At 31.6% G+C, this 72,089-nt stretch overlaps 5 protein-coding genes and 1 long non-coding RNA gene across 7 annotated transcripts; 3 read left to right on the top strand and 3 right to left on the bottom strand.

Annotated features, from left to right (window-relative positions):
- Positions 1–21,237: 21,237 nt before the first annotated feature.
- Positions 21,238–22,029, bottom strand: LOC108485061 (LOB domain-containing protein 12-like). The gene is made up of 2 exons (XM_017788922.2): positions 21,742–22,029; positions 21,238–21,653 (listed from the first exon to the last, which is right to left on the bottom strand). Exons 1-2 carry the CDS (start codon positions 21,895–21,897, stop codon positions 21,255–21,257), a joined length of 555 nt encoding a protein of 184 aa, XP_017644411.1. The 5' UTR covers positions 21,898–22,029; the 3' UTR covers positions 21,238–21,254.
- A 7,735-nt stretch (positions 22,030–29,764) lies between these two features.
- LOC108485586 (uncharacterized) lies at positions 29,765–31,561 on the bottom strand. The gene is made up of 2 exons (XR_001871325.2): positions 31,171–31,561; positions 29,765–30,144 (listed from the first exon to the last, which is right to left on the bottom strand). It is a non-coding gene; the product is annotated as an uncharacterized LOC108485586 (long non-coding RNA).
- Positions 31,562–32,824: 1,263 nt separating this feature from the next.
- LOC108484036 (uncharacterized) lies at positions 32,825–38,625 on the top strand. Its single transcript, XM_017787655.2, has 12 exons — positions 32,825–33,194; positions 33,315–33,402; positions 33,867–34,160; positions 34,359–34,517; positions 34,904–35,044; positions 35,167–35,223; positions 35,773–35,911; positions 36,341–36,445; positions 36,580–36,770; positions 37,450–37,491; positions 37,572–37,767; positions 38,393–38,625. Exons 1-11 carry the CDS (start codon positions 33,094–33,096, stop codon positions 37,737–37,739), a joined length of 1,485 nt encoding a protein of 494 aa, XP_017643144.1. The 5' UTR covers positions 32,825–33,093; the 3' UTR covers positions 37,740–37,767; positions 38,393–38,625.
- Positions 38,626–44,314: 5,689 nt separating this feature from the next.
- On the top strand, positions 44,315–48,646 carry LOC108484075 (probable methyltransferase PMT23). 2 transcript variants are annotated; one of them, XM_017787712.2, is made up of 9 exons: positions 44,315–44,990; positions 45,707–45,856; positions 46,013–46,283; positions 46,401–46,511; positions 46,695–46,866; positions 47,001–47,255; positions 47,632–47,826; positions 48,016–48,238; positions 48,408–48,646. In XM_017787712.2, the coding sequence occupies exons 1-8, from the start codon at positions 44,508–44,510 to the stop codon at positions 48,224–48,226; spliced, it is 1,848 nt and encodes a 615-aa protein (XP_017643201.1). In that variant the 5' UTR covers positions 44,315–44,507; the 3' UTR covers positions 48,227–48,238; positions 48,408–48,646. The 2 variants fall into 2 exon arrangements, with proteins under 2 accessions (XP_017643201.1, XP_017643200.1); XM_017787711.2 differs by having other exon boundaries at positions 44,319–44,990; positions 48,016–48,646.
- A 1,219-nt stretch (positions 48,647–49,865) lies between these two features.
- On the bottom strand, positions 49,866–52,100 carry LOC108484255 (peptide-N4-(N-acetyl-beta-glucosaminyl)asparagine amidase A). The gene has a single exon (XM_017787975.2). It carries the CDS (start codon positions 51,832–51,834, stop codon positions 50,032–50,034), a length of 1,803 nt encoding a protein of 600 aa, XP_017643464.1. The 5' UTR covers positions 51,835–52,100; the 3' UTR covers positions 49,866–50,031.
- Positions 52,101–68,931: 16,831 nt separating this feature from the next.
- LOC108485900 (uncharacterized protein At3g28850-like) lies at positions 68,932–69,983 on the top strand. Its single transcript, XM_017789743.2, has one exon. The coding sequence runs from the start codon at positions 69,110–69,112 to the stop codon at positions 69,878–69,880; it is 771 nt and encodes a 256-aa protein (XP_017645232.1). The 5' UTR covers positions 68,932–69,109; the 3' UTR covers positions 69,881–69,983.
- Positions 69,984–72,089: the final 2,106 nt, after the last annotated feature.

Genomic DNA, 72,089 nt, shown 5'->3' with positions numbered 1-72,089 from the left:
TGGTGAAAAATGGAAAGGAAAAAGGGACTTTGAGAGAAATTAAGCCAAAATATTAAAATGGAAATAAAAGTTAGCAAAATGCCTCTACTTCACGTGTGAAAAGAAAGAAAAAAATGAATTAATTTTTCTCTATTCAATTTCTAGGTATTCAAAGTGTCTTTCGAAGGCCACCATACACCCTATTTATACATAAACCATATATTAAAATTAGGCTAACCCATCTGATTTTCTTTTCTAAATATGGTTTTTACAAGGTAAAAAATCTGATCAGCCCTTAAATGTCTCCAAAGTTTTTATTCGGCCCTTCTTCTATTGCCCATGCTCTAATTTAATTTTTTCTTCTTTTCTTTGAATTAAAGCATCCGAATTTCATTCCTGACAAAATTTAAACATAAAATCACCAATTTAGATAGAAATATTTCAAGAATTAGTTGATTTGAACACGTAAAATATGCAAAATAAACGTGCTATTAATGCTAGTGGAAGGGCACTTGTAAATATGATGCCTTAAAGAGCGAGTGAGTTGATTTAGACCATGGCTGCAAATTTTCAAAAATTCCAACCAGCTACAAAACCAATGAAATGGGTTCATGGGTTAAGTTTTCTATCTTTAAAAGATAAAATTGATAAACTTACTAATGTTGTTCAAATTTTACTTACAGATAAAACAAGCCCAGCATAGTTACGTTGAATTTGTGCTATGACAGATCATCCGACAGACTCATGTCTGATTTTACATGAGGGTTCGACAAAATAAGAAAATGTTGTTCGAAACTTTCCAGGGCCACCCCAAAAGCGAAATGATCCCTATTCATACATCTATACTATGGGGGTGAAAGGATCATCCAAATCTAAGTTATGGGTCGAATCCTCGATTCAATCAGTCATACCAACAAAGGCCGCTTTCGAATTAACAATTACCACCTCCAAAATCATCTTTGGAAACCATAGTGGAAAGTCTAGCCAATAGTACTGAAAAGTTTCAACAAAGAATTGACATGCATTTGCAAGAATTAGATAAGCAAGTGAGCAAGCTTGCATTCACGGTTAGCCGTTTGGACTCCTAAAGTAAGTTGTAATCTCAAACTGAACCTAATCCTCACATAATGCAAGTGCTATGACATTGAAAAATGGGACGGTTTTGGAACCCGTACCTAGCACAAGTTGTACCCATGACTCTAGACAAGAAAAAAAACTTGACTCAGAGACTCCAACGGAGTCGGCACCACAGAAACTATTTACAGTACTACCTCTATTTCTTGGAAAACTGGTCCAATTTAAGAAAGAACGAAAAGAAAATGAGATCCTTGACACTTTTTGAAAGGTAGAAATCAACATTCCTCTTCTTGATGCAATTAAGCAAATTCCACGATATGCAAAATTCTTAAAAGAATTATGCACTAGTAAGAAGAAGCTCCTAGGTAATGAGAATTGACCTCCGCCTAATTCAAAAGAACCACAAACAACCTTCTTTTAGAAAACTATCCTCTAACCAAAAAGTTAGTGGCAAAACAGTCACTTACCGAACGAGTGCAAATGAACATTGAACGAGAAGAAGTCGATTTGGAAAATCGAAAAGAATAGGAAAAGGCTAGATAAGTTCAGCTAATGAGAAGGAAAGCAAAACGTTAGAAACAATGGCAGAATTTTAGGGAAATTAGAGAAGGAGAGAATAAGAAGAAAAAAAATGTTAAAAGTCCAACTAGAATCAAATAAATTTGGATATATTTGTTTCCCCTTAAATCCTCCCCCACTAACCCTTCAATCATAACTACTTTAGATTTTTAGTCCAACTCAAACACCTTCTCAACCGACCAAACAAAAATATAAACATCCAAGCTTGCATAAGGACTTGAACACAAGACCGTCAACAAACTTACACTCCACCTAACCCCCAGACCAGTAGGCCAATTCTATTATGGAACTACAGGCAATTAACTATAAACCCATTGAACAGAGATAGGGCTTAATTCCAAAAATAACAAAAATTGCTAAAATAAGGGCTTGAACTTGGGACCTCCCATACACACCTAGAACACTTAACCACAAAAGTATATACACATTTGTGTCACATTTTCACAAAAGAAATAAAAAATTTGGGGCGTTACAGAATTCGTTTGCAAATATTTCATGTGTTGCGTATTATGAACTAGTCTATGAGTTTTATGCAACGTTTAGCTTCAATATTAATGCATTGCAAACTGTTGAAACTCAAGATGTTATTTGTTTTCAATTACTTGGTAAGGATTTTAATATGTCAATTTCAGATTTTAACATTGTCATAGCTTTCACTGACCCGGACGATGTTCAAGCTGATTCATATCATACTGCTTTATTGGATATACCAAGTAATTTTGATGCTAATAATGCTTATTCTGCTTTAACTCAACCTCGGAATCATCTTTACAATCCTAAGACCTCTAAGGACTTGTCAGTGCATGAACCAGCTTTAAGATATATTCATCAGTTTTTAGCTTTTAGCTATTCAAGTCGTCATCTGTTTTAACCAAGACAGAGTTGTTCTTCTTATGGTGTATGCATTTTGGATATAAGGTTAATTTAGGATATTAGTTTGCACGAAATTTTCATGTTGTTTTACGCTCTAATCGACCACTCATACTTAGGCCATATATTACAAATTTAATCTCTCAACTTTTTCCCTCTAAATTCGATTTTTCCTCCTTTACATGTGCATATACTATGAATCATATAGGTGAGTATTGTTTGGATTTTATGGGTTTGCTTGCTGACACCCCTACTGTGTATTATTTTGTTCCTCCAAGTATGCAAACTGCTCGTAATAATAGAGTCTTTCGCCAACGTCACAACTTCGCTACTAGGAAGCCAAAGGAGCAGCCTCCTTCATTTGCAGAGCAACGCTTAAGCCATATCAAAGCTCACCTTGAAACAATGGAAACCTAAGTCTCCACAATTCTCGCCATCTTGCAAAGTAGTCACTCCCAACACCGAAAACCATGCTAGATATACACAGGGAGTATACTTGACCTTTCTCTCTACTTACTTTAATTCTTATACAATATGCTTAAGGGCAAGCATAGGCTAAATAGGGGGGTTTGATAGTATGTTTATTTTACATATATTACGTGTTCAAATCAATTAGTTCTTGACATAATTCCTACTAAATTGGTGATTTTATGTTTAATTCTGTTAAGAACGAAATTTGAATGCTTTAATTCAAAAAAAAACAACAACAAAATAATAACAAAATGGTAGCAAAACAACTTATTCAGGCCGAGCCAAAAAAGTCCTACTCGAGGCCAGTTCCCTTTAGAAAAAGGGCTTTATTTTTTTATTCAAGTCCATTTTTCAAACATATTTTTTGCCCAAACCCTTCTATTTTTCGGACAAGCCTTCGGACTTAAGCAGATAAATCGGTCCATGATCAAATCTACTCACAAGCTGATTAAATTTTAGTTTTATATTTTTAAAACATATTTATTTTATTCTATATTATAAAATCTCAATTTGAACTTAAAGTTGAATTTAAGCTTAGCAAAAATCAAAGATGTGAATTTAAACTTATTTTATACATTCAATTTGAATTGAGTTTAAGCTCAAACTACTACAAATTAAGCTCGAGTCAACTAGATTAAACCCGTCATCAATGAAATCTAATTGCAATGAAAAGGAAAATAGACAAAGATTACCTCACGGAAGTCTGGGTTTTTATGAGTTGATTCCTGAATTAAATTTATAATGTAAAACTAGGCAAACATTTTACATTCATCACACTATTTATTTAAAAATTTTATTTAGTTCTTTTATAGTTTATAAAATTTTAAATTGTAATAATTAAATTGTACTTTAATTCTGAAAAATAATAAAATTTTAATTTAATCTTTTAAAATTATAAAAATATACAATTTAATTCCTAACTAAAAAATTTTCCTAAGAAAAGATGTTTGAACCCCACTGGTGCGTGCTGAGGCCTTTTTAATGTTTTGAAAGCACCCGTCCTTTCCTAACAAAAGGGAAAAGAAAAAACAATTAACAAATGATAAATGCTTCCTTTTTTTGGTCAACAACAAACTATAAATGTTGAAAGGAGGAATTCTATTTACTTTTTGCACGGCCAACTCAACTATGCTTTTCTTTCTTCTTTTTGGCATTTTACCAAAATGTTAAATTTCAGCTTTGGTCCTTCTAATATGTCTAAATTTGATATTTAATCTATATACTTGAATTTCTAAACTAATTTGATCCTTTTAATTTTATAATATTATAAATTGGTCCAAATAATTAATATCGTTAACTTTCGATTACATATTATGTGATTATATATAATTTAAATACCTTATATCTTAGAGACTAACATATAACTTCTTATTTCTTTTACATTTGCATTGCCTTTTTTACATTATAAAACAATGGTCAAATTTCAATTTTGGCCTTTTTTAGAAATAAAGTATGGCCCTAAACTATACTGAAATTTGAGATTTAATCTATTTTTTACATAATTTAGTCCTCTACTTTTATAATATTATTAGTTAGTCTAAATAATAAATATTGTTAGCTATTTCAATTAAAATGATATATATATATATATATATATATATATATATATAATAACATTATTCTAATAGAAAAACATATATTTAATCATGTCAATTTCGAATATGTATTTTAAGGAAAAATTTCTAATTAGTATTTTAAATTTTTTTGTTACATGACTATCAAGTGAATTTTTTTTAAATTTCAAAATTTCACACTAAAAACTTAATAAAATAATTTTAACGGTGGTATCAACTATACTTGAATTTTAAATTCAAAGAGTAGAAGACTATATTCCCAAAATTAAAATCCAAATACATGAAGTATATAGAAATTTAGAGCATATTTTAACATTAACATATTTTACTCTATAATTTAATATAAACAAAAATCAACCCATCGTATAGTGTAAGGGGAAAGATACTAATTATAAATTGGAAAACAGTGCATGACAAAAATGCAACGATTTCAAGACGTTAGGTCTGAACTGAGATTAGAGTTGCAGAAAATTTTATGTAAAACCAAATAGCTTACACCCGAAAAAAAACAAAGTCTAAATGGAAATGTTTGTCTTCCATTTTGAACATGAAATCCAATAAAATTTTGAGCAGCCAATGGGATGAATGACTGTCTCCCATCTCTATCAGTTTGACTTTTTGTGTCTTTTAACTAAAGTCCTTGAATATACATGTATGTAATGATTTTTGTTAATAAGTTAAAAGGTTATTTAATATGCAACTTTTATAATAACATTGTATTCAACATACTTTATTTATAATCTTTTATGCATTAAAAGAAAATATGATATTATTATATTTGTTTTTCTGATATCAAGTTTTAAGAAATTATTCTATAATCATTAACTTATTAATTTCTTATCTTATGCTCACTCAATTATTAACTCTCGTTAAGAGTGTAACACAAGTTGATGCGACTATTAATAGTACTTTTTTTCTATTTTCTTTTTTTAATTTTCTTTGTCTTCTCTTTCCTTCTCATTTTCTCCCAATCAAACTCGGGTCGTCATTGCTAACTCTACTGCCTTCGGCTTTAAATTTCTAATAAAAATCTCTAAACATGTACAAAAGCCCAAAATACCTCTCAACTTGTTGAATTAGAAGTTGAAAACAACAAAAATAAGAGAGAGCGAGAGAGGGAAGAGATTGAATATATATATATAAAGATGAACTCATATTTTCTTGGCTTGCCAAATTCTTAAATATTTGAAGCTCCAATCAAAGATTTCAATGATAAAAGCATTGGTTTTAGTGGGGAGAAGCTTTTGTTGGAATCCAAGTCCAATATAGTGATTGACAACAATAAAAGGTGCTAAGATCAGTTCAAAATTAGTTTTATTTTCGTAAATGTTTGGTGGGGTTCTTGGAAATCAAAGCCAATGGAAGGAGAGAAAGGGAAAAGATCAATGATTTGGTGGGTTCTGATCGAAGATTGAAGGTCGGACGATGGCGGTTGATGATGGTAAAGTTGGCGGTAGGTAAGGCTAATGGGAAAGAAGAAGAGAGAGAAAGAAAAACAGAAAAAGAACACATGAAAAGAAGGGAAAGATGAAAAAAAAAAAAACAGCATTAACGATCACATCAACTTGATATTGAGCCAGTTAACAATTGAGTAACCATAATGTAATAAATCATCATATAATAAATTTTAAAATTTAATAATTAAAATGTAAACTTAAGCAAATAGAAGTAATTAATTTTATAACTCACTTTGCAAAATAATTATTTCGTTTCAACATTCATATATTTTATAAATTAATTTTTAATTATATGAAAAGATGTTTAAAATACAATTCAAAGAATTTTATTCTTAAACAAGCCTAACTAAAATTTTGTTTAGATGAGTGTTTACCTCAAATGTGATACAATGTGTTTAGCTTTTTTTTTTTGTCTCTTATTATAGTATTATTATAGTATTTAATTTTACTGCTACTACTTTTTTACACAAATTACAAATAAATACTATTTATAAAAAAAAAGCCCTACAATAAAAGAAAGAAAAGAAGTATGGCAAAATCTTTATCCCAAAATATAATCCAGTGAGAAAAGATAAGATAGAAAGAAGGTTGGGATTCTTACACAACAGAAAAGAAGGAATGTAATTTGAAAATTAAACCACCTTAGTTTGGAAGTATATTAACCTCGAGCACTCAAAACCCACACTCCATGTAAAACAATCCTTCTTTTCCTTTCTCCCCCCTACTCTCTTATCCTTGTCCCCCCCCCCTTAATGTTGCAATATTCGAGGTTGATAGATATCCAAAAACTAACATATCTTTGTCTTCTTATGTCTTTCTTTCCTTTTGGCTTTTCTTACTTCAGCTGTAAATGGAGGATAGAAGCATCATGAACCTTATGTATTGAGCCAAATTCAGTCAATTTTTACAGCTAAATATCAGATATAATATCACATAGCTGGTCGTTTTCAATGATTATACAAGCACCATTGTCTTTTATGATAGAAAAAATTACATAAAAATTAATTTTCAATTTAAATTTAAATAATATGTTTGTTGAGTTTTAGTTCGATTATTATATATATTGTTGTTAATGTAAGAGAACATGAATTAGAGTTACTAAAGCATATTTTTTCCCATTTATTGGTTGGAAATGGGCTAAAGTTAGTTTTAAGCTTTTTATAATAAAAAAACAGATATAATCGAACTTATAATAAAATTATTAAAAAAATTAAACAACATCATTTATCATTTAGATTTTGGGGAGAAAAATTGAAGTTGTTGGATATTAATAATTTGATTAAGGAATTAAAATGGGTATTTTATAATAATTTTTTTGTTAATAAAATAAACATTTATGTTACGTTGGTAGAAGTATTATTTTTATACATGTTTTAATATATGAGTTAATAATAAATTAAATCAATGGATAATATTCAGCCACCCTCGTGATTTGTTTTTAGCAAAAAGGAAAGAAAAAAATTTCGCTTATTTTAAAGATGTGTTATTTTTTTATAAGAGTTTATACTTTGTACTAACTATTCTTTATTGGGTAAATTATATACTATGACCACATTCTTATTTTAGTCACCCAACTTTAAAAATTTTCAATTTAGGTATTAATGTTTGTATTCGTTCCTGTTCTGGTCACCCGTTATTAAATTGATAACGGAAATAATGACGTGACATTTTTTCTAACTAGCATAATAACACATTTAGTCCTCAAGACTTACATATTCTATCAATTTGATCTTAATTTTAAATAATTCAATAAATTTAAACTTTCATATTTACAAATTCTATCAATTTGATCATCAAACAATCTAACCAAAGCTATCAATTTTAAAAGAGAGATTTACAAATATATACTTGTTTTCGGATTGAGCAGGCGGATTTTGAAACCAAATAGCTACAAAAGATCAAAGAATCAAACACTCAAACTCCCATCCACGCCCAACCCAATGACTCGCATTTGGTGCTCTTCTTCATCCTCTTCCTTGCCCGTCCCTTTCATTGTTTGAAAAAACCCTATACAGAGTTTGAGCTACCGAACCAATCATCCACCAAGTATCCCCTCCTTGTTTCATCCATTCTTTCAAACAATGTTTTTTTAAAAGGTTTTTAAGTTAATTAAACAATTTCTATTCTACCCAACAATGCCTTCTCATACCCCTTTCCAATTCATTTCCGTGTGCCCACCACGCACTGCACCACCATTTCCCAATTCCCAGTTCCATTGCTAGCGTTCACCTTTATTTTCTTTTTAATTTTTTTATAGCGACAAAGAAAATATGTGTATATAAATATGATAGACCTCTTTCTGAAATCAGAGCAAACTTAGACAAGGCGAACAAGGGTCTTAGCGCTTCTAAAATGAAAGAAAATTATATGGTTAAATTATACTTTGGTCCTAAAAATAAAAAGAAAATTCTATTAAATCCCTTTAAAAATTATGAAATCATAAATTAATAAATGATAAAATTATATTTTCACCTCTCAAAAATATATAATTCAATAGATTCACTCCTACTTAGAATATACTATCTAGTTTTTAATTTATGATTTTGTTTTTTTAATGCAAAATTGTCAACAAGTAGAAGCCACCGCGGTTCTATGTAAGTTTATAAGACAATGTCCGCGGCGGTGGCCATGATAATGTTGGTAATAATAATTATATTAAATATTCTAATTATGTTTGAGGATCAAATTGATAAAAAAATTAAAAATAAATGGTTAAATATATTAAATTATTTAGAATTAAGATTAAATTAATAAAATATGTACGTATTAAGGACTAAATGTATTATTATAATGGTTTTATTATTTACATAATGAATTTAACGACGCATGACTAAAATAAGAATGAATACAAACGTTAGCATCAAAATTGAATTTTTTAAATTTAAATGACCAAAACAAAAACGAACGACCATTTCTATAATTTAACTTAAATTTTAGTATAATCTAAATATTGTTACTGCTGTAAATATTAGTAAAAAATGTCTGCGGTGAGCCATGACAAGCAGAACAATTTCAACCTTTTGATTTTTCTAGGCCATGGATATATAAATACTACCAAATAAAAAGTCAATGGTAAAAATATTAAAACTTGCTTTCTTTCTTCTTCTTTTTGAATTAATTTAAAAGTAAAAGTAGCAATTCCATAAATAAATAAAAGTAACAACATTTTCTTATAAAATTACTAATAATAACAATCATACTAATAAAAATATAAATTTCTTAAAATATATATAATCTAGTCTAGAAATTGCTATTTTGATATAATGCTTACAACTATTTATAGTCCCTCCTCAACCTTGAAATAGAAGGATAATGCGTTTCAACGCACTCAAACCCATGTCATTTTGCACTGCCAACAATGTCAACACCGATCGAATTAAGACTCAATCTACATACATTTATTTTATTTTAAAATAATATATTTAAAATGATTTATATGGCTACTCTCAATTTACTTTTAGCATATATACTCACCTTAAAAATGAATTTGAGAAAGAATAAAATAATTTGTAAATATATAATCTAAGTTAAATATTTGAAATTTGGAAACATAAAATATTTTAAAACTAAAAAGAAAACAAATAAACACGTGTCGAACAACAAAATTCGATATTTTTGAGCATCGACAAATCAATTTAAAAAATATGAGTGTAATAGTTTTAAACATATATATACTTTTATATAATTAATTATCTTTTTAAGAAAATTTCTATTAATAGGTTTGTTAATTATTGTTAATTTTATTTATTTATTGAATTTTTACTTTTAGTTTTAAATTAGTTCAAATATTTACTTACAAATAAAAAGATTTAGAAAGTAAGATGTGATAATCTTTATATCCTTTCCTAATGTATGAGACTAAATTATATGAGTATGAAAAGTGTTAGGGAAAACTGTGAATATTAAAAATATAAATAATTAAATTGAATTAAAGGAAAAAGTAGGAAGGATTAGGAGTGTAAATATATCAAGAGAGTGTCATTAAATAAAGATGGAATTGTAAAGATTGATGAAGGCCAAAATAATCTTTTCTTAAATAGATAATTATAATAAAAACATCACAATTATTGGTGAAATTAGATGTCTTGAATTATGTTGAAAATTGAAAATGAATAATAGTCATTAGATGAAAATGGTGATGTTTATATTCTTAAATAGACAGATTAAAACAAAGTGAAAGATGAAATGAGTAAACCGATGGATATAATGTATAGAAGGTTAAATGACCAATTGAATCATTTGAGATATAAATCCCAACAAATTCAATTAATGGCTCTAATCAACCCTCTAAGAAATAATCCTTGGCAAATTGAAGGGTGAAGAATGAATCTCACGACTCCTTCAAGAAAATTGAGAAGAAAACTACTTCTAAAAATCATAAGAAAAAAATCTTACACAAAGAAACAAAGTCCTAGAGTTGGAAACCTTATTAACTAAGACAATTGTCTGCTTAATGAACAATTAAGAAGCCTTTATATAGGCTAGCTAAGTACATCCAAATAAAACTCTATAGTATACTAAAACTCTAATTAATCTAAACAATAAGTAGTTTTAAACTAAAATTTCTTGTTTGACTAAGAAACAAAAACTTCTATACAACTTAAAATACTTAAACAATATCCAAAATTCGAATAAATAAATAATAAAATATAATAAATACAATATTGGGATCATATATAATAAAAATTAAGCCTAAAAACCAAACTCAATATGATTTAAACTCAAATTAAAAGCCCGAAACTTGTAATTCCCGTCATAATCTCGTCCAGAAATTCTGTTCACGCAGTCTTCACTAAAATGGTCATTACTTGAGCTCCTGAACTTGAAATAGAGTGATTTAAAGTGTGTTTTGAAGCTAAGTGATATATCTTCAAACTCTATGCAGACATCTAAGCCCATAAATGTTTGGATTTATCCAAAAATTCGTCGCAAGTTGACTAATCTTTTTAGTTTGAAAATTGGCAGCTTGGTTGAATTGACTTTAATAAATTTCACCCATTCCATACATGTATCATTCCTCATTTCCTCAAAAAGATTCATCCTCAGATATTGCCTTTGATCAAATCTTGATTTGATTTGCTTGGCCTTTGACCTTGTTGTTGGGCCTTAAGGTAGTGTAAGTTCATCACATCCATGGGTCTGAAATTAGACCTTAAGACTCGCATCAATAACTATAATACATTACTATTCAAGTTAAAGTTCCCTTTGTTCCATAATTCTGCATGCAATGTATATTATCGACACACAATACAAAATTCGACTCACATCACCTAACCTTAACAATAATGATAGAAGGTAATATTCGTCAATCAACAATCTCAAACTTACCCCTCTCCCATGTAACACTAATACCCCCTTACTTGCCTAGAGAATGAGAGAAAATGAAATCAAAAATCATATTTAGGCAATACCTTGTTCATCTACTGCAAGGTTACCTCCTCTAGCTTAGATTCTTGAAATAGTGCTTCAGAATTTGTTTCTTCAGAACCCGTACTTTCAACGCATTTCCATCCCCTCCCATATTCCAAGATATGATATACATACTTAATATCTTCAGTTTTCGATTTCATTGGTGGGAAGAAATGTTTCTAGCCATGAGATTCCACTAACATTTTCCATGAAAGCTTATTAACCATCGATTTATTGGCAAATTAATTAAGTTAAGAAAAAACATGAGAATAATGAAAAGAAAGAGAGAGTGTTTCATTTTTATCATCCTCTACTGTTTATGAAGAAAGAAAGAATAGATATAAGTCTTTAAGCTTTTTCTTTCATGTCATGTGCTAATCAACAAAGAAGTAATAAATTTTTCATTGAATTTTTGTTAAATTATAAGCTTAGGATGATGAATAATGAAAACCTATGTGATATATCATGAAATTATTAAGGTTTTGGTAGCTAACCATTATTGATTTCATGAAATTTTAGAGAGAGGACAGTGTTGGATATAGTGCCCTAAGTGTAATATATTCATTTTATATAATTGTAGTTTTCAAGCAAATTGGTTTGATAAAAATATTTATTAATTACATTAATATTCTTTGTACATTATCCTCGATGTTTTTAAATGCAAAGCAAAATGGAAGCAAATATTGGCTTACTAGTTATCTAAGGTTTAACTAATACTAAGCAGTATTACTTGAAAGGATCGTAATACTGAAAGACAACTTGTATTAATAAATAAACCTAAGCATGCCCTTAGTCAACCAGAAATGAAGAAACTAATTGAAAGACTAATATGTCATTTATCAAGTCTAATTGAGGAGATGTTTTGTCTTAAGCATCAGAGTGGATGACTCTCAGAAGAAAGACACATAGATGTGACTGACTGGACTGATAGTACATCGGATAAGACCCAAGTAGAATAGATCCTATATTCATTTATAGATTTATTCACTTGTGATGTTCACAGTGTGGCTTACCTTAATATTGAGTGGATGATGAACTATGTATGTGTAACTTGTATACTTTGATGTAAGTAAAGGCCCTAGTTCAAATAGATAAGGAACCGAAAGTTGGTGGGTTAGGTATACAACTTCTGTAGTATGTAACACTATTCACAATAGTAGAATTCATAGCCCAACTAATGGGTAAATGATATCACTGCAGCAAAATAAGCTTTTAGCGGCGTTTTTAGTGGCGTTGGATCAAAAACGCGCAAAGGTTGAACTTTTAACAGTGTTTGTATTGACAAACACTACAAATATATACCATTAGTGGTGCTAACCAAAAAATGCAGCAATAAGTCGTTCTAAAGTGGCGTTTGTGGACATAGCGCTACAAATAGTATATATTTAGCAGCGTTTTATGCTACGCACCGTAAAGGTACACAGAATGGGAGCAGCGTTAGCCGTGTTTTTCCCATAAATGCCGTAAAAGGTTAAAAATGATAGCAGAATTTTTTTCATAAACGCTGCTAAAGGTAAAGTAATACTGGTGTTTTGCCCATAAATGCTGTGAATTTTTTTAATTTTTATTAAAATGGCGCTGTTTTGATAGCTGACCCCCTAACCCTTATTCCCTCAAATCGTTTTCCTCTAAATCCCTAACTTAGTTTTTTTCCCCATCCATCTACTACTAGTAGTCTGTCCAGTCATTCGTCTGCTACATCGCCATCGATAGTGCATTTACCATCAATCTCCATCTCCTTCGTCCATTGCTGTTTGACAATCCTCTGTTCATCTGACTCTTGTTTCGAAGCTTGACAAGATTATAAATTATTTGGATTTATTTAGATTTGTCTGGTTATGTTTATAATTTGCCTAGTGGGAGTCATAAATTATTTGGATTTATGTAGTTTAATAGCATATAGGAGTTTCACTTCCTCCTTAAATCTAGGTTCATGTATACTTGGAAATTGTGTTCGCATTCTAATAATTTCTGATTCAACAAGCCTTTGTCTTTTGCAGGTTTATTATGTCTATGGATTTATGCTGCTGGTGTTCCTGATTCTCATCATTGTAACTGTCTGTGTGACAATTGTGGGGACATATTTCTTGTTAAACGCTGAGAACTATCACTGGCAGTGGACATCATTTTTCTCTTCTGCCTCGACAATAGTGTATGTGTATTTGTACTTTGCATACTACTACTATGTGAAAACTGAGATGTCAGGCTTCTTCCAGACCAGTTTCTACTTCGGATACACTTTGATGTTTTGTCTTGGTTTAGGAATCCTTTGCGGTGAGTTTTGAAATATATTATCCATCATATTTTTAGAAAAAAAGGTTATCTAGCCTTTTTTATGTTTTTTTTTCCAAATCAAATTTTCTCTCATGAAATTTTCAATGGAATATAAAGTATACCCTTAATCTATATAGCTATTTAGCGGTGTTTGTTTGAAACAGATAGGAGTAGAGTTTGATGGCATCATTTGCTTCAGCTTCATGTGGGTTTTTGACGATTTCCTTTTCAATGTATAAGAGCTGTTGGTTATCTTGGTTCTAATTTGTTTGTAAAGAGGATCTACAGAAACATTAAATGTGACTAGAACTTTGCTAACGGATATTTGAACAAGCAGAGCTTCCACAAGCATTTTTAGTTGTCGAGGCAATAAACATGGAAAGGTAGCTTCTTGTCAGGTATGAGGAACCAAGCAAAGCCTCAAGATGAAACTGGAAGCCCTGAGATTTTTGTTCTGCCTTTGATTTTACTCATCTGTAATTGAAAGCCCTGATTTAGAATATAGAAAGGTAGCTAAAATATTAAACAACTATCATTTATTATACTTCTGTTATATTTTTTTCTTTGATCCCTTTGCATATAGATGTGTCCAATGTAAGAATTTATGGTTAAATTTCCTTTGGATTTGTTTTGTTTTTTCTTTCGGGGATAAGGAACTTAAATCAAGGAAATCGTTAAATGGGTGTGTTTGTTATTTTTTTATATATAATTTTAAGCATTGGATAAGGAACTTAAATCAAAGAAATCGTTAAATGGGTGTGTTTGTTATTTTTTTATATATAATTACATGCATTCTTGAATATATTTTGTTATTTCAGTTATTAATTTAGATCATATACATATTTCTTTCGTGACAGTATCATTTAGATTTGAAGTTTGTTGTTGGATTTGAAGTTACAAGAAAATATGTTGAAAATTCGGGTTTTATATGAATAAAATAGGTTGGTAAAATCTATTGATGTTAGTGGCACTTTCCCACAAACATCGCTATAGAACATGATCTTTACGGTGCTTCTAGCTACAAATGTCACAACATGCTCGACTCTCTTGCGGCATTTTTTCACATATACGCCCAAATTTTAGCGGCGCTATCTAAAGCGGCATTTTTTACGGTGCTCAAAGCACTACTATAGGGCAAAAAAAAAAAACACCGCTAAAAACCTATTTTGCTCATTGGCATACATAATAGATCAAACATAAATGAGGTCACGGGTTATTTGTTTTTGCGATAAATGACTTGATTACTATTTGATAGTAATTCACTTTTCATGAAGGAAGATGTAATGGTTATCATGAGATAGAATATGATTATATTGGAAGAATAGATTTTTCCCAAAGAGATTAAAAATATCCTATGAGGGTAACACACTTATGACAAGGTCATTAGACGAGCACTTATCAAGTAGCTTTTATAATGACATGTAACTAGGGAGAGTCAGTCACGATGCTATAGTGAAATGACTTCGTGACTAAATAAGTTTATAATTGATAGGCGAAAAGTTGAAACTTAGTTATAAATTATTTAAGCCATAATTATATGTCTAATTGGTTTCTCTGTTAGTTTGTTGAAACCAGGAATTTTGAATTGCATGTAAAATCAAATGAACAAAAAGAGTGGAAATGATGAAGCTAGAGAAATAGGTTGCATTTACAAATGAATGTGTTTTTCAATAAATAAATAAATTATTTGAAAATTAATTTAAGGTTTTCAAATTATTATTTAATTAATTATAATTAACTAATTGAAATTCAAAAAAAATGAAATTAAATGAATTAGTCATTATGAATTTGTTGAATATAGAAATTAAATATATTTCCTTATAAATTCTTTTATGGTAAAATTGTCATTTCTTTAATGAAATTAGAATTGTATTGAGAAAATATTTAATTGAAAATTTAATTTAGTTAATTTGATTAATTTAATTAATTAATTAATATTTATTTTAGAAAATAGAAATAAAATATTGGGCTGGATTAAATTATAATGTGTCGGGTCGAAAACCCAAGAAACATATATAATTAGACTCAGTATATGGGAGGCCCAATCCCCCTCATATGATAAGTGAAGGGTGGCAACCCTAGTAATATTTACTAGGGTGTGTTGCCCATCATTCTCCTAATTAAACTAGAGAAGTGTTTTGTATTAAATAAATATTATTTGTGTTCTTCTTATTCAACCAAGATTTCCCTATCTCTTCCTATTAATAGATGGGACTGGTAGAGTTATTTACACACACAAGTTTTATATATTGTTATTATGCCAGAAAGTAGTAGGAATTTATTTTCTTAGAATAAATTTTATTTTCTGGGAATTACAATTTTTACAGGTTTCTATTGAGAGAATTACTTTCCTATTGAAAGTAATAAAATTGTTTCTTATTTTGTGTTTGGTTTGTGTTGCTCGAGCTCACACTCGGTGCAATTCGGGGTATGAGAATGGCGGAGAAGTTTATTTCGTTGAAAGTTAAGAACTACTCAAATTAGCCTTGCACAAAGCACGGGTATTTTTCGGGAAAAAGTTTATTGTTATAAATATTACTATCCGGCTCGATTTAAAAAAAAATTAAACTTCCGCTATAATTGAAAATCATTTTCTTAACTAGATTTTTCCAACATATAGTTGAACTTTGAATGAAGACTTTGTTTTTAGTTAGCTTGAAGTCCCTAAAATGTAATTACAAAATTAGATTTAGATTCGATCGAGTAAATTGTAAAATACAAGAATTTCAAATATTAGGATTATAAGGGACCTAATTGAAAATAATGAGTAATAGGTTTAATTTGAATGTTTATAAGTTAAAGATGATAATCTAATATTGTTTCTACACTCAATTAATTGAATAAGGCTAAATAAGAGACTGAGACGTTGAGGGACAACGGAAAGACGAGAATAGACAATGAGCAATAAATCTGGTTTATGCTAGCATAAAATATTTTCAATTTATAAAATTATTAAGTATTATAGCTTTTGGATACAATGGTGTTAATGTCGATATTTGATTATGCCATATGCTTGTTAAATATGTATTTAAATGTTAAGTATCAAGTAGGTAATTGAATATGTATGAATATTCTTATGATACTATGTGGAATAGTATATGAATAACAAGGTGCAATTTGTAGCCGAATTGTATTAGTATAATTAAAAAGCATGAATGTAACATATATACATTACTCGATATTTCTCTAAAAAACTAGTGTCCGTGAGATCGTATTGATAGTTCCCTAGAGCATTGGGTGTTCGTGGGAACGTGTCACTTGCTCCTAAGCACTAGGTGTTCGTGAGCGTATATTAATAAGTTCTTTAAAGCACTAGGTGTGTGAGAATGTATTACTAGCTTCAAAACACAGGTGTTCGTAAGCATATATCGAACTAAAGAGCATTGGGTATCCATGAGAATGTATCGTTAGCTCCAAAGCACTGGATGTCTATGAGTGCATACCGATGTATTAGCCGGAGTACTAAGTGTCTATAAGAACATAACACTAGCTCCAGAGCCCTTTGGGTCCATGAGCATATATTGATATAATGATCTATATACCTGTCCGTTCGTTCGAAATTAGTTAATAAAGGCCACAAGTATAGAATTGTCAATCGGTTGATCGATCTACGGTAAGCTGATAACCTTACTATGAAAGTGAATAATTATAAAGGGATGTACTGTTGATTAGTCTTGAATATAATGACTAAATTGAATAATATAGTAATGGAACATAGTACGACATAGAAATTATTACAAGGAAATGAAGAGATTGACTCTGGTTTACTCTATGGCTCAAATGAAATGAAGTTGAAATATGAGCAATGTTATGAAAGGTATTAAGTTAGTTGATATATGATTGGCTGAGATGCAAAGTCTTGAGGGTGCATCGATATGCTTATGTACAAAACAAGAATCAAGTTATAATACTTATATGAAAGCTTAAGGAAATTATGTCATGAGATATTGGTTCCATTGTAAACTCGATAATATGATATACTTTTATAGATTAGAAGCATGTTTAATTATTATTATGTTTTGCTTTGATATTCAAATTATGTTAGCACCATTGAGTTCTCTATACTCAACGTATGGATGTGTTTGTTTTTGTACGCAGGTGACAGACAAGTATTTGATAGTTAGAAGCAACTCGTAAAGTATCCAAGATTCAGTGGCTCAGTTCAAACCAAGTTTGTGTTCTTTTGCTTGTAAATGGTTAAAGCCATGTACCAAAGTTGAGTCACATGATTAAATGTCATTTTTAGGTCTTTTGATATGCTATGCTATGGTACTTGTTCAACATTTGAGTGCCATAAAGTTAAATTTCACTATCTAATTTTGATTATTATATGTATGTTTTAGCTTGCCTTATTATCTTATCTTTCTAACTAGATGATGACATGATGTATTGGATGCCATGTTTGTAAGCAATTTGAATGTGTTTTCACATGCTAAATGTGTGTGTATTGGCATGGTATGGTATTGGTATAACTTAAGTGACATTAGACATCATTTCCAAGCTTAAAATGTTGCATTATGGACAATTTGGTATGCTGATCTCAAGACACTATGGTCATATCTCAAGATACTATGAACAAAAATGACCATTCCAAGCATTTTTGGGTAATGGTCTTGAGACATCAATTGCTAAGTCTTGAAACAAGTGCCCTTTAATCTCAAGACAGGTAAACACCAAAGTCAGGGGTCTAAAGCATGAAAAGACAGTCTCGGGACATCCACTTGAATTTTGATAGTTGAGTTTGGATTCGAGTCCTGACTTTGAGTAGGACCCCATTTAACTTTAAGACCACTTAAATGAGATTGTTAGATATCAGTAATGCATGATCATATTTGAAATTAAAAATGGTTTGAATTATGCCATGTTTATATGCTTAATTATTTTGTAAATGATTCAAGTTAGTTTGAGTTGCTTTGACAATATAATGTGATGTCCCATATCTGAATCCGGCGATTGGATCGAGTGAGGATTGTCACAACCACAATTTGCGCAATTAAAACTAGAGTCAGTGTTACAATACATGACAAAATTCATAGCCAAAATAGACTCAAATATTTATTATTAAAAATCAAAATATGCTATAAACCTAATTAAAATTGATTAACTATAAAGCTTATATATAGTTTAGTGAAATTACTTATATTATTAAATAGCGATACAAATTTCACAAATATACTCTTAATATTTATTCATTTTATCACTTCAGTTTTGTTGGGATCATTTTGTCTATTAACTTTCAAATTTTAATCAAAATATTTTTTGCAAAAATACTAATTAATATGTAAGAATTTTAAAGACATTAACGTGGCAACCTGCACAATCTATACATACTTCATTATTGACATTAATATTTTTAAAATTATTTTAATGAATTTTTTAAAAGTTATTTATTTTTCTTTTTGAATATTTATGAAGTACACCTAAACTTTTAGGTAAGTTGTTACATCTGTGTTATTACAATTTTAATGTTTTAGTCAATTTTTTATCTAAGAAAAACAGTTTGACTAAATTTTGAAGGTTGAGAGTTAAAGTAATCCTTTTAAAAAAGACTTAAGTTTTAAGTAATAAAAGAAGAAATATTAGAGTTAAATTTGTTATTATATTAATTTAAAAAAATAGTAAGATATCCTGATAAGCATGAAATGAATGATTATAGAGCTCCATAATTGGATGAAAGGAGTTAACACAACAGCTGGAATTGATAAGTATTCATAAAATAAAATAAAATTTAGCAAAGGTTGACTTAATTAGGGGTAATGCTTCCATTTTTAAACAAAGGTTAGAAATTTCAAGCCCAACATCTGCAGGTATCCTCAAACTGAAGCCTCTCTTTTGTAATTAAAAAAACAAAAACAAATTAAGGAATCTTAGGTCGGTTGTTTTTGTCTTAATTTTTTTTTTATTTCATCATCTAAATCTGAAATACTTGAAGTATAGGGAGAGGGATGGATTTTATTGCATATTATATTGAAAAGAATAAAGGTTAAATTCCGTTATTAGCAGTAATATTTGTAGATTTAGTTTTTACATTCAAATTTAGTTATTAGTCTTATGTCGTTTATAAATTGTGAGTTTAATTTTTGTTCTCGAATTGATTATTTTAGTCTCTTTCTTTATCTCAAACAATAATCATTAAATCTATTAAGTAAAACTATATGACTTTAATAAATATTATGTGAAAATAGTATATTACGTAACATTATATACATATGAATATATATTTATCACATAAAATTTTAAAAATAAAAATTTTAACAAATTAAGTTGAAACTAAAAATACAACATTATAAGCAAAATTAATAAACTGAAGTACTAAATTCGTAACTCATTAATGGAAATTTCATATTTTATCCAAAAATCTATTTAATTATGTGTCAAACATAAAGTTGAAGAGGAAAGCAAAAAATATATATAAAAACAAAGTTCAAGAGACACTCGTTAGGAGGTTAAATTTCTTGTACCCCCCACGTGAAGAAGCTTGATGAAGTGAGATCTAGCATGGCACGTGGAAACTACATCAACTTATATTATTTTTCTAATAATATGGATTATTAGCAATTTAATTATAGATTTTTTACATTTTTTTTGAATTAAGGTATCTTTTTAAGTTTGTTTTATGATACATAGAGGTAATTTTTTTAAGATTTATAGATGTTCTTTTTAACAATATAACATAGAAGATTTAAACTACATTTAAGAGTGCAATATATACATTTTAATCCACCTTAATCCTTCAAACCTCTAATTAATTATAGGAAAATGTATTTAAATTTAGTTGAAACCCATAACTATGCAAAAATTATAGAATTTTCAATATAGTCTCTCGTGAGAAAGGATTGTATGAAATTATGATTTCACGTCATCTCTATCCATTTTTAATAGGAAAACAACAAATCAGATTTTTTTTCCTGGTATTCAGCATTTTTAGTTGGATATAAATTTTTTCAAGAGAAAAAAGCTGAATCTCAAGAGGAAAAATTTGATTTGTCATTCTCTTATTCGAAAGAGATAAGGATGATGTGAAATCATAATTTCATACAATCATTTCTTAATAATATTAATATAATTAGTATTGAAATTTATATATAGAAGTTGATTTCACAATTCACATTTTAAGATTAAATCATAGAGATTATCTGTTTATGATGTATGTAGGAGAGTGATTTATTTTTTTGGTGTGAGTTGTATAAAAAACATGTTATTAGTATTAAAACTTTTATAATAAAAGAGATGGAAAGAAAACCCTAGTTTTACTTCACTTCTCACATGCTAGAGTTGACCTTATCAACTTCTTCTTTTTTAAGTCTTTTATTTGTTGTCTTAGCACATACTCTTGTCTATACTCTCTGTCTTTACATGTCATTTTAATACTTAAAAATCCCGAACAAACATGAAGAAATTAGGTTCCACTTTTCGGCTAGAAAAATCCAGGAAAGAAAATTAATTAATAAATTTATAAAATTTAATATTTTTAGACTCAGAGTTAAGAGCTTACCAGGATCCAACCCAAAAAAGAACCATTTGTGGGAGAGACAAAAAAAGAAAAGAAATGGAGATTTTATTATTAAGAAACCATGTCTCCAAAGATGGTCTCTCTCTTGACAGAATATTGATCATGAATTACATTGGTAGTAGAATTAATGAACTGATGATGATTGTGGAGGAGAAAGGGTTTGTCATAATGGAGTTGGTCGTCTGACAAATGAGAGACCGTGGCACCGCCGTGTGCGGTGGTTGGAGTGGGGTTAGGAAGTTGTTGAAGCATGGGGTCTTGGACTTGGTGTTGCATCTGGATGCAAAGTATCTCAGCTTGAACCACAGCGAGCTGCATTTGAAGCTCAGAAACCTGGTTCTGCAAGAAAGATATGGCCCCTACACATCCATAAACTGGATCTCTCACCCTTGCGTTCGCTTCATACACCAAACTGCTCACTGCATCCGCCCTTTGCTGCACTGGTAGGTCCTGCTTATATACATATACATACATATATTTAAACAACAAAGATATATAAAATCTGGTGATAGTGATATGTAGGTGATATAGGATGAACCTGAAGCATTTTGCTGACATTGCTAGCACCAAAAACCTTGTGAACAATGGCAAACTTGTGAGGATCATCGGAAGGGAAGTAAGGGGCAAAGATACAGTCCTTAGCACAGCGGCGACGAAGCAACTTGCAGGAAGCGCATGGTGAATTTCCACCCATCTTTGGGAACTAAAAAAAAAAAGGGGGGGTTTCAAAAATGGTGATTTATGAAGAAATTACGGTGAAAAAGAAATTAAGCTAAGGAAACAAGTGATTTGATAGCTTGAAGAAAGGGTGTGTGAATAAAGGCACGGGCTTACATTAATTTAGAGGGCATGCATATTTATAATAGCCGAAGAACATGTGTGCCCCAAGTGTGCAATTGCTCAACAATGGTAATTTTGTCTTCACTCTTTATTTATATTAATAAACTCAATTTAATAAACATATAGGTAAACTACAGTCAAGATCACTAAACTACATATAGGTTTATATTTTGGTCATGCAACTTTAAAAAGTTACAAAATGGTCACTAAACTATTCAAAGTTTTCATTTAAGTCATTGAACTATTGGAAAATTTTTATTTAATTAAGTCACTAGCTATTAAGTTTTTTATTTATTTATTTAAGCCTTTGAATAATTCAGTAACCATTTTGTAACTTTTTAAAGTTAAGTGACTAAAATATAAACTTATTAATAATTTAATAACTTTAGATATAATTTATCCAAAAAATTAATTTTACAAACAATGTTGAAAACAGTAATTCTCAACTTTTTTTTTGTTGATAACTAGGATTAGTCGAGATGAGTTCATATGAGTCCAAAATAGAACCATAGGGTAAATAAAAACACATGAATTCAAAAAAAAAAGAAATTAACATTGGAGCAATGGAAGGAGAGAGAAAGTTTGAAAAATGAGGTGAAAGGTAAAATATCCCAGTCTCCAAAAATATAGTAATGGAGACAAGTTTGATCAAATCCCACTACAAATGATTCAGGCTTCCACTATTCACCCGGCATGACTTCTACTGAAGTTTGAATAAAATAAAATTTTAATTTGCAAGTCTCAATTATATATGAGATATTTATTGTGATTTTAAATTTTGCTTTTATGATTAGGTTTGGGTGGACGATTAAATGTAGTGCAGTACGTTTAGTTTACTTTTTGTTTCATCTTATAGTATTGTTATAATATCTAATCTCACATCACAATTATTTTTACACTAACCATAGGTAAACTCATCGTCCATCTAAATCCACACTTAATCTATTTATATTATAAATGATTTATTCATATTATTGTTATTTTAAATTATTATTTTATTTAATATTTAGTAATTATTATATTTATATATTTCTTTTGCTAAATTTCTAAAGACATTTACATTAATATACTTAATTCATGTATACAAGGAAAGTTTTTACTGCACTGCTAGAGTTTTTAGATTTAAGTAGAGTTAAGGGTTGACAAATGTCTTATGGGGTATAATAAAATATTAAAAATATTTAAGAAAAAGAGAAATGATAAACTTTTATGTTTGCTTTTGGAATTAAAAAGCACACTCTAATGTACCAAATACTAACTCTACATTATATAATATATAAAATAAATTTTACGTATTATAAAGTTCAAAACTGGCTACACTATCGAGTTTTGAATATTAGATTCGAACTAAATTCATATTTTAAGCAGGCCTAATGTTTTTATCCAAATACATTTTTCGAACTTAATATTCTCGAACAAGTCTAAATATCAATACCTACTATCATTTTTTTCTTTCTGACATACAATAATCTTTTGAGAAAATATTCGATATGTTGCCAGTGAAGTTTTTAGACTTCACAAGCAAGGTTAAGGGTGTCCTATAAGAGTAAAGTAAAAGGGTGAATATTTGGTTCACTGAAAGTGTATTTTTTTTTTCATAAACAACCTTAAAATTTTGACATGTGTCTCATTCTTTTTTAATATTTTATCATATCCCTATAAAACACTTGTATAATAATTACTCATCCTAATTTTTTATATAAAAATAGAGTGAAAGTGTGAAGGAAATAAAATATGTACATTTTTTAAGCATCAGCATACATAATGTAGCAAAAAGAAAATACAAGAGGCGCCCACCCAACTCCATCGGGCCCAAAACTGAGAGTAAAAACACAACGGTAACCGTTGACCGCCGCCCAAGCGTTCGTGTGTGATAGTTGCCCCGTCTATAAATAATCAATAGGGTTGCCCTCCACGTTCTTCGTTCATTTTCTTAGAGTTTCGTTTTTTTTTTTCCCTCTTTGTATTTTTTTATTAAAATATGACACACTCATAAGTGAAAATTTGTATATTAAATTTATAAAAATTGACATGAGAACCGAATATTTTTGAATGGTAAAGTTGAAATTCTCATTTATTTTATAGATTTATCAAAATTAAAAAGATATAAATACTCCTAAATAATATATGTTTAGTAATTTTATAATTAAGTTGGGATCCAGTTGATGAGTGGCACTAACTTAATTAAAGTCTTAGTATACAATATAAATGAAAGACATAAATATCTTCAAAAATAGTATTTGTTTCCTTGTAAAAGAAACGAATCTTTTAGTAATTTTACAACGAGTTAGAACTTGATTGATTAGTGATACCAACTCAATCAAAATATTATTCAGTCTTAATATCTTAATAATAATATAAATAGATGGAAAATAGCATAAATACACTAAAACTCCATTTGAATAGCCTTTCATTACTTCAAACCTTCCTATAGAATTTCAAGATTTCTTAACAATTATTCAACTCAAAAGTGGTAAAAAGAAGATATATTTTTTGTACTGAAAAGTTTTTTTTAATCCTATTCTAAATATAAATATCTTGACTTTGTCTACTGAAACAGATTAAACCAGTTTATAGTGAGTACTTTATTAGATATATAAAAATAATTTATCTATGTATGTATGTATGTATTGGATGAAGTAATGCCTCAACGTGCGTGCATGGCACTATAGGGGCTCATAATGGGGCGGGTTAGGGCATTAGGGTTGGAAATAACAATAACAATAATGATGTGTAGATAAACATAGCATATTAGAGGGTCAAGTCAAGGCCTCCTTATCACCATGCAAGTTGCACAAAAACAATAGAAAAATATAAAAACCCTAAAAGCAGCACCATGGGGGGTGGTGACCCTTGAGAGAGGTGTGAGCCGAGCCTCTCTACGTGAATGTTTGTTACTTTGTTAGCCTCACAAACATTCACGTGAACACTAGCCTAAAACAAGGTTCCACCTCTCTCTCTCTCCATCCATTCTATCATTATATTTTAATGCGTAAACTATAATAAAAATCATGTAATTGTGATTTTTTTATCATCTAATTATTCAATTTGTCTTTTTAGTTACTAACTGATTAACATAAAAATAAAAATACTTAAAAATTCAATATAGTTGAGTGATCAAAAATATAAAACTGAATAATTAAGTGACTATTTTGTAACTTTTCGTAAGTTAATAACTACCAATATAGTTTATCCTAATTTAATATTATAATAATATACTACATAAAATATTATATACGCATAGTTTAGAGTTTTGACCCCAAAACTTTTATTAGATCAACCACCAGTCAATAACAGAACTAGTGTGTATAAAATATGTATACATGTTACAAATGGACTATACAAATATTGTGTGATTAGCATACTCATGTATATCATTCTTCAATCAGTTTCTTTATGAAAACATGTATATTTTTATTAATTTAGGATAATTAAAGCATTATTTGTTATGGGCAAACTATAATTATCTCCTAAAAGTGATCATATTTAGAAATAAAAAAATTAGGATCCTAATAAAAAGTTCATCCACACCTCTCCATGCAAGTAAGACATGTGCACACTTTTTTTTCTTTATAAATAAATTTCATGACTTTTGTTGTGCTGCTAAACACTTCCTTTTTTTTCTTATTTATTCGTTCAATCAATAATAAATAAGATTGTACTGTAATTTAAAATATATTTTTCAGAATCAACAAATGGTTGGAAAAAGTAGAAGTATATTTTTTTTTCTAGGTATTTAAATTAAGTTTGAATCTCGAAGTTGTTATTGTTGAGAAGGTTTTACTTGAATATCACCCTCGACCTGAATAGAACTAGACTCAAACGGTAAAACTAATGAACATACTTGTGACTATATAAAAAAGATAAAATAGATTCTTTAAAAAATTAAAAAAAATATTCCCAAAGATCTATCTCAATACTACATGGTTTCACTCTGCAAAAACATCGAATCTTTCTCTTGAAGGTCATTGAGCCTTTCGATACAATCAAATAAAAAACCCTAAGAGTGTCATTTCCTAAAACCCTTGTCAATAAAAAAAATATGAGTTCAAATATGCTAAAATACATTATTCTCTTATTTATGAGTTAGGAAGGAGTTATGGGTAATATTAAACATTTTATCAAAAAGAGTGAATATATTTTTAGTATCAAGAACTATTTAAAAATAAATAAATTAGTTTTGGCTTTTTATTTAATTATCAAGAAAATTCCAAGCTTTTAATGATGTCTTTCTCAAATGATTTGGATAATTATGGTTCATATTTTCCAATCAATGATCTCTTGGAGACCCAATCCCGTGAGCCAAGTCTTCTTCAGTCGTTATCAATGGATGGTGGTCGACTTATTTTGTTGCCAAATGCAATCGGTTCCGATTGAGTAATTGGACTCGTGGGGTATGGTTGAGTCATGCTGACCGAGTCATTGAGCCTGTGAAATTTTAAGTTTTCTTAATTTACAATAATACAAATCATTCATCAATCGTTATCATCTAAAAGGAACTAGAAAAATGATGATTGAAATATTATTACAGCCCATTGTTTTATATAATTGGAAAACCAGATATTGAATTAAGTCCATTCCATATATTCAAATTTAGTCACTTAATTAAACACCTAGAGTTAATCAGAGTTGAGTCAGACTCAACATGTACAAAATTCAAATTTGACTCATTAATTCCATCTTTAATTTATATTTTTTAAAAGAAAACAGACCAAGACAAATTAACTACACTAGAATTTTTTGAACAAGACTGTCACTTACTTTAACACCGAAAGAGATTATTAGTACCTCCTTTAGAATTTCCTCGAACACCCTTAAATCCTATCTTGTATCAAAGACTATTTTAACTATACAATCAGCAATTTTATTTCAATAACTGTCAACATCAAATTTAATTTTGTGTCAATAACGTAATGTAGTAATGATTAAAGTCTTTTTGGGATTTTAGTAATCAAAATTCAATCATTATTGGTATAATCCTTTTAATGTTTAAATTTAACTATCATTTTATATTTTTTATTAATTTAAATTTTTAGTTAAATTTAATCATTAATCTTTAAAAATAATTAAATTAACTTTTTTAAAGTGGAAATGTCAATTAAAACACTATTTTATTATAATGATATTTGGCATGGCAACTCATGTGACAGTCTATATATACTTCATACTAATATGGCACTATTTTATTTTATATGTCACGTCAACAAATAATTTAAAATTATAAAAATATTAAAATATAAAATATACGTCGATTGTCATACAAACTCTCAAATTTTAAAATTTAATATTTTAATTAATATTTCGTTAAAAATCAATAATTCGAATCTTTCAAAAATTTAATGGCAAATTTTAAATTTTAAAAAACTAAAGACTAAATTTAACTTAAAAGTTAAATAATGATGAAATTAATAAAATATAAATATTAATTCCTGGAAAATTCTAATTACTTATATATCAATAATGAAGATATAATAGAACACAACCTCCCACAAAGAAATTAATGAGATCCTGACATGAAATTTTTAGTGTTTATTTATTAATTTAAAATTGAAACCTAATTCGAGAGAGATTAATATTGAAATTTGTAGCCTTGTAGGAACCCTAAGTCGTATCAGTATTCTAAATTTATCATCAGTACTCTTGCATTTAATGAACCCATCACATGATTCCAGACTTCTTTTCACGTCTTCAATAATAAAATAAAATAATCAAATTAAGGTAAGCTCGTTTAATATTTTTGTTCGGAAATTTTTTTCATATTTTAACAATACGTGAAATGATATCAAACTTTATTTTTGGATACTGTGCAATTTTTTAGGAAAATAATATAATTGGGGAGCAAAAGAAACAGACATCTTCAGCATCTAAGATAGAGCTCCGATGCATGTGTGAATTAAATGAGCTTCGTAAACAATGAATTTGATTCATTTTCGAGAATCATTTCTTCTTCTTCTTTTTTTTAATTTTCTGTAATGATTCGGTCGTAATTAAAGTTGATTGTCTTTCAACATTGGTAATCCCACTGTTGGGGATGGTGTTTTGTGCAATGTTCATCTCTTCCCAACCCCTTTGTTATTTCCTTTTTCCTTTTGCCTTTTCTTCATTCAGGTCATTTTTATATACACCTCACAATTCAAGCTAGGAAAAATTTATCCGGAAAGAAGGGCAAAGTCAAAACAATTGTTTAGGGGTTAAAGTATAATTTTTATCTTTATTAATTTAAAATTTTTAAAAAATTTAGAGGGTTTAAATGGTAATTTTTCATTTTAGGGGGACAGGGCCCATGCCAACCCCTTTAAAATCACCTCTGTCCTGAAACATCGTAAAAAGTTAATAACATAAAATGTGTTATAGAAAATAAAGTTATACATTATGTTGGGTGTATAAAATAAACCCTAATCTTAAATTTTAAACCTTAAATTCAGATGATACTGAGAGTCATTAAAGATGGTGATTGATCTAGGTTAGAAAAGTGCTTGAGTGTAAGCTATAGAGTTGATCATGGGTCTTGTTCTCTTATTGCCAAGCTATGGAGTTGATCGTAGGTCTTGTTCTCTTATTGCCCATTGCCTTGGTGATGAAAAGGGTATTTATAGAGAGAGGTTGACTTCGTATGGGTCTTAGCAATCAAACTCAGTGGCAAATGTAAAGTTATGAACATTATTAGAGTTGATATGAAGGGACTATATGAGATAATCAAACGAACATTGCAAGGTCTAATTAAGAAAGTGATGGATTGCTGTGTTGAGATGAGAGATATTCTCCTAGTGAGTTTACTAGATCAAGCTTCACCATGTTGTCCCTTTAAGTATAGTTGTTGGGTGATTCAACAAGAGTGCTAAGGCAAGGGTATAACAATTACACCACGTTTGATTTAGGTGAATGGAATAAAGTTATAATGGAATAGAGATGTAATCAGTAATTTAATTGTTTAGTTCAAAGAAATAAAATAGAGCTATAATAATATTCGAGTGTTTAGTTAAATGAAATAAATATTATAATAGTATAAGAAAAAGGCTCAAATGACCAAAATACCATTAGTAGAATTTTGTAGGTAGATAATTATTGTTATTATTATTAAATTTAATAAGATTATTATTAAATATAATTTAATAAAAATAAAAGTAAATAATTTAATCATATTTTAACATAATTATTATATTAAATTTTAATATAATTATTATTAAAATATAAACTAATAAAAATCATAATATATAATATTATTTTTATATATAATCTACTTTATTAAACAAAAATTCATATCTTTGCAAATAATAATGTCTTCAATATTGTACAAAAATTATATAATAGACTGTAGGAGCAAAAATAATTTAAAAAAACATTGTGAAAATTGCATGAAATTGCATTTACATGTGTTCTAAAAGCATCGATCGCAAGCATCAAATTGCAAAGAACTTGATGAGGTTTTAGTTTTACAACCATTCCAGTCTTGTTAAAAGTATAAGCATACCATTCACAAATACACAACCATTCTAGTAGCTACAACCAAACATAGCATTCAATATCCAAAAATTTCCAAGTGAACATCTTGGGAATGCAGGAAGTGAGAACCCCAAATTCTTCCTGACATATTATTGCAGTTTTGTAGTTGCATGTATGTAGGAAAGAATGAAAAATAACAATAGACGACCATCTAAGTATTTACAAGCAAATGTCTATATATGTACAAATGATATATGTCACATACATCAATTCATGAGTTCCATTAAATAGTGAATTTATAAGATGAAATCAGACAAACAGAAAAACTGATGATCACATTCAAAAATACAAACCAGTAACAAACTCCTCTTACAGACATAGATCATATTCACCAAGTAAAACAGAGGCACCCTTCCTACGAGTTGGTAGGACCACAAATAGTAATTCCTCGTTAATGTGCTCTCTCCATAGAAAATATGTCCAACAAGAAAAAAAAAAAAAAAACTCGAACCATAATACACTTATATGGAGACCACAGTTCAAAAAACCTTTAACCATTCATTTAAATTAGTTCAAGTGGAATACCCCACTGATGAAAACTTTCAGTCACAGTTCCATGAATACCTGACTCCACATCATGCTAGTTGTACTGCTTCACCTGAACATCAAGAAAGGCATTAGTTATTCGTCTCATTTTAGTTTTTTTTTTTTTTTTTAATAAAAGAAAAAATCCTGAGGGTAAGGGGAAATTCTTAAAAACAAAGCAACTTAAGGGAAGAATAATGCAATTCAAAGCCCTAATTTTTTGGTTTAGAAAAACATATCAGTACGATATTTACATTTTCATCTCAGATTAAACACAAAAAAGAAAATAAAAAACACGTAAATAACAAACTTCCAAACAAATTATTGTGCAGTCCTGAACAATATTCCAATAGGAAATAAGCCACCATAAAATCACAACAAAGTAAAAGAGAGCAGGCACTAAATATGCTTCTAGGAAGTCAAATGAACCACGAGTGAAGTGGCAAAGGACTTGTGTTCAAGTCTTCAGTTGACACCCATCCTGAATTCGATCCATGGACAACCACTACCCCCTTCCCTTTATATAAAAAATGCTTCTAGAAAATGTACTTGTGAAGAAAAATGCAGAACAACATTTCATAAATATGTTTCCATCTATTTCCAGATTACTACAGCGAGAGAGTAAGTCAAGTCCGAGTTATGTTGCTTAGTAGAAATAATAGAATGCAATGAGGCTACAGAAGCAAGAACCAGAAATTACAAGCAAATGCAGTAATCAGGAGGAACAACAAGCAGTAAGTAATTAAGCCAAGTGGCCTATCAACCTGCAACCACTGGTATAGGGTTTAGACAATGCAAATCAAGCAACATAGAGATAGATTGGTTCAGTGCAGAATAGCATCAACAAAGACCACCAAATGTGAAGATATCCCAAATTTAATCCATATAGGGAATTTAGACTTTGATATACATCACAAAAGTTTGAAACCACCATCCTAAACTAGGTCAACAAAACATAGAACCATAAAAAGGGCACAGATGAACTAAATCTGAACTATAAAACATTAGGGAGGAACCAAAATCAAGAATTATTTCTCTCCTATAAACAAGAACCATAGAGAAGAAAAGCAAAAAAAAAAAAAAACAGAACAGAGCAAACCCCTAAACTGAACGCATAAACAAGACAGAGGCTGTCGAGAAGAACGGAGGAACTGGTGACTTCAATTGACTGACATGAAATAGCGGAGAACTGAAAGTGGCCGGAGGCGAAGAAAGCAAGAGAGGCTGGGTGAGAGGAGCTGTTGGGTTGAAGAAGGAGGGTTTTAGAAAGGTGAGGGGCAAAATTTGAAAATGGAAATAAAATCTTATTCCACCTTGGCTGAATTACCATTCAGTGGTGAGGGAAGGAAATGCCTATGCTGCCTTTTGCCGAAATAAGGCCTAGTCCATGCGGACCATAATAAGTCATTATAATCAACCGAACATTAATTTAGTGGTGAGCCTACTGAATTCGGCTAGAATCCAGTCATAAACCCCCAATTAAACATGCAAAGAGTTTTAAAACTCATAATTACTACCTGATAATTATACCTGTGTATTGATTGCTTTTAGACACATGTTTGCCTTTGATTGATGTTTTTCAAAATACATTGTTTCTTTGTTACTGCCTTCGCTTAAAAGTGTTGCTTCAATTTCCCACCCAGGTAGTTATAAATACGGCTCTTTTGCGACTTTAAGGCCTTTGTCGTCATCGAAAACTTGCTTCTTCTTGTCTTTTTGTCCTCTCAATTTTTTCATTTTGTCTTACAAAATCATCGACGATCCTTCAAGATTGCAAAGAGAAATGGTTCAATGGAAAGTGAAAATCGGTTATGCATCACTACCACAGGGGAGATAACCATGTTGATGTACCGTGTCTCAAGCTGTATCATTATAAATATGAGTTCTTGTTTCCCTTAAGATCACACCAAATAAGTGAAGTTACAACCAATGGATGGGGCTTTTATCTCCCATTGCATCTATTTGAAGTGGGTTTTCATTTGCTCCATCATCCTTAGTTTTTAGAGATATTGCAATTGAAAAATATGACCCCTAAACAACTATAAAATGCTTCTTAACATATGTTATTATTGTATTTTTTAGATTATAAGGAACATTGAGAAGAATATTCTTCAATTAGCTTTAAAAATCTATTTACCCTTACTTGAAGGTTCTCTTGGAATAAGTCACTTCTGGTTGCAGGATAGTGTAATCTTGAGATGAACAAATTCCCCAAAAATGTTACCTTTTATCACCATAAATATATTATGGTAAAGAACAAGTTTGGAAGACTTTCCATTTCCCCTAAAGTAGATTTTTTTATTTGTAGGATTTTTCCTCTTCTATTCGATAAATACATTTCCAAGAATCAATTTCATCACCTAAGAACAGAGTAAGTGAAGTTTAACGAGTTGTAATCTCTAAATTAACTTTTGGTGGTTTTGTTTTAATAAGTCCATTGATGCAACCCCAAAATTGGTGGCTAGTTCTCTAAATAACTTAATTGTTATTTTAATCTATCAAATAACAAGTTAGGCTAGTGTTATTTTTCCCATAACTTTCCCAATGGTAGTAGTCTTTGTTAGTTCAAAGCTCAAACCCAATCTCCCATCATATTAATGGGATGGGCGGAAATGAAATAATTCGGATTAACGCAGGTGAGAATTCGAAACCCAAATTCTAAGAAAGGTATTTAAATTTTAACTTTTTATACCCAAAAGAAAAGAAAAAGGTCTTCCACGTGTCAAGTATTAAATTCGCGGTAAAAAGACAAGCAAAGGAAAGCAGCCGCTGGCGCTGCGCCAGTTTAGGATAGCGATCTTAATCTAACACCGTGGAAAATATGGTCAACAATTATTTAACCCCAAAAGTAATCTAGATCAACGTGTAGTAATAACTCAGACGCTTCAATTCAGTACGCGAGTAGCATGGAATTGTTAATGGCGGTTTTCAACCCAAACCCAAAGCTTTCATTTTCAGTCTATTTATTAAAACCCTCCATTTTTCTTCCCAGTTAATTTTCAAACAAGGGTCTCTGAAGAAAATGGCCATGGCAGCAATTTTGTTGCTGTTTTTAACGTTATTTTCAAATTCAAAAGCTGATCGAGATTTCGATGTTCGTCAACACCTCTCTACTGTAACAAGGTCTCGCTCTTCTTCACTATCTCATTGAATCGTAGTTTCATCATCTTTACAATTTTGAATCAGGTTTATATTATTATTTTAGTTTTTTTCTTATTTATTCCTTTTTTTTTTTTGGAGCAGATATGGTGCTGTGAAAGATATTGTTGACAATTCGTTTATACCATCTGATATTCCTCAAGGCTGTACTCCTATCCACTTAAATCTTGTGGTAATTTTGTTTTATTTTCATGAAATTTGAGTTTTTAATTATTCGCGGCAGCTAGAAATGGTGTTGAGATTAAGTTAATATGGAGTAGATGTATATTTTGGATCTACATTTTATTGTTAGATGAAGTTTGTCTTTACAAAATTTAGCATAATTATTCTTTAATAATATGCCCCCACTGAACCAAATTTATGGAAGATTTACTACAAAGTTTGATTTTAGATGCATGGGAGAAGTAGGGTAAGTATTGTGCATTGTTTCCAATTGTTAGCTTATTGGATATCTTTAAGATTTGCTGTTGTTATATTCTGTGCAAAACATAGCAGTTGTGAGATTGCTTCTTACTCATTGTGCTGCCTTTTAAGAGTCATTGTTTTGCTTGAGATTTCTAGCGTGGTTAGTTAGTACTTGTTGAATGTCTTGGGAGTACAAACAAAAGGGAAGTTAGTTTAAATATTTATTTTTAGGCAAGACATGGAACGCGTTCTCCTACAAAGAAGCGGGTGAGAGAGATGGAAAAGTTGGCTTCTCATATAAAGGAACTTATAGAAGATGCCAAACAGAGGAATTTGTCCTTACAAAAAGTCCCTGCTTGGTTTCATAACTGGGAGTCTCCTTGGAAAGGGAAACTGAAAGGTGGAGAGTTGGATATCAAAGGAGAAGAGGAATTGTATCAGCTTGGAATCAGGGTTAGGGAAAGATTTCCCGATATATTTAATGAGGAATACCACCCCGATGTGTATCCCATAAAGACTACTCAAGTGAGTTCTATGTTTGAAAATTTATTTTCTATTATACATGTGTGTGTGTGATTAAGAGGTTTTTTTCTTTGATTTGGGATTTCTGGTATAACATATGGATGCTACTGCAAACCTATTTTTCTTTATCCCCATTTCTGAAGATGGTCTTATTGTACATTATTTATTTATTTAGAATTTCCTTCTTAATTTGTGGGAAAGATTCCTCGGGCTTCTGCTAGTGCTGTTGCATTTGGCATGGGGCTATTTAGTGGAAAAGGAAGTCTAGGTCCAGGTCGTCATCGAGCATTTGCTGTTACAAGTGAAAGTCGAGCAAGTGACACAATCCTGAGGTTTTTTGAGTGTTGTCAAACCTACAAGGTATGGATGATGTTTCTTCATTATTATTAGAGCACCAACACAAGTATGGTTAATACGATTATGTGTTTCTAGATTTTCCATATTTTTATACTGATATTAATTTTGGCTACAAATTTGAGAAGTTTGATGCAAGAAAATTAGCTGAGATTTTAAGTTAGTCAAACATTCTTTTTGTTGTTTTCTTAATCATTTTTGTACATTTTATACATTCAGCACCTTTACCTCTTAGGTTAATCTAACCTTCAACTTTCGGATTTGATTCATTTGTTGATCAATCTAACCTTTACTGCTTAGATTAATCTAATCATTTTGTTGATTCATTTGTGCTGTAATTTGATTGGTTTGCCTTCTTATTTGCTTATTTAAACTGAATTTTGTTAGTGCAGGACTTCAGGAAAAACCAAGAGCCTTCTTTCAATAAGCTGAAAGAACCGATCCTGATGGAGATTACCTCTGCATTGGCTAAGCGGTATGAGTTCAATTTTACAATACAGGATATATCCTCTCTTTGGTTTCTGTGTAAACAGGTACTCATCTTCTTTTCATGTAAATTTTGTAGTTCATACCCTGTTAAAAATCAGGAAGGTCTAATATTGGTCAGTTCAACTTTAGTCTTATATTTTGGTTCCTTTGATTTTCAATGCGGCAGGAATCATCCTTGTTGGATATAACTGATCAAGCTTGCAGTCTTTTCAGTCCCACTGAGGTATTCTCATGCTTCATTACTCTTTATGGAGAAATCAATATAAACAGCTTCATTGGAGTTGGGATCTGTTCATTTAAAAGATTGGAGATAGTATGCATATCCCATCACTGCTCATATTGGAAATACTGTTGATATGTAGGGACCGTTATGATTTTCCAGAATGTGGACATTTTTTTCAAAAATATTGATGCTATTAATGTTCGCTAGAAGTGTATATCATCTCTAAATATTTTGAAGCTTAAATTTTATACAGTTTATTTTATTTATATGTTTATTATTTTTCATTAATCTAACATATATCATTTGCTGATCTCCATACCAGTAAATACGTAGAAGAAATTGCCTTCATTAGGATAACCATTTGTTTGTTTAGATTACTTTGTCTTTGTTCCTTAAGTAAATATTAAGGAAAAATAAACCAAGATCTTTACTTTCAGGGAAGCTTGTATCCTGCTATTTATCATGCTAATTTCAACAGTATATTTAGTTAATCTTGTTATTTTCCATGCTATATGGGTTTTAACATTCAAAAGCTGTCTAAATAATTAGGTTGCTTTGTTGGAGTGGACGGATGATATACAGATGTTCATGGTAAAGGGTTATGGTAAATCATTAAATTATAGAATGGGAGTGCCTTTGCTTAAAGATGTTCTGCAATCCATGTCAGAAGCTATCAACGCTGACGAAGGTAATATTTTTATGAGTTTTTGGTTGTACAGTCTTTACTTGTCTAGGAGTGGGTGATATTTAGCAATGAGTAGTCTTGAATTGCCTATAAAATATTATAAATTGTCTTCTTCTTAGTCTGATGCTGTTCTCTCTTATTATTGCAAGGGCATAATAATCACAATTCAACTTAACATAATTATTACATAATTAGTTGACTTCTTCTGTCTGTAACTTTTCCTGCAAGTTTTTAATCTAGAAAATGAAGTAGGGCAAGCATTTTTAGTGTTGCTATTGTTGCCATTCATTAGCATAATTTCTTGAGAGATTGCTGAACCTAAAGTAGATGAGATATACTTTTCTTGTGAGAATAGCTTACCGTACAAGGCAAAAGCTTGCTTGACAATGGCTTGTTCTCAATTTTGACTTCCAATATTTTCCTCATGTGTAGATAACCAAGTACCTGGCAGTTATGAGAAGGCAAGATTGCGTTTTGCACATGCAGAAACTGTAGTTCCTTTTTCGTGCTTGCTTGGGCTTTTCCTTGAAGGATCTGGTCAGTGCTTTCATCCTTACATTGTTGCATCCTTGATATCCTGTTTCACGACAATACTTAAAAGCGAGATTATGTGCATCTGCATAAGGTTCTTACTATTTGCTGATAACTTGGTGTTTATTTAAACATTACAGATTTTGAGCGAATACAAAAGGAGGAGCCTTTGGATCTCCCTCCTAAGCCTCCCCAGAAAAGAAATTGGAGAGGCAGCATTGTGGCACCTTTTGCTGGGAATAATATGCTGGTCTTATATAGCTGTCCGGCTAATTCTTCAAGCAAATACTTTGTGCAAGTTCTACACAATGAGCATCCCATCCCAATGCCTGTAAGTTCTTGACTTTGAAGGTTCTTCTCCTAGGCTTTGCTTCGTAGGGTGGAAAGAAAATTGAGAGATGAAAAATTAGAGGAAAATGGAAAGAAAATATATTTTTTCTTTCCATTGCCGTCTTTGGTTCAAAAGATGAAAAGTGAAAAAATGAAAAGAAAAAGCAATTTTCCTTCGTTGGTTGTCTTGTAGACAGGAAGATGGAAGGGAAAAAAAACATGAAAATTTTAAAAAATGCACACTTAATGTACATCTCATTTAGTCATGTTCTCTCTCCTTTATAATTTCTTCTTATCAAGTTAACTCAAAATTAACGTTTTTCACTTCCCTGTGCTTCACTTCTTCACTCAACCAAGTAAATTTTCAGTCTTTCAATAATTCACTGGTTATACCAGCAAAAGGAAATGTTATTTTTGTCATTTCATGTTCCGACAACATGAAATTATTAGCATTAGTGTTACTGTCAATGGCCAGGAGTGATGATTACATCAAAAAAACGTAGTGAAATCCCATGTTCGCCTGCCTTAATTGTCTTAGTTTTTACCTAGTTTCTTGTTTCTTATTTCTGCTTTAGTTTTGCTTGCTACGGTTTTATAAGATCCTGCTTGAACTTTTTCCTATTTCATGTAAATATCTTCTAATATCGATTTGATAATGATGTTTCTTTTGTGGTGAATAGGGTTGTGGCGGTACCGACTTTTGTCCATTTCAAGTTTTCAAGGTACCATAATCAGATCCTTCTTGTATAAACTATAGACATAATAATGACTTTCTCCTCATAGTTGCAAATGTCACTTCCAGGATAAAATTGTCGAACCCCATTTTATCCACGACTACGATACCCTTTGCAATGCACATCTTGATGAGTCAAAGCATAAGCCTGAAACCAGTAAGTTATCACAACTGTTCCGTTGGATCTTTCGGCTGGGGGGGAATGATGATACACCATCCCACGGAGTTGAATTGTAGTCTGCTTTTCAAGGAACAAAAATTGAAGGTATAATTATTTCCTTTTCCTTGTAGCCACTTCTTTTTCTGTATTCACTCTATGGCTAAACACAAAATCGATTGTGGTACAACGATGTATCTTGGTACATGGCTTTTTTCTATTAGTTTGATTGGAGGATTCATGTAGCAAAGGGATTATGAATATTGTACAATCTCTTTTCTCTCTTTATATACATACATAAGGTGTAATCGTCTAGGTGAGCCTGAATACTGTCCAGCTTGAGCTTGACTCAGAAATTTGGAGATCAATATTTAACTTGAGCTAGATGGACACCTATTTTTAAGTTTGAGCTTAACATCGAGCTACTCAAGCTCGAGCTTCATTAAGTTTGTTTACTAAGTTTTATACTCAATTTTGAATTTGATTAGCTCAATAGTTAAGCATAGGTTTACTAATATATATTAAGGGTAATAATGTAACTTAATAAAATAAAAATATGTAAAGCTCGCGAGTCGTTCGAATTAAGTATTATTAAGTTTAAATTTGACTCAATAGCTCAAGTTGCTCAAGTTTAAGCTAGACTTGGTAATTACCTAATCAATTTTGATTTTCTTTTTTCAAGTTAAACTTAAATAGCTTGCGAGTTATTTATTTATACTCTATTCATATACAGGCATATGCGTTGGGGACTGTCATGTGGGAATCCACAGTATGGAACAAAGGGAAGTACATTAGATTGATAATATACGAGGACATTGTCCCCACCTTAGTATTTTATTGTTAATAAAGTTAAATTAATTAACTCCTATATTGGTTGTATACGAAGGTTTTTCGAGAGTTTCTGGTTGGTGGAAACGGTGACACATTTAATAACAAAATTATTAGGAAAATTGCACCGACATACAATAGATTTCGACTAGGTTGATATTTGTTTCATTTTGTACACATCATCTGGGGACCCCAGAACCGACACTATTGGACCAAAAACGTGCAAAGTCTATTATTGCGTCTAGGATAAATTAATTATGTTTAAATTTGAATCTAATTATTCAACAGACCTCACTGGCTGCCCGTACGTTTCTTAAAGAAAAACAATTTAGTTTCTTCGTAACTAGTATTTTCAGTGCTCACATGTTGTGTGTGTTGTAACTTCTTCTCTTATCATGCTTAATCTATGGGAAAAGTTCTAATATGGTTCTTATTATTATTATTGCAGTTCTAAGTTTTTGGACTGAACAATCTTAATTCTATCATTTTAATCACTTTTTTCCCATTTTAAATTTATTAAGATTATCATGATTATGAATAAAGAATTCTGATTCTATTTAATGTTTTTGTTAGATGAATTTCTTTATAAAAAATTTTATTACAGTTATATATAGAAATCTTAATTAATCAAAATGTTTATTGAATAAATATTAAAAATCATGTATTTTATCTCGTGTATTATATTTTTATTAATTTTGTTTAAATAAATAAGAAGAGTTGAAGTTGTTGTTCAATTATTTTACCCAAAGCTAAAATTTTCATTAACTTTGATTAAACAAATTAATTTGATAAATAAAGGAGTAAAATTTTACATTGAAAACATCTTTAAAACTGTAGTTTTTTCAATTAACTTGAAAATTTTATTGGAAAATAAAAAAGTTTTTCCTAATAATATATCTACCCTATGTTAAATATTAGTGGTATAATTTTGTATTATAGATGTTAAAAATTAAGATTGACTGAGTAACTAAAATATAATTAACATCCAAGTCCTAAGAAAAAGGGAGTTTAAATCACAAATACAAAAAGGAGTTGACAGGGTTGGTCCACATAAATTCGAGTTTAAGGTGAATTTTTACCATATTAAAGATGGAGTTAATGGATTAAAACAAAACCAAATTTGAAATTAATTTTAGATACATATTTAAGCCTATTATTCTTTATTTAAATCTAACTAATCTTTTTATTTTGTGTGTTAAATAAATATATCATTTTGATTATCTTTTGTAAATGGGGTCTTATAATATTTTGTCTTTTTAAAATATTTATTTAGATTGAATATATAAAAGATAATTATTTTATAGTGCTTAAAATAGTGTTTATATAAATGTTTAACTTAAAATTATCTTGGAAAATATATTTTTATTGAAGAAAAATTTATTAATATAAATAATTTTTGAAGTTTGAAAACATGCTGTATGCATAGAAATGCTATTCAAGAGATGTAAAACATTGTGGATGATGAATGATTAGTGTAAATAAGTGAAATTGTAGTAATAAGTGAATATTATTTAATATAATTTTCATAATTACTCTAATAATACTAAGGAGTTGTTACACCTCTGTATAATATTCACTATTAAACTTTGCAAGCTATTTAAATAATTTCAAAAAAAAATAGAACTTTATTTATGAATAAACATTTTGAGTTTATCACGAAAAATACATAATTATATGAATAAGTTCTCGTAATTGAAAGTATATCTTAGCTATAATATATGGGAAATTAATTTATCTTTTCAATAATTTTAAAATATGATTTCCATAAATATTTTTAGATAATTAATGCATGGAGATTTTCTATTTTAAAATTATTTGATTTTAAACCTTTAATTAGTTTAAATTTTTTTTGAAAAATAAAAGAATGGTTGCTATTAAAATTTAAACTTAAATACACTCTTTGCATGAGTTTTATGTGTCCTACTTTCCTACACTCATCAGTTTGAAGGAACAAATCTTAATTAATACTACAATTGTATCCTATTCATTTCCTAAGGGACTTGAATCGTCCATTTCTAAAAAAAGAAGAAAATATTTAAAAGAAATAAACCCTAAAAATCGATTACATCCTAATTTTTTTTGAAAAAATAAGAAAACCAAAAAGTTTCTCCTCTGGCAATCCACTTTTTCATCAACTACCATCGTTCCATTTTGAAAAGATCTATGCTTTGTGTGGCTTTGATGGAATTTCTTTGTAGAAAGACAGTCGAAATCATCCATTTTTCATTTTTTTGACCCATTTCAATCTCGATTCAAGAATCATTTGTCCCATTTAGTCGTTGACTCTGTTATTTGAAGTGCCTCATCAAGCCATATCCTTGTTTCTGTCCAGTTCTTCCCTTCCTCCGCTAGCACGTGTGCTGCTTGGTTCACCAGTCGTCCAGCGAAAGAGTAGGTAATGTTTTCAAATCTTTGGCGTCTTTTTTTAATTTCTTGAATAATTATTGCTGTACTCGATTTATCCACTTCTAAAGACCGACCTTTTTTATTACTATCAAGGAATCCTTTTCCATTGTCAAATTTCGAAAACCTAATTCCTCAGTCACCGATACTTCTTGAAGACATGCTTTCGCCTCCACCGTAGTGACATTTACTGGAATAACAAATATCAATTTTCTTATTTTGAAACTTCAAATTGGTATATAGTATATGGGAATAATTATAATTATTTACACATAATAAAGAATAGGTAGACAATTTGTCCTTTTTGCCCGTAAATTTTTATTGCAACTTTCAAACGTCAAATGTATTGAAGATATAACACAACATTAAAAACCAGACTCAAATCAAGCTAATCTAGTAAAAGAATGTATACTATGCCACTTGGCAATCATTCAACTTGCCTCTTGGTGTCAAAAGAATTTTATCAATTAATTAATTTTTATTTATTTATTAAAACCCTGCTATAATATATTTATTCTTTCTTAATAATATATAAATATTTAGGGATAAGGGTAAACGTAGCCTTTCACATTTATATATTTTACTAATTTAGTCTCTCTTTTTAAAACTAAATTTAGGCCTTAATTTATTTTTTTTAAAAAGTCAATTTAACTAATAACCTTTCAAGAAAAAATTGAATTTCTATTTTCTAACAAAAATAGTGATTAAAATGTCGAATTTTTAAACATGATAACATATATTGAAATTCACGATACTTCATGTTAATTTTTTAATTTTTAAATTATTTGTTGATGTGTAAGATAATAGTGTCATGTCAACATAAAGTATATATGGTTATCTCGCCAATACGGTTAAAATTTTTATTTTACTCAACATTGCCATTAAAAAGGATATTGTGATTAACTCTACTTGGCAGTTTAATGAATAATTTTAGCTAAAAAAGAATCAAATTGATAAAAATGTAAACATTAAGGGTTAAATTTATTAGTATCTTTATTTTAAATAGTATTTTTTAAAGTTAATTGGATCAAGTGTTAATATATATTTTGGCCTCTAAACTTGTCCATTTATACCTAGTTGGCCCATATTTTATGTTACCTAGTTGGTCCCTGAATTTGTATTTAAATCGACGATTGTGTTGATACCTCTATACTAGCACCATTATGTTATGTTGATGTGGCACTATAACCCAATCCAATGGTGCCACATAACAACCTCTCAATAAGCCATAAGGCAAACATAAATTAAAATAAAAAATAAAAATCTATAAATTAATTAAAATGTATATTTTTTTACATCAAGAATGGAATCTAGACAGATTCATTCCAAATGTGTTTTGATACTTTTATATATGTTGTTAATTTTTATAAAATATTTTTTAATTTATATTGTTTTGAAAATATATAAAATATAAACTTATAAAAATATTTAAATATATAAAACCTATAATATATATAAATTTATAAAAATATATTTGTATAAAAATATATAACATATACTTATAACTTTATACACTTTTAAATATTTATATAATATAAATTATTTGGTACAATCGCTAGTGGATATTTTAGACCATATAAGAAAAGTCGGAGTTGACAAGTGTCATATAGGGTATAGTAAATTATTAAAAAATAAATATTTTAACAAAGGAGGGACATATTCAGGGACAAAGCCAGAAAATTTTTTTAGGGGGCCAAAATTAAATTTTAACTTTTAATAGCTTATATCTTTATAATTTTTAAAGGATTAAATCAATTTTTTATCATTTTTAGGGGGCAAAGTGTAGTTTTACCTTTTACTAATTTAAGATTTTAAAATTTCTAAAAGGCCCAATGGACAATTTTTCATTTTACGGGGCTGGCCCCTGGCCTCCCTAAATACACCATTGGACATGTCAATTTTTTAAGATTGCTTGTGGCATAAAAAACATATATTATCAGTATACTAGATATTCACCCTTTATATATATGATAGATTTTATATATCTAAATATTTATATATATTTATAAGTTTATATGTTATATATATTTTAAAATAATAATAACCTAAATAACTAATATTTTATAAAAATAGTAAAAAAATAAAATTATCAAAATTCATCTAGAATGAACCCGGATATATGGTTGTCCAAATATAGTTCATTCTAGATGTGAAAAAATATACATTTTAATTAATTTTCTATATTTAATTTTTAAAATTTAAAATTTTATTTTTGTTACATAACGCATCGAGAGGCTACTATGGGGCAACGTATGATTGGTTAGTAGTGCCACATCAGCACAAACTAATGGTGTTAGTATGAAAATACCAACTTGATTATCGGAATACAAGTTCAAAGACTAACTAAATCTAAAAAAAATTAATAATAAGAACCAACTAGATATAAATGGATTAGTTGAGAACGAAAATCTATGTAATTCCATAGATAAATTTTAGTTTTTGTCTTTTTATTATATTTAAATTTGATATTTAATCTTTAATTTTAACATAATTTAATTTCTAAATTTTTATAATGTTATTAATTAATTTAAATAGTTAATATTATTAATTATATATAATTTAAAAGTAAATTTTAAATTTAAAAAGTAAAGGAATTAATTTCTTAAAAATCAAAATAATGGGACAAAATTTAGAATGTAAGAAGTATATAAAATTTATAGGTAATTTATAAAAATAGTCACTTTTGTTTGCCTCAGGTTACATTTTAGTTACTTATGTTTGAAATATTACGTTTTAGTCACTTATGTTATTATTTTGTTACGAAGTGATCACTCTACCGTTAAGTTCCGTTATCTCTCTAACGGTAATCCTACGTGGCAGTCTAACTAGATTTTAAGTGCCAATTTAGATTTCTAAATGAGACAAAAATAGATTTTTAATTAAAAATTTTAATTAATTAAAATTTTTAAACCTAAACCTTAACTTAAAAAAGTTGTTCATATCATTTTTTTAATTTTTATTCCATCTCGTTCTTTTTTTCAATGGATTTTTTTCTCATTTAACTGGAAAAACTATTATTAAGATCAAAATTTTAGTTAAGGTTTAGGTTTAAAATTTTAATTAATTAAAATTTTAATTAAAAATCTATTTTCTTCTCATTTAGAAATCTAAGTTGGCACTTAAAATCTAGTTGGATTGCCACGTAGGATTACTATTAGAGAGATAACGAGACTTAATGGTAGAGTGATCACTTCGTAACAAAATAATAACATAAGTGACTAAAACGTAACATTTCAAATATAAGTGACTAAAATATAACCTAATGTAAATAAAAGTAACTATTTTTATAGATTACCCAAATTTATAGGTGGTTGTTTCGATCCAACTGACCCGTTAAACCGAGAGCCGATTAGAATATCAATCCATAAAAAGGTATTAAATTAACTGACCCGTGAATAAAATAGAGAGGTTAAACAGGTTTTAAATTTTGTATTTTATAAATCGGAGTGAGTGGGATGAGATCCAACTCGGTTGATTTACAGCATGAGTGAGTGTCCCACACACAACAAAATTTCCACAAGTATGATTTCAAGTGTCTTCAATGATAACGACATTTCGAATTCCTTTTCTCTCTTTTAATAGTAAAGTTTTAAGCTAATTTTACTCTCCGATCCATAATGCCGATTTCCGTCCAAAACATGTTCAAAGAACGCAAATTCCCTTTCCTTTTCGCTTTCTCATTTCTTCTCATTTCCGTCACCATCCTCCTGTTTTCCTACTCCTCCTCTTCCCCTTCCCTCCTCCTCTCCACCAATTTCCAAGTTTCCGATCCTCTTCCTCCACCGCCGCGTCCGTTACCCACACGATCTCCTAAGAATGTCCCCGTCTCCTCCGCGAAACCGGTTTCCAAGACCATCGCAGCAGCTTCTGACGTGGACTTGAATGTGAGTTTGGATATAAAATGGGAGAACTGTCAGTTAGGTCCTTTGGCGGTGGATTATATACCGTGCTTGGATAATTGGAAAGCGATTAAAGAATTGAAATCCAGGAGGCGGATGGAGCATAGGGAAAGGCATTGTCCGAAGCCCAGTCCGAGATGTTTGGCGCCTTTGCCGATTGATTATAAGGTTCCAGTTCATTGGCCTAAAAGCAGGGACATGGTGAGCTTCAGCTTTTTTATTTTTGGTAAGATTTTTGTTTAATTGATTTTTATTTTTAAAAAAATTACTTGCAAAATGGTTTACTCATTGAAAAAGTGTGAAATAAGGTTTAATTTTATATATTTCTTTGTTTTGATAGTTTAGAGACTTAATTCTTAAATTTTAGTGCGAAAGTGATTTATAGAACTCAAAAGTCGAATTTATATGATAAAATTCTTAACATTTAGTGAACTTCTAGATAATTTTTTTTTTCTATCTAGAAAATATTACGATGGCGATTTTAAACATTTCGTTTCTTTAATCATAAGCCTGTTCAATTGCTACTATTGCTATGTTATTTTGAGGCTTTTTTTTTTTTCTTGAAATGTCAATTGCCTACACCCAATCTATATTTGGACAGAGGGTATTGCATATGACTCTAGAGGACCGTTCAAATATATAGAAAAACTTTAAAAAATAAAAACAAAAAATTGAGCATGCTTTTATCCGGCATATACCCATATTTAACAAGCACACCCAAGTTCGAGTATCATTGCCTATTATACGTGGGGAGTGTGATGCGAAGAACGGAAGTCTGATGTTCACCAGGAACAGGTTTTGGGAAGCTGGTTGCTAAAAGTTATAAAATGAAAGAAATTTCTGATGTATAAACATTTCTAGTGTTGTTTTACTTGCTAAATATGCAGGTGATTTAACGTATTCGTGCTCGTTTGTAGATTTGGTATAGCAATGTTCCTCATCCTAAGCTTGTGGAATACAAAAAGGAGCAGAATTGGGTGCGAAAATCTGGTGATTATTTTGTTTTCCCTGGTGGCGGTACTCAATTTAAGAACGGTGTTCAAAGCTACATTGATTTCATACATAAGGTATGTGCTGGATTTTCCAATCCTTTGGCAAGTTAACACTTGATTTCTGATTTATCCTCTGTTATTGGTTGAAGTGTGGACCTCAAAAAGACTACTGATATTTTATTTTAAGCGTCATTACGTTCCTCTCCCTTAAAGTTATTTTTCGCCCTCCAGACTTTACCAGCTATTAAATGGGGAAAGAACATTAGGGTTATTTTAGATGTCGGCTGCGGTGTTGCTAGCTTTGGTGGTTATTTGCTGGATAAAGATGTAATTACCATGTCATTTGCCCCCAAGGATGAACATGAAGCTCAGATACAGTTTGCTTTAGAGAGGGGAATTCCTGCTATACTTTCTGTCATCGGTACACAAAAGCTAACATTTTCAGACAACGCATATGATTTGATACATTGTGCACGATGCAGAGTTCATTGGGACGGAGATGGTATGGTATCTATTATTAATTCCTTTCAGCATCTGTTTGACTTTGTTCAGTTTTCTATTTTTTTTAGCATATCATGGAATTTTTGAGACTTTTGCTGCTTTGGAATGCAAAATGCAGGTGGGAAACCATTATTGGAGCTGAACAGGGTTCTTAAGCCAGGAGGATATTTCATATGGTCTGCTACACCAGTTTATCGAGATGATGAAAGAGATAGTAAAGTTTGGAAGTGTGAGAATGCTGCTCTCTCTTACTTTTCATGGGGGAAATAAAAAATTGTTTTCCCTTCTTTAGATTTTCCTTGCTTACTTGTTTTGTCCAAGTGTGATTAGTCACCTCATTTATTTCTTTTTGCCATCTCATTATTATAATCTAAATGTGCTAAGTTAGTCCAATACTTTGTATATATTTCAGCAATGGTAGCTTTGACAACATCCTTATGCTGGAAGATTGTGGCTAAAACTGTTGATTCAACTGGAGTTGGACTCGTAATATATCAAAAGCCTTCCTCATATTCCTGTTACAAGCATCGCAAAGAAAAATTTCCACCTTTGTGTGAACAGAAAACCAATCAGAATGCCTCATGGTAATCTTTTAAGAGTGTTGTCTATACCTTACATTTCTCACGCTCAAAGACTTGCATGAATAATGTTGGGATATGTGGTGCTGGCCTTTTTTTGTGTTGAAATTGCTTCTCATGATGTCTATTGATGGTGACAGGTACGAGCCTCTTAGTTATTGTATTTCGCGCCTTCCAGTTGACAGGATGGGTAATTTGCTCAGATGGTCCACACCATGGCCACAAAGGCTTAGCAGTAAGCCTCCAAGCCTTCCATCCGAACCAGATGCTGAAGACATATTCATTGAGGACACCAAACATTGGGCAGCACTTGTATCAGAGGTGTATCTTGATGGGCTAGCTATAAGCTTGGGACGGATAAGAAATGTAATGGATATGAATGCTGGTTATGGAGGGTAAGTAATATAACAATGTTCTAAACTTTTTTCTGTAAAAAAAAAAAAAAAAAAGGTTTATTAATGTTTAATCGTGTGATTCATCTTGCTCGTTCTGTGTGTAATTCGTGATCCTATGACCTATATTCCATTTCACTTCGATGAAAGGAGATACAAGTGTTTTATAGGAGTTCTCTGCCTCATATTTCTAGCACCTTTAATTTCTTACTGAGTTATATGACATATGGTATGTAGCTGTAGTATCGCAAGAGCAGTTTTCTTTTTTCGAATATGTCCTCTGATCCTTTCTTTTTTGTGTCCACTGCTATCTGACATATCAAGATAAACTTTCTCTTGTACAGAATTCCCATGCTCTTATCGAAATTGGTGTTTGCAGGTTTGCTGCAGCTCTTATTGACCAACCTCTTTGGGTGATGAATGTTGTACCAATTGATGCACAAGATACATTGTCCATTATTTTCGAAAGGGGGTTGATCGGAGTCTATCATGACTGGTGTGAGTCTTTCAATACGTACCCTCGAACATACGATCTACTGCATGCCAGCTTTCTCTTCAAAAACCTAAAAGAGAGGTATGCAGTCGTGAACACTTAAAAGTTACTGATCTAAATGTTTTTATGCTTTATTTGCGATGTGTACTCCAAGTAGGTGATTGAATGACCTAATAGATGACTAAAGCTAGTAACTGCGTCATGCATATAATTTCGAAGCTATTGGATTTATGGTAGAATTAGTTATCATACATTTTGCCCCTCTCTCAGATGCGATACTATTGACGTAGCTGTGGAAATGGATCGGATACTTAGACCTGGCGGATATCTTTTGGTCCAAGACACCATGGAAAATATTAAGAAGCTCAATCCGGTACTCCGTTCACTTCACTGGTCAACAACACTTTATCAAGGCCAATTTCTTGTTGGCAAGAAGGGCTTTTGGCGTCCGAGTGAGAATGATAACCGAAAAGAAACATGAGCAGCTATCCAGGTTCTTCCACTCCCAATTTGTCCTCGATTAAGATTGGACTTCAACTCTGCAACATTCAAATACTTCTTTACCCTAAATTCAATCCTATAGAAGAAGGATGAGTTTATAGCATTTAAATAGCTTATCTGTCGATTAAATTATCCGAGTTTTGCTTGGCCATGAACAACAGGTCCAGCAGAGGTTTTGGACAGTTACGTTAGACGGACTCGAAGTGAGTGTTGTATTCAACACAAGTATATTCAATTTCTTTTAAATTTTGTTAATTATTCAGGGGATCATAGATCTTGTACTAATATCTGAATGTATCAGACATTGATATTTTCTTTTAAAAAATTTAGAGTCTGAATAATGTTAGATGAACAGCTGGAAAGGGAGAAAAAAAAAAAGCATTTGGTTTCGGCTTCTTCATTTTTTTGTTCTTTTCAATTTTTTATTTGCCTAATTTAAATAAAATTCCATAGTTGCGGACAATTTAAGTGAATCTAATGAAGTTTCCAAGTAAAGAGGAGGTATCCACTTCATTTAGAAATTGGACAAAATGGTTTTACTTGTAGGAGAAGACCTCTTTTAAAAATCGGATGCCCTTCTCCAGGGACTCATGGTGTAATGATATTAATAAATTTGTGCTTGATGTCTGATTCCAATTTTTTAATGCTTTTTCTTTTTTATGAAAATAAATAAATAAATCTTGAATTCAATCAAATCTTGATTAATTATGTTAGAGTTTATATTGAGATTTTCAAAAATATATGAAAATTTTAGAATATATATTAGAACATTTAAATTTTATTCACTTATTGATTTAAACTCAATATTATAATAATTAAATAATTTACTTTTTTCAAATCAAATCGAATTAACTTGTAAATATAATTTTTTATACCAATCACTTAAAAGTTAGTTGTATTAATCAATATGGTATCTCGAAATTCTATTTGTGCTTAAAAAGAAAATTTTCTACTCTCTACTCTCTACTCTCTCTTTCAGTTCTCTCCTTTTTATTCTTGACTTTTAACAGCTTTAGCGATATTTTTCTAGTCGATGAGTTTCACTAGTTGCTATCGAGTGAAAGTTAATGTATAGATAAAGTTAATTTTACTTTATTCAAAAGTTGTGATAGTAACAATAGTTCACTCGGTTTTCTCTAAAAGCTATGGCGGTGTTAATAATTATAATTTTAGTATTTTTTTTCAATTATTTCCTTTAGTTTTATTTTTTTGAAAGTTTTGAAGAAGGTTGGGCCATTTGAGTGATTGATTTTGTGCATCACCAATGTTGAGTGTTTTGAGATCTCTGACATTGTCGTTAATTAGAGCTCACTATTAGCATAGTCTAATTATGGCATCATTGATAGTTTTTCTGATATTGCTAGTTTAGCAGTGATTGTTGTATATATTTATCCTTCATAAGGTTTTTATAAGGTCATGACATGCAAATATTAGAACAATGGAAATAGATAGTTCCAAATGCTATTTCCGTATTGGTTTTCTTTGATTCATTAGTATTTATAAAAGGTTATTGTTGTCATTTCAATTGATGTATTTTTTGTTTTTTAATGAATGGAATTACTATCTCTAGTTAGGAAAAAAAAAGAAAAAAAAAAAAGAAGAAAAGTGCAAAACATAACTAGCGATGAATACAAAGAAGGTATTATTAAATAGAAACCATATACATTAGAGTAAGGTAGAAGCTAAAATAGACACACAAACTCGTACACTACATACAGTATAGACGACATACCAAAGTATTATTTGGAATGTTCCATACAAATTGGTGATGGCAAACAACAGAAACTACGCAGAAGATGCACAAGAAAACGTAGTATTGTCAATCGCGAGCTTGCCCTCCAATGCCAATACGGTCCGAGAATAGCAACCGAACTCGTCCCTGTAATTGTATTTCTGCCATGTACTCCCACTGCCAGAGATAACTGAATGACCCTTCACCTTCATCCATCCCTCCGATTCCTGCCGGTTGTTTAGAGTACTCGAAGACAACCCGTTGATCCGCCGTTCGCTCAAGGCATGAGAAACGTTAGTGATCATCATATACATTTCCTCTTCCTTGGACCCCAAGGAACCTATCTGAGGCAATGGAACAGTAGACGTGATCACCGTTACTGGATACTGCCTTTGAACAACTGTACGACCTACCAAATTACCGGAATCAGCTCGAATCCTCGAATCCCTCTTCGCCTTAACTCTTTGTTGAACAATCTTGTAAGTCCCATTGAAGTAAAACCTGACTACATTTGTAAGCTTAAATTGCTGTGAAACAATGGTGGTGAAATTACCAGCTGTGGATTTAACCCAACCTGCAAACTCACTTTTCCTATTGGCTTTAATCCTAAAACTCCCATCAAGCATTGTGAAAGCTTCTCGTCTTTGAATGGCCAGCGCCGGACTGTTGTAAACCACCGATTGAGCTTCAACTTTGGGAGTTCCATGATCCAACCAAAAGTGTAAATTCGCATTCACCAGCCAAAACGATATCGCATCATCGACACAGATTGCTATATCGTGATATTTCCCGTCCAATAACCATCCCAAAAACGGGGTTAAATCTAGATCGTAGCTTGGTAAATTGAAATCCCCGATCGCCACGATCGGTTCCCAGAATAATGGGTTAATCCCGCCGGTGAAAACAACCGGAAAAACCACCTCCGATCCCACGAATTTCCCGTCAATCGTCACAAAAACTTCCCTGTATGCGCCGTTCCCACGCGCCGTCGTCAGATTGTTCATTCGGATGTAGGAATAAGGCGGATTCGAATACCAAAACTCGTCATTGCCATGAAACGACGCGTATAATTCCAAAACGACTTGAATAGTGTTGTCCGGGAATCGGACTTTTTTGACGTGAACGTCCGATTCGCTTTCCACTCTGAACCAATGCCCTCTTTCGCCGTCGCTGGAGATCGGGATTATCAAATCTGGCGGCGTTTTGAACAATCCCAATTCGGCGGTTCCCAAATTGTCGTAATGGTTTTGACTTGGGGAAATGATTGACGGAAACCTAACGTCGTTAGGCACGATGTTTTCTTTGTAAAACAGGAAGGAAACATGAATGTCGTAAACGCCGGTGTAAATGTCGTTAACGACGTTCTCGAGCATCATGGTGACGTTAAGTTGGGGTTTATAAAGAATCGAAGAATACCTAGTGATATCCTTCCTGACTCTCCAGAAGATCCCCGTATCCGTCGGCTCCGCCGTGCTGGTCCGTAAAATCTCGGCACCGTCGAGCCAGATGGCGGCGATACGATCGTACTGATCGCCGGAGGAGTCAGCGCGAAAATCGAGGACGACGCGCGGCCAGGGCGGAGAACAATCGGAAGGTGGAGAGTAAGGGGCGGAGAAAGGAGGGGAGTCGATTGTGTTGGCGAATGAATGGTTGATGACGGCGAGGGAACATGACGGAGCCAGATGATCGGACGGTAGAGGATTGGTCAACTCGAAGAATTCTTGAGCTTGGGGTTTTGGGTCCGAAGATTTTAGCCGTAAGGGTTTATGGAAGCGATCAGGTGCGGCGGCGGACGAGGGTACTGTTCCGGTGAGGAAGAGCAATAAGCTAGTGAAAGCAAAGTAACAGCAGTTCATTTTTGTTCTTGAAAATGTTAGTTAATTTGCATGTTTTTAATACTCTGGGTATTCAATATTTTCTCTAGGTGTCGAATTATATAACATGTAACCATCATCAAGGGGAAAAATACATAATAGTATACAGTTGTTAAGCTTCTTTATGAATATGAAAAAGAAAATAGATATTTCAGTCACTGGGAATATCTATCCACTCTTGCTTTAGGGAAGGGAAGACAGAAAATTTTTATCAGAGTTGATGTGATAATGGTATACATAATAGTATACAGTTGTTGATGTGATGCCTTTAGAAAAAGGTAAAATAGCTTTGTAAAACCCTTAAAATTTGCAATTTTTTATTTCAAGTTGGTTTTATTTTTAAAAATACATAAAAATTCTAAAAAGTAAAAGATATTTTTTATGGAAATCTTAAAATATATGAAAAATAAAACTCTTTAAAATTAAAAAAATTCAAAAAATATAAAAGTTACAAAATTCAAAAAAATATTATTTACTCTTTATAATAAAGTTTATAAATCGGTATTAAATAAAATTCAAGCAAATACTTTTTAATTTAATTCAAATAAATTATATATAATTCTTTATTTAAATTTAATTATAAAATATTAATTTGATTTTTTTATAATGATATGGAATTTCCAATCTTTCAAATTAAATTAAATACAATGTATACACTATATACTAATTTCAAGACTTAATTTCTTTAATTTTTGCCCAAAAGGGCTTATTTTCTAAAAGCGATAAAACCTTTTCACCCATTTGATCACTGAAATTTATGATTGCATTAATACAGAAAAATACGACCTAAAACACCTATGGTTATAGACTATGTAATGGTGAATATACTTAAAAGAGGTTTGATTAAATTATTTATTTTTATACTTAAATAGATTAATTCAATCTTTTACTATTTAACGGAATTAAATAAAGTTAAATTGGAATAGAGTTATCATTTATAATTTAACAAAGTTAATATTTTTAAAAGTTTTATGGTTCTATAAATAAAATATTTTATTTAGAATTTAACTACAAATAAATAATAATAATTTTCAACATTTTTATACATAAATGTTAATTTCTTAACAATTTGGACTTATTTAATTCTTTTTAATAGTATCGAACTAAAATGATTCATTTAATAATAAAAGGATTAATTCAATTCAACCCCTATAATATAAGGATCTCTTAAATACTTTAACCTAAAAAATTCTCCTTCCCACTCATCGCAAAAATTATAGGATGCTGAATAAATTGGTAGGGACTAATTTGAGTCAGCAAATTAAAATTTTATGAATTATTGTAATTTACATTTAGTGAACAAAAAAAAAAGACAAAATGTGTAGTTGATATTATAGCAAAAGAGCCTAAAATAGAAATTTGTTGTTGTGGTCCTTTAAAAAATTTAAAATGTTAAATTAGAAAAGCTAAAATTATATTTTAGCCCCTTTAAAATTATAAAAATTTAATTTAATCTTTTAAAAATTATAAATATATAGACTATTAAAAATTAAAATTTTATTTCGGCCCTTAAAAGTATTTTTTGACTTCGCCTCTAGAACAAACCATTTATGTCCTTCAAACTAAGTAATAAGAGGGCAAAGTCCATGATCCTGTCATGTGTAAATTAGGGGTGAGCAAAATTCAATTCGACTCGAAAAAATTAAAAAAATTTGAATTTTGAGTTAAACGAATTGAGTTATTCGAGTTAATAGAGTTATTTAAGTCAACTCGAATTTTTTTTGAATTTCAAATTCGAATCGAGTTGAGTTTTCGAATTCGAATAACTAGAATAATTCGAATATCAAATTATAATATTTTACATTTTTACCCCAAACTCTCAAACCATTTTACTTTTCTCTCAAAACTTTTACTCTTTCTCACTTTCCCTCCAAAACTTTTACTCCCCAAAACCCCCCAATCTACCAAAAATTCATTTGCTACCAAAATTTTACTCCCAAAAACCCTCAAAACTTTTTATTTTTCCCTAAAATTTTTACTCCTTCCACTTTCCTCCCAAAACTTTTACTCCATTCCCATCTCACCTCCCATCTACCCCAAACCCATCCCCCCCTCCCCCCAAATTTTTTTTTAATATTTTCCCTCAAAAATTTTACTCCCCCATTTACTTTCCCTCAAACTTTTATTCCCCAAAACTTTTTATTTTCCTCCTAAACTTTTACTTCTTGTAACACCCCAAACCCGAGACCATCGCCGGTGTCGGACCCGAGGGTTAACAAACCAAGTTCACATGTTTTTGCCCACCAATTTGACATTTCCAGTCAGGCTGGAAAACTGCGTCACTGTCGCCTTAAAAATCATATCTCGAGTTTCAAAACTCGGAAACTGGTTTCGTAAATTTTCCTGAATTTAGACTCATATATCCATCCATGGATTTATTTCTAGGATTTTGGTCGGGCCAATTGGTACAGTTTATTAGTTAAAGTTACCCTGTTACAGGGATCGACTGCTCTGACCTTCGCGCGGTATAACTTGAATATCTCTCTGCACAGGGCTTTAATGTTGGTGTCGTTTGTTTCTAATGAAACTAGACTCAAAATGGAATCTGTACATATAAGGTATATCTCCTAATTATTTTGGATAATTTATAGTGAATTTTAAAGTTGCGACAGGGAACCCAGAAACCATTCTGGCCCTGTCTCACAATAGCTTTAATATCTCTTAACCTGTAACTCCTATGACCGTTTCGTTTCTTCCATATGAAAATAGACTCATCAAGGTTCATTTACATAGCTTATTCACTATCTAATTCCATTCCTATGAATTTTGGTGATTTTTCACATTCATGCCACTGCAGCTGGCAGCATCTGTTTTAAGATAGGACTTACCTATTTGGTGGTCTCCATGATTCAACTAGCCTTACCATACATAGGTTCATATATGATCATTTTAACCATGCCAATGGCTGATCATATGACCAACATTCCCATTTCCAAGCCATAGCCACATCATGACACAAAATATATACATACAACCCACAATTAGTCTAAGTTCATGCTTCCTTTTCGAGCCATTTTCGCACGGCCGTACATACTTACATTACAACATATTTAACAAACAAGGGGTAGTCCTATACATGCCATCTCAAGTTCAACCAAAAATTTATACCAAAATGGAGGCTTGATAGTGTGGATGACTTCGACTTCAACGATCCCAAATCCGATTGCCTCGAGCGAAATCTAGAAAACTAAGAGCCAAAGCAACGGGTAAGCATTTTATGCTTAGTAAGTCTCAAGGAATATAATGAACTATAATTTACAGTAATACATTCACATAGCCAAATGCATCATTTCATTAATACACATTCTTACTTCATACTTCATCATTATATAAGTTCGCAAAGCATCAATCAATTCAATAACTGAAATTCATTAGTCGATTGAGCGAATGTTGCTCAAACACGCCGACTTTCCAATGCACATATAACGTACCTTATCCTTTGGGCTTTCCGAGTGTACTAATTAAATTCATTTCAGCAACCAACACTCACCTCCAGCCCAAGATTCTTCAGAATATAACCGGATATAATCACGCACAAATGCCTTCGGTCTTAGCCCGGATAGAATAACTCGCATACGAATGCCTTGGCCTTAGCCCGGATATAGCCACTAGCACAATTGCCTTCGAGTCTTAACCCGGATATAATTTCCAGCATAATTGTCTTCGGGCTTAGCCCAGATATCATTCAATTTCTCATGCACACATACATCAATAATCATTGGACATACATATTTCATTTTCGTTACTAAGGCTCAAACACAATTATAATCATTAGCATATTCGCCGGACTTAGCCCGGTGGAATTCAAATACTCATACACACATAATCAATAATCATACACATCCATATTTCATCTCACATAATTCAAGTAAGGTCACTTCTTGAGGACTTACCTCGGATGTTGTCGAACGGCTTTTTCGCTATTCGATCACCTTTTCCTTCCCTTGTCCAATTGTGGCCCTCTTAGCTCTTGAGCTAATTCAAACAAATTCAATTTATTAAAACCTCATTGTGCTTGCTTATGGCCGAATATGACAAGGATTTTAAATGGTCATATGGCCACTCTTTAGCTTGAATACACAATGGTCATGCACATTTTATACTACATCAAGCAATTCAATACAATTTATTTGAGCATCAAGGAAATGCTAAGGCCTTCAATAGGCTACCCAAGGCCAATATTCATGTACATGTTGAGGTCAATTTTGCACTTAATACCTCACAAAAACAGCATGCAATCTACTAATTGATGCTTTGCACATTGTGGCCCAAAACTTATAATATAGCATCAAGCACTTATATGTGTGCTAGGTCAATTGTGCTTGCAATTTCACAAGCATTCTTCCACATTTTCTTCTTTAAATCAATATATTCATCACTTAGTTCATAACCAAACATAATGTGCAATCATATATATGCATATATGAGCATGGCCGAATTTTCAAGGTGTCCATAGCCATCCAAAACACAAATTTTTAACTAACATGCAAGAAGCATGAATCATGCTCAAGAATGCATCATGGCCGAATATGACAATCATGCTCCTTTTCAACTTTAATCATGATAAAACAAAGAGAAAACTCAAAATCTTACTCATGAGTAGAAAATCCATCATTGCATGCATCATCATCAAGCTTCACACTTAGCATGCAATGGCTTTATCACCATAACAACTTTGCCCAAATACCATTTCCATGGCATAACAAAGATTTGAGCCATGGCTAACATGCACATCAAGTTAGTGACCAAGTCATGCATGAAACTCCAAACACAACCTCATACATACCTTAATCTTGGTACAAGTATGGCCAAATCTCCTTCTAGTTCTCTTCTAAACCAAAAAATGGAGCAAAAATCCCTTTCTTCCTCCTTATGATTTTCGCCAAAAGATGAGAAAGGATGAACAAATTTTTTGTTTTCTTCTTGGTTGCACGGCAATGGGGGAATGCTACTCTCTCACACATTTTTTTTTCATTCTTTTCTTACCCATGCTTATTTGTTTATGATTTCTCCCTAATGCCCAACAAAACATGTTTCATGACATGTTTAGCCCATATCTCTTTGTCATGGCCGGCCATCACTTGTAAAAAGGGAATTTGACATGCAAGTCCATTATTTTGCATGCATGCTTTAATTAGTCATCACATATTTCCCTATCGTACTTTCAAAGTTCACTACTAAGTCCTTTCTTATAAATTAGCACCTAATTAATAAAAATCGAGACACGAAATATTTACGCATACCAATTCCACATACAATAAGCACGGAATATAACACTTAATTATTCTTGTGACTCGGTTTCGTGGTCCCAAACCACTCTCCGACTAGGGTCACATTCGGTGTCACAACTCTCCCCACTCAAGAGATTTTCGTCCCCTAAAAGCTTACCGTAAATAGGTTCGGATATCGCTCTCTCATAGAGTTCTCGGTCTCCCAAGTAGCTTCTTCTATCCCGTGCTTGAGCCATAACACTTTCACTAGCGGAACCCGCTTGTTTCGCAACTCTTTCACTTCTCGTGATAGGATACGAATTGGTTCTTCCTCATAACTCATATTAGCTTGAATTTCAATTTCGATGGACTAATCACGTGCGATGGATCGGATCTATAACGTCAAGCATCAAACGTGGAAGACATCGTGAACCTTTTGAGTTCAGGGGCAAAATCAAACGATATGCCACCGACCGACTCGCTCGATATCTCATATGGCCCAATGAACCTCGGGCTCAACTTGCCCTTACTACGAACTCGAGTATCTTTTTCCAAGGCGATACCTTGAGAAACACTTTATCACCCACCGATACTCGATATCCTTACGCTTCATATCCGCTGCACGACTTCCGACGATCGAAGGCTATCTTCAAGCTTTCACGGATTACTTTCACTTTCTGCTCAAGATCCCTAATCAAATCCACCCGAAAATCTTGCTTTCACCAAGCTCACCAAAACAATGGTGTACGGCATTTACGCCTCGCACAAAGCCTCGTAGGTGCCATCTTAATACTCGATTGAAAGTCGTTGTTGTAAGCGAATTCAATCAACGGCAAATACCGCTCCCATGAACCACTAAACTCGAGGACGCAACATCTTAACATATCCTCAAGTATCCGAATTACCCGCCGATTGACCATCGGTTTGGGGTGAAAGGCGGTCTTTGAAATGCAACTTGGTACCCAAAGCTTCTTGCAACTTTTTCCAAAACCGCGAGGTAAATCTCGGATCTCTATCCGACACGATAGAAATAGGCACCCCGTGTAATTTCACAACTGAGAAACGTACAATTCCGCTAATTTGTCCATTGAAAAATCCGTGCGTCGGGGACAAAGTGGGCCGACTTAGTCAATCGATCTACCACGACCCAAACCGCATCCTTCTTACTTGTCGACAATGGCGGTCCGGATACAAAGTCCATTGTGACTCGATCCCATTTCCACTGGGTATCGTGATTGGTCAAGTAATCTCAAGGCACCGATGTTCCGCTTTCACTTGTTGACATATTAAACATCTTGAAACAAAGTCGGAGATGTCTCGCTTCATACCATGCCACCAAAATCGACGTTTCAAATCATTGTACATCTTCAGACTCCGGGTGGATTGCCATTTGGCTACAATGGGCTTCATTCGAATTATCGAAATGAGTTCAATTCCTTGGGACACACAGACGACTTTTGAACCTCAAACAATCGTCATCGCCGATTTGAAACTCCGAGTCCTTGTTCGAACACACGCACCCGCTTTTGCAACCAACTCGTCGTCGACTTTCTCGAGCTTCTCGAATTTGGTGTGTCAATAGTGGTTTGGCTTTCAATTCAGCCACTAACACACCGTCGGATCGGACGCACAAATGCACATTCATCGTCAGAAAGTGAATAACGATTTACGACTCAAGGCATCCGCAACCACATTCGCCTTTCCCGTGATAATCAATGATCGCCATAATCCTTTAATGACTCAAGCCAACGTCTTTGTCGCAGATTTAAGTCTCTTTGGGTCATCAAATATTTGAGACTTTTGTGATCCGAGTATACATGGCACCTTTCACCAAATAAGTAATGTCGCCAAATCTTTAAGGCGAATACGATGGCGCCAATTCGAGATCATGAGTCGGATAATTTTTCTCATGTGGCTTTAATTGCCTCGACGATAGGCCACAACTCGGCCTTCTTGCATTAATACGCAACCTAACCCAAGTAGAGAGGCGTCGCTATAGATAACAAACTCCTTGCGGACTCGGGTTGCACTAGAATTGGGGCTTCAACAAATAAGTTTTCATTGATCGAAGCTTTTTGGCATTTCTCCGTCCATTCGAACTTAACATCCTTTTGGAGTAGCCGTCATCGGCGTGGCTATCGTTGAGAACCCTTTACAAAACGTCGGTAATAACCTAAGCCCCCCAAAAAGCTTCGAACCTCGAATATTTCTGAGGCTTTCAATTTAGTATGGTTGAAATTTTATTCTGTCGACTCGAATACCCGATGCAGATACCACATGACCCAAGAAGCTAACCTCTCTTAACCGTAACTCACACTTGTCAACTTAGCATATAATTGCTTGTCCCGTAAAATTTGCAAAGACTAACCGCAGTGTTCAAAGATGTTCGGTCTCATTTCTTGAATAGACCAAGATGTCATCAATGAACACGACTACGAATCGATCCAAATATGGTCTAAAGATTCGATTCATTAAATCCATAAATACCGCAGGGCATTAGTGAGCCCAAACGGCATCACTAGGAACTCATAGTGACCATATCTCGCTCAAGGCGCCTTGGGCACGCCCAATCTCGGATTCGCAATTGATAGTAGCCCGATCTCAAATCTATTTTCGAGAACACCGAGGCTCCCTTCAGCTTGATCGAACAAGTCATCAATACGTGGCAACGGATATTTGTTCTTTATCGTCGCTTTGTTGTCGACGATAGTCGATGCACAATCGCATGGTTCCATCCTTCTTCTTCACGAACAAAGACCGGCGCAAGACCCAAGGCGAAAAACTCAAGCGAGCAAAACCTCTATCCACCAATTCTTGCAACTGAACTTTCAACTCCTTTAATTCCGTTGGTGCCATAAGATACGGAGCTATCGAATTGGAGTGGTACCAGTACCAATTCGATGCCAAATTCTAATTCCCGAACAGTGGTAAACCCGCAATTCTTCTGGGAAAACATCCGGTATTCACAAACCACGGGCACGATTCGGTTTCTTCTCGATTCCTTGTCATCGAAAGCGTCGCGCAAGGTACGCCGCACCTTTTCTTACATATTTCGCCAACATCGCCGATATTACATTTGGCAACCCTTTAAGTCCGTGGACTCAACCCGAATTATTTCATTATTCGCGACCTCAAATCGATAGTCTTGCTCTTGCAATTTACAACCGCATCGTGCATGGTCAACCAATCCAAACCAAGAATAACATCGAACTCATCGAATGGCAAAAGCATTAAGTCCGCCGGAAAACAAGAACCTCTAACACTAGGGGACTTTTCTTGCACACTTTGTTAACAAGCACGAATGACCCAAGGGTTTGACACCGAATTACAAACTCAAGAGACTCAATGGGAAAAGTCTTATGGATGCTAAGGTTTCACATATATATGAATAAGTAGAACTAGGGTCAATCAAAGCAATTACATTTGTATTGAAAAGAGTGAAAGTACCGGTAATAACATCCGGAGAGGCAAGATCCTCGCGCGCCAGATGGCATAAGTCCTAGCAGAGCACGAGCCTCGATCCGATGGTAGCATCTCTAGATCCTCTCGACCGCCAACGACATTGCCCATATTTCTAGGTGGTCTACCTCGAGCGATGGTAGCACCGGGTTTGCACTCGACTTGCATTCTGCTCATGTATCCTCGGGCAATCCTTCATAAAGTGGTCGGCCGATCCACACTTATAGCAGGAGCGATCACGAAACCAACAGCTCCCGAATGCCATTTGCCACAATGTGGACACTCCGCCTCTCTCGATCATTTCCGCCACCGCGATCGAGGTGACTCGTGTGGTTACAGGGTCGATCGCGTCCTCGTCTAGAAAAGCCCGAAACGCCTCTAGACCGGCTCGCATCATCTCGAAATCTCTTCGATGCTTGTTGAAGAGACTTTCCGAGGACCTCTTCGAATTCTCCAATCCCCACATCAGCTTTTTGTTTCTCCTTTCTAAGCTCTTCGACTTTACAAGCTCGCTCAACAAGTACTACGAACTCTCGTATCTCGAGAATGCCAACAAACATCCTTATATCATCATTCAGCCCATCCTCGGCGCTTGCACATAATAGCTTCGGACGAAATGCATTCTCGCAGCATCGCTAAGCCTCACAAACTTTCGTTCGAGTCGATAACGGACATAGAACCTTGCTTAAGATCAAGGAATTCCTCCGCTTTTGGTCGATGAATCTCGATCGATATACTTTTTTCGAACTCGGTTAGAAAGAATTCCCAAGTCACTTGCTCTCTAGGCACCACGAAGTCGAGTACTCCACCAATAGTAGGCGGACTCGTAGCAAGGAGATGGTACACTTTAAGCACTCATCGGTGTACAGATAGCTCATCAAGCACCCTTGATAGTGTTATCTAACCATAATTCACTCGCTTCGGCATCATCATCATCCGTAGCCTTAAATTCAGGGCCCCATGTTTTCGAATCCTATCGATCGGGGCTTACCCGACCTTATTTGGTCGATCCACCGGAGGTATTGTAGGTGCGGGGTTGCATTCGTCGGGAATGGAGGTGGTGGAATGTAGTGTTGGTTCGAATGTATTGATTAAACCATTCGCTCATCACACTATAAAAGGCTTGCCTAGCCTCGTCATTAGGATTACTGGCCATAGGTTGAGAGTCCGCCGCGCTGTCCTCTTGCGCGGAGCAGCGCCACACTCTCCACATCATCAGCTATCGCTTCGGTTGGGATCGGGATCCATTGCTATAAACAAACATGAAGTCAAATTGTCAGAATTCATCACACTATCGATTCATCATTTAATGGCATGTATAGCTAGACCCCAAACACATCACGGTAGTCCTAGAATCGACTAAACCGTGGCTCTGATACCAATAAAATTGTAACACCCCAAACCCGAGACCATCGCCGGTGTCGGACCCGAGGGTTAACAAACCAAGTTCACATGTTTTTGCCCACCAATTTGACATTTCCAGTCAGGCTGGAAAACTGCGTCACTGTCGCCTTAAAAATCATATCTCGAGTTTCAAAACTCGGAAACTGGTTTCGTAAATTTTTCCTGAATTTAGACTCATATATCCATCCATGGATTTATTTCTAGGATTTTTGGTCGGGCCAATTGGTACAGTTTATTAGTTAAAGTTACCCCTGTTACAGGGATCGACTGCTCTGACCTTCGCGCGGTATAACTTGAATATCTCTCTGTACAGGGCTTTAATGCTGGTGTCGTTTGTTTCTAATGAAACTAGACTCAAAATGGAATCTGTACATATAAGGTATATCTCCTAATTATTTTTGGATAATTTATAGTGAATTTTAAAGTTGCGACAGGGAACCCAGAAACCATTCTGGCCCTGTCTCACAATAGCTTTAATATCTCTTAACCTGTAACTCCTATGACCGTTTCGTTTCTTCCATATGAAAATAGACTCATCAAGGTTCATTTACATAGCTTATTCACTATCTAATTCCATTCCTATGAATTTTGGTGATTTTTCACATTCATGCCACTGCAGCTGGCAGCATCTGTTTTAAGATAGGACTTACCTATTTGGTGGTCTCCATGATTCAACTAGCCTTACCATACATAGGTTCATATATGATCATTTTAACCATGCCAATGGCTGATCATATGACCAACATTCCCATTTCCAAGCCATAGCCACATCATGACACAAAATATATACATACAACCCACAATTAGTCTAAGTTCATGCTTCCTTTTCGAGCCATTTTCGCATCGGCCGTACATACTTACATTACAACATATTTAACAAACAAGGGGTAGTCCTATACATGCCATCTCAAGTTCAACCAAAATTTATACCAAAATGGAGGCTTGATAGTGTGGATGACTTCGACTTCAACGATCCCAAATCCGATTGCCTCGAGCGAAATCTAGAAAACTAAGAGCCAAAGCAACGGGTAAGCATTTTATGCTTAGTAAGTCTCAAGGAATATAATGAACTATAATTTACAGCAATACATTCACATAGCCAAATGCATCATTTCATTAATACACATTCTTACTTCATACTTCATCATTATATAAGTTCGCAAAGCATCAATCAATTCAATAACTGAAATTCATTAGTCGATTGAGCGAATGTTGCTCAAACACGCCGACTTTCCAATGCACATATAACGTACCTTATCCTTTGGGCTTTCCGAGTGTACTAATTAAATTCATTTCAGCAACCAACACTCACCTCCAGCCCAAGATTCTTCGAATATAACCGGATATAATCACGCACAAATGCCTTCGGTCTTAGCCCGGATAGAATAACTCATACGAATGCCTTCGGCCTTAGCCCGGATATAGCCACTAGCACAATTGCCTTCGGTCTTAACCGGATATAATTTCCAGCATAATTGTCTTCGGCTTAGCCCGGATATCATTCAATTTCTCATGCACACATACATCAATAATCATTGGACATACATATTTCATTTTCGTTACTAAGGCTCAAACACAATTATAATCATTAGCATATTCGCCGGGGACTTAGCCCGGTGGAATTCAAATACTCATACACACATAATCAATAATCATACACATCCATATTTCATCTCACATAATTCAAGTAAGGTCACTTCTTGAGGACTTACCTCGGATGTTGTCGAACGGCTTTTTCGCTATTCGATCACCTTTTCCTTCCCCTTGTCCAATTGTGGCCCTCTTAGCTCTTGAGCTAATTCAAACAAATTCAATTTATTAAAACCTCATTGTGCTTGCTTATGGCCGAATATGACAAGGATTTTAAATGGTCATATGGCCACTCTTTAGCTTGAATACACAATGGTCATGCACATTTTATACTACATCAAGCAATTCAATACAATTTATTTGAGCATCAAGGAAATGCTAAGGCCTTCAATAGGCTACCCAAGGCCGAATATTCATGTACATGTTGAGGTCAATTTTGCACTTAATACCTCACAAAAACAGCATGCAATCTACTAATTGATGCTTTGCACATTGTGGCCCAAAACTTATAATATAGCATCAAGCACTTATATGTGTGCTAGGCAATTGTGCTTGCAATTTCACAAGCATTCTTCCACATTTTCTTCTTTAAATCAATATATTCATCACTTAGTTCATAACCAAACATAATGTGCAATCATATATATGCATATATGAGCATGGTCAATTTTCAAGGTGTCCATAGCCATCCAAAACACAAATTTTTAACTAACATGCAAGAAGCATGAATCATGCTCAAGAATGCATCATGGCGAATATGACAATCATGCTCCTTTTCAACTTTAATCATGATAAAACAAAGAGAAAACTCAAAATCTTACTCATGAGTAGAAAATCCATCATTGCATGCATCATCATCAAGCTTCACACTTAGCATGCAATGGCTTTATCACCATAACAACTTTGCCCAAATACCATTTCCATGGCATAGCAAAGATTTGAGCCATGGCTAACATGCACATCAAGTTAGTGACCAAGTCATGCATGAAACTCCAAACACAACCTCATACATACCTTAATCTTGGTACAAGTATGGCCAAATCTCCTTCTAGTTCTCTTCTAAACCAAAAATGGAGCAAAATCCTTTCTTCCTCCTTATGATTTTCGCCAAAAGATGAGAAAGGATGAACAAATTTTTTGTTTTCTTCTTGGTTGCACGGCAATGGGGGAATGCTACTCTCTCACACACATTTTTTTTCATTCTTTTCTTACCCATGCTTATTTGTTTATGATTTCTCCCTAATGCCCAACAAAACATGTTTCATGACATGTTTAGCCCATATCTCTTTGTCATGGCCGCCATCACTTGTAAAAAGGGAATTTGACATGCAAGTCCATTATTTTGCATGCATGCTTTAATTAGTCATCACATATTTCCCTATCGTACTTTCAAAGTTCACTACTAAGTCCTTTCTTATAAATTAGCACCTAATTAATAAAAATCGAGACACGAAATATTTACGCATACCAATTCCACATACAATAAGCACGGAATATAACACTTAATTATTCTTGTGACTCGGTTTCGTGGTCCCGAAACCACTCTCCGACTAGGGTCACATTCGGGGTGTCACACTTCTCACCATTTACTCTCAAATAAAAAATTAAAATTATCCAAAATTAAATTTCACATTTTATATTATTTATATTATTGAATTGTTTAGTCATATTGAATATTTATATTAAAATTAATTTATTAATTATGCCATAAAATATTCGTATAAAATTTTATATTGGTATCAATTTCACGCTTTATATTTAAAATAACTTTTATTAAAAATTACATTTTATATTTAATATATTTTAAATTCCAAAATACATAGTGACAAGAATATGAAGATAATTGAAACAATTAAGCAAGCAAAGAAACTAACCCGTATATAAAAGATTAATAAATAAATTATGAGGTGATGAAAGTTAATAAAAAATTTGATTAATGTGGACAAATTTTATTATGATAGGTAATAGTGCTTACAAGTACCCAAAATTATTTTTTAAAATTGAACTCGAATAAATATATTCTATTCTATTTGATTCGAATTCCATCTCACTCGACTCGATTCGAGAAAATTTCAAACCAAATTAAGATGATAAAATATGATTCGTCAACTCGATTAACTCGAAATTTTTTCATTCGATTCGATTCAATCTAACGCTTACCCCTAGTGTAAACATTAGCAAGTAACATGAAAGGATTATTATTATTATTATTATTATTATTATTATTATTATTATTATTTAAAACACTTTTTATTTTTAAATTTTAAATGGATTATTTTTCATAATTTTTATTTTTAAATATGAAAAGAAATTAAGAATTTTTAATGGATTTTAAAGATTAAAAGTTAAATTAACAAAACTATAAATATTAAGGGATGTAAAGGTTATTTTGCCTTTTTCTTTAATAACCACTCTAACAATTAAGGGCAAAATTGGATGGAATGTAATAAAAGGACAAATTTTAAAATAAAAAAATTAAAGTATAATAACTAAATTTTAAAAGAGTGTAACACCTTTACATATTTAAACTATGTTTTATTTATTTATTTTTATCAATCTTAAATTATTTATAACTCAATATTTAATTTGGTACTATTTGATTCTATTCTTTACGTAAGTTGTGGATTTAGTACTTGTATTTTAGTTTTGTCATTTTAATCCCTATAATTTCAAAATTTGAAAATTTTAGTCTTGACCTAATGGTAACAAACTCACTAAGTTCCGTTGTTTTTAAAATTTGATGCGCCAAACATATTATCGCATGTATAATGTTATGTTATTAGTTAATAGTTTTAAAGACTGTTGTTTGTATTAATACTGAAATTTCGAAATTTAAAAACTATAGCGACTAAAAATGATCCAGCTAGAGAACATGGACTAAATCTATAACTTTACGTATAATACAGGACTAATGGCATAATTTAGCTAAACATATTTAATTGCTATCATTTGATTAGAACTAAAATTTCAAATTTCAAAAATATAAGGACTAAAATTGATTAAATTAAAGTATAAGTCCTAAATCTACAATTTACACAAAGTATATGGTCTAATAACAAATTTTGAAAATGGTGAAGTATTAGAGAGAGATGGGAGGAGAGTTGTAAGAAGAAAACCAAAGATTTCTAAGGAAAAAAAAGTATTAAAATATTATTTTTAAAAAATATTTCAAAAAATAAGAATAAAATTTTTATGCTTATAAATATATGAATAAATGCATAACATGTGTTACAATGATATTTTTTATATCGCTAAATTTTTTAAAAAATAATTGGGGTTAGCCTTAAGGATCGATGTATGTAATTTATGTCAATTTTAGGGATTGGCATGATAATAAAAAGTCAAGAGACTAGAGTAAAGTTATCAAGTTCAGGGTTAATGAACATATTAACCCAATAAAATTATATTCTTTTAAACATAAAAATTAAATAATTTCAAACTTTTTATAATTTTAAGATGATACAGATAAATTAATTAAAATAATATAAATATGATATAAATGTATTAATTTTACATAATTATATTTTTATATAAATCCTACAAATTAGCCATAATCCTAAACCCTTAAATAAGAGAATAATATGTCCTTAAATGTACTCGAGCTCACGTCCTCCTATATGTTATATAAACAACGATGTTGATTAATCCAAGGCTCAATCAATTTATATAACTATATTGATTTTATGTTGTATTCTCGTCTTTATAATCTTGACTGATTGCATAATAAATTTTAAGATATATCTTGACATAAAATCATGATTGTTGAAGCCAGACTAAATCGATTAGTCAAATTAAGAATTGACCAATATATCAATTTGAAATAAGGGAGGGAATTGATTAGCCATAAATAAGTATAAACCACAATTGAATTATGAATCATCAACTTGTTGAATCGATTTTTATATTTTTGAGTAAAATATCTTAATCTAAATCAGAAATAAAAAATTTACCCACATCCCTTTAAGATCGACCCAAACCCTAAATTTTACATAAATATAAAATATTTTTCTTACAAAATGCATATAGAGAAATTAATGTCAAATTGTGCCATGTACTTAGTAATCATTTTAACTTTCGTAATTGAAAATAGTTGTAAATATTCGAGTTAATTGTACTAAATATCTTTAAATTATAACCTTCATTTTAATTTGATTTTTAAACTTCAAATATTTAAATTATATCTTTAAATTGTTAGATCCAATCATTAATTTAATAGTTAAATGACGAGTCAAATTTTATATGACTTAATTTAAAATAAAATTTTAAGAAAAATAAATATTGTAAAATAGATATTTTAAAAATCTTACTTTTGAGGTTTTCAAACTTTTATAGAAGATTTTATTCATTTACTCTTCTTTTTCAAGTTTTCACTCTTTTATTAGTTAATTTTATTTTAATTTTTACATCTAAAAGTTATGTGATAGCATTCTATTTCTTTAAAATATTCATTTTAAATTCAGCTATATAAGATTTGATGTGTTTTTAAAGGTTAAATTAATGGTTTTAGCAATGAAAAAGTTTAATAGATATAACATTAATAGTTTAAAATATAATTAAAACATTTTAAAATTTAAGGACCAATTTAAAATGAAAATCATTTTTAGGACGTTTGATGTAATTATCTCTAAATAATTTAATAAGTTGAACTTTTTCCACAAATCCAAGTATAAATAAAATTTTAGAAAACCAGTAACACGTGGCACATTTTAGTGAACCAATATGTTGATTTCTTTTTACATAAAAATTTATTTTATTCTTCTATTTTTTGTTTATTTTAATATTTAAAATTTGTTTGTTAAATCTTTCAAAATAGATGAAAAATTAACATTTGTTAATTTTGTTAATGTGACATTCACGTGGTAATCTGATGCATGTCACATTAGTAATTAATTAATTTAAAAATATTAACTATTTAAATAAATTTTAAAAATTAATTAATTACTAATGTGACATCCGCGTGGTAATTCACATATATGCCATATTAACAAAGTTAACTAATATTAACTTTTTCATTTATTTTGAGATAATTTGATAAACAATATAAATTAAAAAATTAAAAAGACAGAAAAATTAAATAGAGAAGTAAAATAAATTTTTTATAAAATTAAAAGGCTAAATAAATTATTATATATATATATATATATATATTTTAAGTTATCCTAATTAAGACTAACTAACTAATAAAGAGTTCCTATTTTTGATACATTGAAAATGGAAACATTTTAATTCCATCATAATTAGGTTGAATTCCATACTCTTTATTTTATTTTATTTTTAAGTATAAAATTTTCAAAAGATAATACGAATTATGTTTTTTTAAATCATGTAAAAATTTTATATAATATAATTAAATATTTTCATTAAAAAAATAAAATATTATTATACAAAGTACGACTCTCCCTCTCTTTTGTAACCTCATGTAGAAATCAAGGTAGGCATGAATCTGGAATCCCTTAATCTAAGCCTTATTGCCTTATCTAATTCATATCCAGGGTTGCCTTAATAAGCGCAAATCCCACTTAACCTTATATTGGGTTCGTAATCCTTAATTTCTATGTTAAACCCTCCTTGCTAATTCCTTCAAACCTTCTCCAATGTTCCCTCACTGGCTACTAAGATCACCACCAAACACTGCATCCTCCACTCCCAAGTCACCCTCCCATTTCTCTTCCTCTTCTTTGAAAGACATTAACGCCATCCTCCAAGAGGACCAACCCTTCCAGCCCTATTCTAAATCCCCCAAAAAGCCCTCCATTTTCCACCGTGTAACACTCTCAACCTCCGTCCTCCGCGCATGGGCTGCGGCCGCAGCGGCAGCGGCTCAAACCCACCACCATGCTCCCTTATCACCCCAACCCTCCGTTACTCTCCCTTACGCTGATCAGCGGGTTGTACTTTACTTCACCAGCCTCCGTGTCGTCCGTAGGACTTTCGAGGACTGTAAGGCCGTCAGGTCAATTCTACGTGGATTCGGCTTACCGATCGACGAACGAGATTTGTCTATGGATTCGGATTTCGTAGAGGAGTTGCAGGGGATCATCGGGCGGAATGAAATCAAAAGCTTTACGCTACCCTTGGTTTTCATCGGCGGGAAGTACGTAGGTGGTGCGGAGGAAATCAAACGGTTACATGAGTGTGGAGAACTGAAGAACCTGATTGGTGGGTCACCGGTTGCTGTAGGGTCCAGTGTCTGTGATTTATGCCAAGGGATGAGATTCGTTGTTTGTCGACAATGCAATGGTAGCCATAAGATTTATTTTGAAAAATCTGGGTTCCGAAGTTGTAACGATTGCAATGCTAACGGTCTCGTCAGGTGCCCGTCTTGCAGCCCCGGTCACCGTCGAGTCTCCTACTCTTTTTCTTAGCTTAATTTTTATTAATATAAAATCAAATTAGTAAAAAAAAAACAGGCATTTGTATTTTCTTGAAGTCCCTAGCTTCTTTTTACCATTTTAATTACAATTTTGTTTACTTTTTGTTTTCCATTAAAATGTTCAAAATATACATAACAGGAACGATGATATGAAATTGTGATATCACACTATTTTAAAGAGAATGACAAATTAAATTTTTATTTTTAATTTTAATTATTTTCCTTACAAAATTAAAATCTAATTAAAATACTAAAATTAGGAGAAAAACTCTCTTTTAAAAATAAATAGAAATAATATGGAATCACGTATTGTACAAATAATATTTGATTTGCACACATTCATATTAATATTTTTATTTCAATATAAAAGAGAATGAAAAGTTGTCAAAAGATTGCAATATAGATCAATTCGGGTTTCAATTATTATTTGATATTAATATTTAAAAAAGTGAAAAGACGATATCTTCCTCTACTCTTAAAATCAATATCCCTATTAGACCAACTAGCAATTAACTACTACACTAATGCTTCGTCCTTCTTGAATAGGTTAGTAGAGGAGAGTTACAAACAACAAAAAGCGTTACTCTAGTAACGTAAGAACTACCAAAAATACATCACCTTGAGTAACCGTTGAGAATAACTATTTAACTCTATTGTTATCAAACTATACCATTAATAAATGATAATGTCAAAACTCTTTAAAAGATTGCGCCTTTCACATTGGTGGTACATGAAACCAATTTATGTATAGTCTAACTTTTTCCTCGTCATCTCGGAAACTAAAATCAATCATACTCAAACTAAACAACAACCAAAAGAAATTAATATTAAAGTTATATACACCACCATGACTTTCAAAAAAAATAAACTATCATTGCTTCTAAGAAAAGGAAAAGAAAAAACATTAGAAAAGAAAAAAAAAATGTTAGAGTAATATGTGATTTCTTTTTTTCTTCAAATATTTAAACATTTAGTTGCTCCGTGTATAAATTTGATAATTCTAAATACTATATTTTGCATCATATAAACACAACATGAAAAAACAATTAAAACAAGTACGAACATGCCATTAACGAATCAAAGTTTATATTAAGATGATACTAAAAATTCATATTTTAAGCATTCAATAAAAATGGGTTAAATTATGAAAAAAAGTTGGGTTTTTAAAAAAATTAGTAAATAGTCTGATTTCTATGATATTTACTGAAATATGCTGATTTTAGAGAGAGAAGATAAAAATACGTCCAACTGAATATGCTTTCCTACGTAGTCAGAAGTATCAATACCTTAATGAAAGTATTGATCAAAAGTATCAATACACTTCCAATACTTTAAAAAAAAGTATTGAAACTTTTTACCATGTATTGATGCCATCATTAATCTTTCAAATTTCTTTCCTTTTGGTCATTTTCATATGCATTTTTCTTCACATACTTTGCCATTTCCCAACCTATTTATTTACGTTGCAAGTTTATCATATCTGAAACATGATTTTACAAAAGTTGTATGAGAGATCAACGTATAGAAAATGTTGCAGAAATGGATGATTAAAGGAACCAAAAATATTTTTATATTTATGATAAGATTTATGAAACAATGACCTACAAATTGGTATCAAGCCTTGAAAAGATGGGTGGTGGTGGTGGCAGCCGTTTCTTCGTAGGGTTACTATAGTGGCACTTTCCTTACCCTAAAGGTCCCCCCATTTTTCAATGGTGTATCACTATCTCTACTCTGATAATGTTTTCTTTTATCTTCATTAAACTACAAAAAATGGATTTTGGCATTGGAGAACTCATTATGCATGCCATCCTCCTGAGTTAGGAAGAAAACAAGATGCTGACTTACATTAGAAAGTAGCACTCCACAAAGCATTCTTTCCTTCGGCACATTGCTGATGAGTCTCTTTAATTCGATTAACAGACTTCAAAGGAAGCAACACAGGTTAGGTTATCGATACTTTCTTGAAAGTACATATACCTTGAGAAAAGTAAAGATATCTTGGGGAGGGTGTACAAGGATAAGGTATAGATACATGATAAAAGGTATCGATATTTTTGACTAGGCAATAAAGCACGTCCAACGGGGCATGTCAATATTAGCTAAAAACATATTCTCTTGGACTCATTTTCACTTTCTCTCTCTAAAATCGGCCTATTCCAATAAATACCGCAAAAATCGACCTATTCCCTTATTTAAAA

Source organism: Gossypium arboreum, chromosome 6 (genome assembly GCF_025698485.1).
Source record: "Gossypium arboreum isolate Shixiya-1 chromosome 6, ASM2569848v2, whole genome shotgun sequence".
NCBI lineage: Eukaryota > Viridiplantae > Streptophyta > Magnoliopsida > Malvales > Malvaceae > Gossypium > Gossypium arboreum.
Note: the sequence above shows the minus strand (reverse complement) of the source record. Positions and strands in the feature narration are given on the sequence as shown.

What these genes read in the sequence shown, in the direction of transcription:
- LOC108485061 (XM_017788922.2), bottom strand. Translation starts at nt 21,897, where the DNA reads ATGGGTGGAAATTCACCATGCGCTTCCTGCAAGTTGCTTCGTCGCCGC. An exon ending in ATGTCAGCAAAATGCTTCAG is followed by an intron (nt 21,654 to 21,741) that starts GTTCATCCTATA and finishes GTATATAAGCAG; the next exon opens with GACCTACCAGTGCAGCAAAG.
- LOC108484036 (XM_017787655.2), top strand. Translation starts at nt 33,094, where the DNA reads ATGGCCATGGCAGCAATTTTGTTGCTGTTTTTAACGTTATTTTCAAAT. An exon ending in CTATCCACTTAAATCTTGTG is followed by an intron (nt 33,403 to 33,866) that starts GTAATTTTGTTT and finishes ATTTATTTTTAG; the next exon opens with GCAAGACATGGAACGCGTTC. An exon ending in AGTGTTGTCAAACCTACAAG is followed by an intron (nt 34,518 to 34,903) that starts GTATGGATGATG and finishes TTGTTAGTGCAG; the next exon opens with GACTTCAGGAAAAACCAAGA.
- LOC108484075 (XM_017787712.2), top strand. Translation starts at nt 44,508, where the DNA reads ATGCCGATTTCCGTCCAAAACATGTTCAAAGAACGCAAATTCCCTTTC. An exon ending in AGATAGTAAAGTTTGGAAGT is followed by an intron (nt 46,512 to 46,694) that starts GTGAGAATGCTG and finishes TATATATTTCAG; the next exon opens with CAATGGTAGCTTTGACAACA. An exon ending in TTCAAAAACCTAAAAGAGAG is followed by an intron (nt 47,827 to 48,015) that starts GTATGCAGTCGT and finishes CCCCTCTCTCAG; the next exon opens with ATGCGATACTATTGACGTAG.
- LOC108484255 (XM_017787975.2), bottom strand. Translation starts at nt 51,834, where the DNA reads ATGAACTGCTGTTACTTTGCTTTCACTAGCTTATTGCTCTTCCTCACC.
- LOC108485900 (XM_017789743.2), top strand. Translation starts at nt 69,110, where the DNA reads ATGTTCCCTCACTGGCTACTAAGATCACCACCAAACACTGCATCCTCC.